The sequence below is a fragment of the Pararge aegeria genome, chromosome 11 (assembly GCF_905163445.1).
Source record: "Pararge aegeria chromosome 11, ilParAegt1.1, whole genome shotgun sequence".
Lineage (NCBI taxonomy): Eukaryota > Metazoa > Arthropoda > Insecta > Lepidoptera > Nymphalidae > Pararge > Pararge aegeria.
Window position 1 is genome coordinate 18,171,023 of NC_053190.1, and position 52,493 is coordinate 18,223,515.

The 52,493-nt window shown below is 36.0% G+C and overlaps 1 protein-coding gene across 1 annotated transcript; it reads left to right on the forward strand.

The window, feature by feature from the left end:
* Positions 1-10,932: 10,932 nt before the first annotated feature.
* On the forward strand, positions 10,933-31,671 carry LOC120627401 (mediator of RNA polymerase II transcription subunit 15). The gene is made up of 3 exons (XM_039895403.1): positions 10,933-11,015; positions 25,750-26,014; positions 30,843-31,671. The coding sequence occupies exons 1-3, from the start codon at positions 11,001-11,003 to the stop codon at positions 31,418-31,420; spliced, it is 858 nt and encodes a 285-aa protein (XP_039751337.1). The 5' UTR covers positions 10,933-11,000; the 3' UTR covers positions 31,421-31,671.
* The last annotated feature ends 20,822 nt before the right edge of the window (positions 31,672-52,493 follow it).

Consider the following 52,493-nt stretch of genomic DNA (forward strand, 5'->3'; position numbering starts at 1 on the left):
TAGAGCCTCTCTTATATTACTTGCACTACCTTGGTAGCACAGGCATGAGACAGAAATTAGGGATATAAGATGGGGATATCCACTCTTATATCCCCAGCACGACTAGAATGGGCACGAGACAATAATATCCCCGGGGAAAGAATATAAATTAATCTTCTTCCACAGCTTTATCAACTCTCAGAGCATTGCTACAAGTGGAAATAATATCCAAATAATATATGTGTATTAAGAAACGGGGGTAAACTTCTCCTATTCCATGTTCCAGTGATTTAGCAGGGGGGCACGTTAATTATTACGCCAGGGGATATAATCGGGGAATTAATTTTTATCTCCAAAAGGGCACAAAAGACCAATTCTTCGAACGGTGCGTGTTGCCGTATCAGTCAGAACGGCGGGTGTACAGGACAAATGTACGAGAAAGTTACGTACTTAGTTGTACTAAACTTGGGATAATTAGACATTGGTTTTGAAAAAATCACATTAAATCGAGTCGCCGCTATCCTGCCGCTAAAATGGCTGGTTGTTTCTACACCCGATGACTTGTTTTGATAATTATATATCAAATAATTGTACATAATCCTTTGTTATCGTCAATTTAAAAGTATAAAAAAAAAAACTTTAATCGGAATCCCGGCTACGGAGAAATTAACTTTTGTCATTAATTAGGTGGTCCCACCAGCTCCAGCTACTAAAAAATGCCAGTCTTTTGTTCTTTAAACTCCAATATAAAACATTAGAGGATTAAAACTAATAACAATATTTTTTTACTATAAAAATTTTTGGAGTATTTTTCAATTGGGTATTGTTCAATATTAGACAACAGGTACACCATTCAGCATCTCATAAATATGTATTCGCTATTTCATTAATCTTCTCTATTTGTATTTTAAACATCTATTGAAGTTCCGGGGGACTTATAGTTTGTATGTCACGTAAACTTGAGGAAAGATAAAATTTAGAAAATTTCAACTTTACTTGCTACGGTTCATTAGATAAAGCCTGCTGAAAGACGGACAGTAGTGTCTAAGTACCCGAGAAGAGACCCGTTAGCGTTCTTTGTGTACGAAATCCAAAAAAAGATCTAACTATTTACATTGCTGTCTAGCTGAGATACAAATAACTTTTTATTTTATTTTACATAAATTACAATAATAAAAAATAAAATAAATATACTACGACAATACACACATCGCCATCTAGCCCCAAAGTGAGAGTAGCTTGTGTTATGGGTACTAAGATGACTGATGAATATTTTTATGAATAATATACATAAATACTTATAATATACATATAAACACCCAGACACTGAAAAACACTTATGTTCATCACACAAACATTTTCCAGTTGTGGGAATCGAACCCACGGCCTTGGACTCAGAAAGCAGGGTCGCTGCCCACTGCGCCAATCGGCCGTCGAAACATTGATAACTCTAACACTCCAGTGGAGCGTAGGTAATTATTTTAACAAACTGGTCCAGTTTACATACTACATGAGCTTATTTACTTTATCATCGGTATTTATTTAAGTCGTAGCTTGAAATAGAATAGAAAGAAAAACAGGGGCAATTATGAGGTACCCATACTTACTCAATAGCACCTAAGTTTCTAACAGTATTGTGTGTTATATAAGCAGGTAACTGACGCGTATTTCCCAATGACCTGGATCTGGATACGCGTGTCAGGTGCAGAATGGGTAACGAGGCGACAGAAAACGCCTACTAATTATATTTTATTTGGCTATCGACATAACTTAACTACCTCCATGGCGAAGTTGTGAGCGCTGTGGTCTAGATCCCTGGTTCGGTTCCTGTTGGGGTTTTTTTACATGTGGCAGGGTCAAAAACAAAGATGTGCCACCCAGATCTAAAGCGTTCCAGATAAAACCGATTAGGTTTAAAGACATCCATTCTCAAAAGAAAAATGAGATCTCTCAAAATGAGAAATTAAAAATTAACATAAAGAAGTGGTAATATATTATCTAGTTTAGTGTGATACAAAAACAAAACAAACAGAAAAATACAAAAGGTGGCGCGGTTATAAAAAATTTAAACAATGCTTTTTTAACTTCTTTTAAATGATTTAAATGATTTCTCGCAAAAAATCTCTGTGGGTAGACTATTGTATAGTAGTGCTCCCTCAACCTATATAGTTTTACTGCCATACTTAGTTCTAATCTTGGGTAATCTTAATTTATTTAGATTAGGGGTATGGATCGATAGTCTCTAGATTTTGATAAAATAGTGTATAGAATTTAAATAAAGTATAGAATTCGAAACTTATAACTGAAGAGTAGAATTCGAAACGAATAGTACCAAAGTCACTGACACGTAGTGTTCGACGCACTCCAGCACAATGGACCGACGACATAAAGAGAGTGACGGGGACTGGGTGGAGCAAGGCTGGGTGTGCTGGCGCTTCTTGGGAAAGGCGTATATTCACTGCACTGTTGAAAGTATTAACTTTTAGACTACGTAAACTATCTATAGAAAGAAATCATCATCGTCATTTCAGCCTGTGGACGACAACTGCTGAATATAGGCCTTTCCCAAGAAGCGCCACCATAACCGGTCCTCAGCCTTCCTCATTCACCCATTATCCATCACTCTCTTTATATCGTCGGTCCATCGTGCTGGAGACACCTCACACTACACTTGCTTGTTTGTGGTCTCCACTCTAGATCTTTACCGATCCAACGGATTCAACTTGCTGATAGTTTGGGCTATAGCAATGACTCATTTTATCCTTCAGGGAAACTCCCAACAAAAAATAAATGAACAGAAAGAAATACATAAGTCAAATTCGACACATGGTTACATTATAGTACTTCTTTATGTAACAGCAGCACACCAGCAGTGAAATAATATGCAATTTATCACGCCTGCGCTTGCGTTTCGAATTCTAATGACGACCGCCATGGCCGCAGGTTCGCGCGCTTGAATTTGGCTTCTCACTTCTCTGTGGCGTCACAGTTTAACTATCAATCTGTAACGATTTCTCGGCTCAAATGTATCAACTACTTAATAAGGTAATCATCATCACCAACAGACTCTGAAAGCTCTTAATTGTGCCCGTTTTTCGGAGTGTAATGTGCGTAAAGTGTATTTTGAAAGATCTGAAAGGTGTCTAAATTCAAAAACGAGGATTTTCGCGGAGTACAGCAAACTAACTGTTGCAGGCGTTCAGGATCTTATTATATTTCCGCGATTATTATGTATCCCGCGGCAACCGTTTGTTTTCCTGGAATAAAAATGGTTCTTTCAACTAACTCTATGCCAAAATTCAAGTTGATTAGTTGCTAGGTTAGGGTTTGAAGGACACAAAAACAAACGAACACCGTCGCATTTCCGGTGTACGGGTAAACCCGATTGGGATTTTGTTACACTGTAGTTTAAAAATACTTATATAATATTCTTTAAATAAATACTAAATAATTTTATAATATTATTAAGCTAATCATTCATTGACTCAAAACTTTTTTCATTTGTGTATGAATTTACTTGATTGACCCTTTTTCCTTAAGATTCATTTGGAGTAACAGTTTGAAAACATAAAAAGGCAATCGTCATGCTATGCGACATAACATATTCACTGTTAAAAACTTTGGTTTTCGAAACGTGCAATATCTAATCATGAACTTACTAGCCGATCTTCCTTAACCGTAATAAACTCGTGTTTGTTACGGTTTTTTACAATCTCCCGTGGGAAACTTTTAATTTCTTGGGATAAAAGTAGCCTATTTTACTCTCCGTCCTATAACTACGAGTATAAGCCAAACATCAAGTGTATTGGTTGTTTAGTTAGGGCGTAATGGAAGGACAAACAAACACAATTTCACGTTAATAATATTAGCAAGGATAGTAAGGATACTTTGGGAGTCTTGTCGCTGCGGCGGCTTGTCCTGTGGTATTTTCCAGTAGAAGTAGACATTAGTGTTTCAACTGTATAATAGCTAAGCTGTGATTATGTACATCTCAAGCACGAAGGTTTTCTACGTTAAGGTCGCATTTTCCGCAGATCCGGGAAAGCATGATTGTCACGTATAGCGTAGGTACCGAGGTACGTATTTGTTAGATTAGAGCTCGTGAGTACATACCTTCTTGTAAGAAAAGACCTTGCGTATGTTTTTGTAATTTTTGGGTCAAGTTTTAAAGTTGGTGATCCCAGAAGTAATAACTAGCTTGAATACATTGTTTAAACTTAGGTAAACTTATACGGCGATGGGCTAGTCACATGGCAAGAGGACACGAAAAATGGAGCAAAAAGGTGACATGGTGGTACCCAAGGGAAGGCAAGAGAAAGAGTGGTCGACCACAGAAAAGGTGGGACGATGATGTCAGACAAGTGGCAGGAGTCACATGGAACAGAGTGGCTCAAGAAAGAAAGGAATGGAAAAGGTTGGAGGAGGCCTATGCCGACTGGCAAGCAGATCTAGGAAAGATAACGAAGCAACAAATATTAGTTTAAATTGTTTTTTCAATGTAAGATTTCAATGTTAATTCGTTACTTAAGAATCAAATGTACCAAGTGATCTGAATAAAAGGTTATATTATTATTATTAAACTTATACGACGAATGTGTTTAGTTTTTCCAAAACCAATTTATATTGTCGTGGGTGTCACACTATGAAATTAAAGCTCAATTAGCTATACTCTGCGAAAAGCAGAAGAATCAGTATGGTGTAATTTATAATTTCTTCAATCCTTACACTCCACACCAAACAGACATTCGGCAATGTAAACTCTACTCGCGTTTCGCTCCAAAACCGGAGCATCCTCAGGATATGTTAATTTTACAACATTCATAGTAAATGATATATGGAGTAGGTATAGCAAATTAAGATTTATTTTTATAATACATCATGGAATTTCGCAAGTTAAAGCCTACTTCTATCCAATATGTCGTGGGTGTCGTTGTTAAATTTGTTTCTAAAACTGTTTGCATTAAGATATCTATTTAGAATTTGCTAGATGTCAAATTCACAGTTCGTGACTATTGACTGTATTATAGGACATTAATTTTTATTATGTGCTACTTCACTCGGCCAAAGTAATATTAACTCAGATTTTTATAGTTCAGAAGCATTAAAAAATAAATTATATCTAGCCGGATGAGTTATTTGATTATGAAAATAATAAGGCCGTTTATTCGTGTCCAACGTCTATGTGTCAGTCGACATTTAAAATGTTGATCTATTTTTGAAAATAAAGCAATTTGAAGCTGTTAAATTAGGTTTAAATGTACTTTAATTTCACAGCACCACAAATTAAATTTATATTTCCGGGATCTTAAATGATAAAGGTTAAAAATCGACGATATTTTGTCAACATGTGCTTATGTAATACATACTTATGGCTGCTGCTTCACCTGCGTGAACTTACTAATTCGCGTGTACTGGTACCAACTGTAATCCTTCAGTCCTACTAATCTGTCTATGTATGTAAATAGATTTATGTTCGTTTGTTTTGTTTCAAATATCTGAAATAGTTTGACAGATCTGAATTTAGTTGTTTTACTCCCAGGCGTGGGAAAAAAATCAAATTAGCAATACTCCAAACGGGACATCTGAAAAACCTCAATTTCAGATGACCCGTGACACGTTGCGGCGTGAAAGTCTTGATAGTAAAAACCTGATTTGCCATTTTTGCATGAAGGGCTAAGTAGATAATATCGCTATAAATCCTATAGGAAACATGCAATTGGATTCATAAACTACGGGCGAAAATACATTGAACAACAAGCCGTTGTTCTATAGCTGCGCGATAGACGGAAAAACTAGCAAACATATTCTCGCTTTTAGGTTATCTGTAGGTAAGTAATATAATGGTTAATAAAAAATACGTCTAGGTTAATTATACGGAAATCGTATTAATGTCAGTTAAATTAATGAGGTACATCATCATCCTGCCTCACGGCTGTGCACATGTCCCCGCCCTCATAGGAGAGATGGTTTTAGAGTATAGCTAACCTAACCCACCAAGCTGCTCCATGGCGGGTTCGCGGACTTACGATTATTATTATCAGAAGAGAAAATCATTTAACATGATGATTTATTTTGATTTTGGCCGTGATGACTCATCAGTCATCTTAGTACCCATAACACAAGCTACGCTTACTTTGGGGCTAGGTGGCGATGTGTGTATTATCGTAGTATATTTATTTATATAAAAAAAAATATATATATATATTTATTACGTAATCTCGTAAACAAAGTTGTCAAGTGGGCCAATGTCTTAATTCGAGATCCGTCACCCGCTATGCAAGATCCTTTAGACGAGACAGTTTCCGTCGATAGCTATTATGACGCAAGCTCCTGTACTATACTACCCGGGACCGGTTGCTCTTGGCCTTGTGCGGAGCATCCAGATCATTCAGCTGTGCATTTAAGATTTTAAGTCTGAAATCTTTAAAGCTAGCTAACCTAACCTTAAAGTTAAGTTTTTTTATTCTATTTATATGAAAGGACGTTTCCAGGTAAACTATATGCCGTTCCCCTGGCATCTAACAAAGCCATCAAGAGGGACATGCCGTGGGAATTTTCAGTTTGGGTATACCCCCTTTAGAGGGGGGAATCCAACATAACCTGCGTCCTGCGCAAGTGTCGGAGGTAGCCATAAAGCTTTTCAAGAGGCAAAATCAAAACGAAGGTAACTTGCATGCAGCCCCATTAACACACTATGTTAAACCCACATACAAATGAATCTAAACCTAGAACAATTGAAGAGAATTTCGATGACCTCCCTGGGGCAGTTGTGAGCGCTGTCGTTTTAAGTGGGAGGTCTCGATTCCTGGTAGGAGGAATTTGGGAATTAAAAATTTCTGAATTTTCTGTCTGATCTGGTAGGAGGATTCTCCAATGGCTAATAACCAATCTTCCGAGTAAGACGTGCCGCTAAACGATATATATGTATGCATTCAATACACCTGCCATAAAAGGTAAGCCCATTAACATCTTAGACGTCCAATGCTGGACATAGATCTTTTGTACAGAGTTCCACAATCCACGATCCTGGGCCGCTTGTTTTATTTCGTCTGTCCACGACGTAAAAAATGCGTACATATGTAATTGTGTAAAGATGGGGCTGATATCAGCCCCATCTTTACACAATTAAATTAAAACACACACACACAAATCTAGAACTACAACCATTTGAGATAAAAATATTAACGTAAGGTCTTAATAGTTAAAATATTGTAGTAGGTACCCGGTTGTAGACACTGCACAATGTAGAAGTTACATACAAAAAAAAAAAAAAACAACCTTAATGCTATCCACGTAGCATATTTGAGTACCGACCTAGAACAGTCTTCGATTCTAATGTCGAAGGAAAGAAGGAAGGAACACAAAAAAAAAAAACAACCATTTAAGATAATCAGTGCAGATGGTTTTGTGGTTTAGATATAATTAAGTTTCGCCCTGTGTCCATCAACCTGAGCTGCATGTGTGAAGCCTGATACACCTGCCATTACTCCGGCAACCACGTCCTTCAGACCGGAATACAGAAATGCTGCTTAGCGGCAGAAATAATGATGAAGTCCAATGAGGAAGTCTTGCGACGAGTTGGTTGTCAGCGCTTACTTTGGGAGACCGACAAAAAGAAAAAAGTTGTTTATCTAGGGCATGATAGATACAGGCTACTGCAACTCATCATCGTCTCTTCTCTAGAGACAGTCTGTAAACTTTACTATACTTTAGTCTAAGTCAAAGTCAAATATAAAGTATACCACTTACTAATTTTAATTATTTAACTGTATTATATAGCATATAGCAGCTGTAGTACGTTTTAAATTATGTAACCACCTTTTACACTGTGTATCTTATCGTTATTGATATATGTATGTACGTTTTATTTTCAAGTTTATATAAAAAAATGTTAGTTTAATTTATTGTTTTCTTGTTGTTTTTTTTCTTTTTCGATTGATTTTTGTTAAACTAAGTATTTCAATTAAAATATTAAAATGTGGTCAGTGGATGGCTACGTATTTCCGTGGTGTTACCTGGTAGAAGGTGCCAACTGAAAATCACCGCTGTATGCAGCCATTGGCGCATGCGGCACAATGCTGAGCTGGCACCGTTTTCTAGGTTGTGCCCACCACACATAACATATGTGGTGTTGTGAATATTGTAAATATTGTAAGGTGTGGCGCAATGTAAAAAATAAATTTTTCTTTCTTTCTTCTTTTTTTCTATCTTTCAACTGATAATGATGGGCAAAGTTGCTGGAAAGAGACGCATCGTTCGCAAGAGGAAGTCTTGGTTGCGCAACATAATATAAAAATAAATAAAAAATAATTGGTAAATAAATAAACATTAGGGAGTGGACTGGGATAGCGAGTGCCGCCCAGCTGTTTAGCCTCGCAAGAGAAAAGGAAAATTCTCGAAAACTGACGGCCAACCTTCACTAGTTGGAGAGGCTAAAGAAAAAGAAGGCAGAAATAAGCATCCCGTACTTCCCCGGACCAGCTATGTCACAAAAAGCTATACTACTACTTCTTAATTCTTCTTAATTCTTGACGGCCGATTGGCGTAGTTTGCAGCGACCGGGCTGCTTTCTGAGCCCAAGGCCGTGGGTTGGATTCCCACTACTTGAAAATGTTTGTGTGATGAGCATGAATGTTTTTCAGTGTCTAGGTGTTTATATGCTGATGTTGGAAAAGAGCAACTACTGAGTTTCTTGCCGGCTCTTCTCGGTGGAATCTGCTTTCCGAACCGGTGGTAGAGTCACTACAAACATACATACTTGACGCTTCTAAAGTGCTTATAAAGTAGGCCTACTTGAAATAAATGAATTTGCATTTGAATTATATTTATATAATAATAATATACATAAATACTTAGAGTATTTATGTATATAATTCATAAAAATATACATCGGTCATCTTAGTACCCATAACACAAGCTTCGCTTACTTTGGGGCTAGATGGCGATGTGTGTATTGTCGTAGTATATTTAATATATTTATTTATTTATTATTTATCATCAACTTAAACGTAAAGCTACGAGGGTTCCAAATGCGCCCTGGTCTAAGAAGAGCCCGCAACAAACTTAGCCGGGTATTTTTTTGTTAGCACCATCTCACAGTAAATTAATATTGGGTACTAACTCCATCAAATGTGAATCGGAGATAGGAGACAAACAGCCAAACGCTGATAGCAAATGAGATTAATTTACAATTATTTACTAGATATCTTTGTCGGTCAGTCTTTATTAGATCTTGTTAAAGCCTTAACCCTTATAGGCTATAATAAGAATCAATGCCAACGCGCATCGATAGCGTCATGTACTGCGGGCGACGAGGGTTCTGTTACAAAACCGCAAGGGCTCCGACCACCGCACGACAGTATCAAACTATTAAACAGGCACTATTGCAGCGGTGCAGGAGCGCGTGGAGTATTTTGTACAGGGACTTATACAAATCCATTGGCCAGTAGGATGATGTAAAGAATGCTTTGGGAGGAGGCACCTCACGCCATAGAAATAAATTCCACCCTCATCATCTGAATGCCTGGTATTCTTCTACTGTTCGAAATACCGCGCACTTGCAAATTATGGAACAATCTCCAATCAGATGTGTTTCCTCAAAAATACAATCTAGCGTTATTCAAGGGGCGGATAAACAAACTCCTTGAAGGCCGGCAACGGTGGCTCCTCTGGTGCTGCAGATGTTTATGGGCAGCGGTGATCACTTTACATCAGGTGACCCACTTGCTCGTTTGCCCGCTATTTATGTTTTAAAAAAAAACTGCATTATTTAGAGCGATGGTAATGATTTGAGGTTAAGTGACATTGTCTTCACTTACACAGGAAGCTTAAGCAACATTTTTTATTTCACTACAAATAAGCCCTGGAATGCAATCTCACCTGCTAATAAGTGATGCAGTCCAAGATGGTAACATAGGGATAAAGAAGTTTTATTTAACCTATACCACTAATCGTTTTATACGCGTAATCATACCGAAACGCTCAGTCGCTTAGCGGTACGTCTTCGGTAGAGTGGTAACTAGCCACAGCTGAAACCAGACCAAACCAGAGAAAATTGGACCGAACCTGGGACCTCCAACTTTAAACCACAGTGCTTACCGCTGCACCATCAGGTCGTCAAAGCTACATATTGCAGATACGAAACAAAAACTTTATGTAGTGTTTTGAGAACATGTGCATTTATATATGTTGGCTTCATTTATAGCCTTCTAATAAATGAATGGCTGTATGTAGAATGTGGATACTCTACCATCTATGTTGATTCTATTCCCTCCCATAAAATAGCGATCTTCATATATATTTGAACGCTACAAAGGTATCTGTAACAGGTTTATATGAATACATATTTTTTTAATATGAACTTTGAAGAAAGTCTACTACAAATTATCTATTTGTAGTTTTTAAATCGCTTTCTGTAAATTCTGCTAGAGAGTTTTAGTCAACCTACGTAGAGATGAAAGAAGAAGACTCAAAAGCCGATTAGTTGTGTATACGGTGCGACTCTGTGCATATTTTGTATCAAAATGATAGGTCGCCTCCGATAACAATAGTTAGAAGAGTTACTGAACAGCCTACATAATTCAGGTACAGTTTACTACCCATTTTAGTCAAGCGAATGCCTGCTCAAAATATCGATAAAATTACCCGTAACTATAATATAAATTATATTGACTCTACAACCATACAAAATAAAACTATATTCCTTCAGGGCTTATTTTTAATCCAAGTTAAAACATATGTCTTGACTGCAAAGCATAAACTGTCAATCTCTCGAGCTAAACTTGCTTTCTAGCGCGAATTCCTCTTGCCTTGAATGCATCGATGTTGTCTATAAGTATTATTTAATCGATGGCTCAAAATTTTCCACTAGCTCTCGGACGTTTTGAACAGCCACTGTTGAAACGAACGACTCTATAAATACAGGTGGCAGCTGCGAGGCGCAAGAGTGTGTGAGTGGCCGCCATAGAAACAAAGCGCGGGAAAGTTTGACATTCAATTGCGTTCGGGAATATTGACGTGCCATGTTTGTTATCAAGGTTGGTATTATTTGTTTTGTTTATTGTTTTTACGTCAAAAAAAAATTTGATGTCTTCGAAAACATATGGAAACTGTAAAAAAAAAATAAAGTTAACTTAATAAGCACTCAAGAAATATTGTTTAGTTAAATGCATCTAAGAAAATATCTTAGTCTTTTGAAATGTTTATAAAAAAGCTTGTATTTAAGCCAAGGTTTAAATAGATTCGACTATTTGAACAATTTTGAACAGAAAAGTTGAATTTAAATAATTATTCGTTTTCCTTTATTTATGTTTTGCTATCATAAAACAAAAGTGCGTGAGTGAGTTGAGTTTGCAATATTTTTATATATTGCAATACTGTTACTTATTATTATTATTATTTTGTTATTTAATTTATCTTTTTATATTCTAATAACTGGGTTTATACCTTTCAATAAAGATAATTATTATTATTATTATTATTAAAACAATCTTTCCTTTATCGTTAGTCTATTTCGAATTGGAACTGCCTCCTAAAACATTTAGAGCAATGAGGAACTACTGAGGTATTGCATAACATAGCAAGTTAAACACATTATATCTATCTTACATAACACGCCTTAAAGTTAAACAACAGAACAAAGGCTCTCAATGGGTGTAATAATCTTGTCTATATTGCTCTACAACACCTCTACAATTTGTAGAGATAACCATCATTTAATGGAACACGGTTTGGATATGATTACATTATTATAAAACTGAATAAGCTTCTCATGCTTTATTTATAACACTAAATGTCCCGATGGTTCAACTTTTTTATTTTTTAAAATACTAAGTAGACTAATTTTCAATGATGCCTTCTATCTAAATAAGCGTAAAAATCATGCTAGTTCTTTAATTAAAAAAAAATGCTTTTACTAAAGCTCGTAACATCCACCTGCGTATTATTAGATTATATTTGAATTGGTTTTAGAACGTTATTATGTATAATAGTTTTTTGAACGCATCCTAAGTTGTATTTGGAATGCATCCTAAGTAATTATTTTCACGTGCTAGGGGAATTCTCATCGCGACTAGAGAAACTATTCTGTAATGTTACCCGGCTTGGCAAAAATGTAGACTGGCTAGTAGACTTGAGGCTGAGAAGTAGGTAGGTAACTTCGATAGCAGTCTAATGGGGAAATTAAGACCTACCTGGTTTACATCTTACTGGCCTTTAATTTTTTGATGAGAAACATTTAATGCGGTGGATCTGCGGTGGAACAGTCGATAACAAATCAGCAACTGCGTGGACAGGAATTAGGCATTTTTTATTGTACTACAATTTAGCTTTAGACTGCAATTACATATTAAGGATGATACAGTTTAAGATGGTAACGGGGTAAGAATTATCTATGTCCGTCTACAGGGTGCGAGCTAACTCTATGCCAAATTTCATTATGATCAACAGATTGTTTGAGTTGAACACATGTAGCAGACAAACAGACGCACATAAGCTTTTATAATATTAAATTAAAGTGGTGATAGCGCAGTGGTTACGACTTCGACTTCACTTTCGGGGGGCGGAGTTCGAATCCGAGCACGCACTTCTAGTTTTTCTAAGTTATGTGCGTTGGAAAAAAATCGCGAGGAAATCTGCATACCTGAGAGTTCTCCATAATATTCCACTAATCCACACTGAGCTACGTGTTCAACTAGAGCATAAAACCTTCTTATTATGGTAGGAGAGCTTGCCCTGTAGTGGGCCGGCAATTAGTTAATATGATGATGATGTAATATTGCACTATACTCTCAATTATTAATAGTGCGATTACATAACAGGCGGAAGCAGTTTCACTTCTTAAAATTCTATGTAAGAATATAGTATTTTTTATAATTAAAACATTTCTTAGATTTATATAGCCTTTTCATAACAAATAATTAATATGAAATTAATCCAGTGAGATTTAAAAATAGCATTTGTTACGTTTGTATGGCCGCTTAACTTATCACAGTGATGTCCAACGTTACCACAAAGTTTTAAGGAAATTCTTTACTTCCCAACTTAATACCTGACTAAGCCAAAGCGTTTAGTAAATAATATGCAAAAAAAAATTAAACACTTATCTCTGTAATAAGTATTTTATGGTTTCCTCATAGAATGCAGGAATCATGTATAATTTGCACATTACAGCCAAAGTTTATCTGATTACATGTAGTAATTTAGAACATTATTGACATAAAATAGTAAAATTTTTAGCTCGTTCTATTTAAAAGTATAAGTTTGTTAAGATACTTGAATAAGTATACCTGCTTAGCCACTATGTATTAGAACATACCTTGGACGTACCTAGTTCCAAAAATCCAAGGCCTTAATTTCGCCATGTACCCAAACTTAATTAATCTTTTTTACTCTGAAATCAATAATTATGCCAATATCTTGGTGGGAACATTAATAAAATTATCATTAAACTTTAATAATTCCAACATGTAAGGAACAAATATTACGGTCTAAAATGTTTCGAATAATTTCATAATAACAAAAAGTTCGTTAAAGTTATACAGCAATCCGTGTCGCGTACTATGTCCATATAATATCACTTTGTACATAGCTTATAGATTAAAAAACATATATCTGAGTCTCTCTGACTAACCTACTCATTTTTTAGACGTAAAGAAACTTGTTACAATCTCGATTATAATTTAAGTACGTTCTGTTATAACTTGAGAGATTTTTTGTTACATTCAGAAATTAAAAATAGCACCCATTACATATTAAAAAGTAATTATAAATATCTATATTATATTTGAAGCTGTGATAGCCTAATTTAGGGGCTGGGGGGCGAGTTCTGACTCCGGCGCGCACCTCTAACTATTTCAACCTACATAGGATATAAGCAAAATAACTTTAATAGTGCAGAAAACCTTAAAAAAACATCTAAGTTACATAGTTTTAGCATAGTAAGAGACAGACACGTGTCGTAGTGCCACTTTAAGGACACTCACTTTATGGCTAACTGCCAGTGTCAGAAGCTGTGGTAGCCCAGTGGGTAGGACTTCAACTTTACTTTCGGGGGAACGAGTTTGAATCCCAGAGCACCTTTAACTTTTAGCAATTGAACTATAATAAAAGTAATGTGCATTTTTAGCTATTGAAATATCACTGCTTCAACGGTGAAGGTGTTGATTATAGAAACACTGTTTACAACCTGGTCTAAGAAGAAGCCCAAAACAAACTTAGCCGGGTGTTTTTTTTTGTTATCACCATCTCACAATGTCATTTAAATTATTAGAAGAGCAACCTGGTTAGAGCAATAATTAACACCCAAGCTTTTTTATCGATTATGTAGTCCTTTATACTATAATAGGACTTTTCTATAAGCTTCCTATTGGGAACCCACGTAACTCTCGTAACATCATCATTCTGGTAGTGGGACAGGACATATTGCGTGGTCCAAGAACAGCGCACTGGGTCTCAAAAATAGAGATCTAAATAAAAGTAATTTGATACACCTTCAGGGTGATTTCTAATAGACATAATTTTTTTAATTATGAATGTTTTACGTTTATTTATTATTTAATCTACAAACGTGTGTCTCTGCCTCGACACATTAGTATGTCTCTACCTTTATTCTACAGTAGTTCTCGTAAATCATAGTATCTTGCATATTGAGCTGATTCTACTAATATAATAATATCATTCTCTGCTTATCATAGGAATGCTAAGCCATTGACGACGTAGGCGTGGCGTTGCGCAACGTAGCCTAAATAATTTCTAGTCGCCTTCAGTCAGTGGTACTAGGAAGAAAATTGTTGAGGCCGGTCTATAATTTAACTAGGTATTACTATTGCTCACTGTTTCATCATTGCTATTAAATTAATACGTAAGTGTTTTGCAGTAGTTCCAAATGACTAGAACGTGCCTAGTCTAACTTTCTTTATAACTCGTAGTGTTGGAGAAGAATCATCCTGCCTGCTTTACGGTCATGGTGCCCTGGTAGAATGTAGTGAACACGCCACCAGTGCTTTGGTTACCTACCTACCCAATGCTTACTGCCTCTTAGTGAGTCTGTCTAGTGGTACGGAGACTAAACAATGGCAATTTACTGATTTTGTGCTATTCTTTACCTAGAATATTTTGTCAGAAAAACCCAGTTCCTAAGAATTAACGTCGTATCCGTCGTAACCGACTGCTAGCCCTCGTTATTCCTTAAACAAAACAAAGTTAAACGAAAAAAAAGTTTGGTTCAAAAGTCGCTACTGAATAAAAAAAACTATCTACTAAATAAAATGTGTTCAAAAGATGGTGAATCTTCATTTCGTAGCATATATTGTATCGTACTTCGTAGCAAGGTCGTTACGAAGATGCGTAGACTCATCTTTAGTTCTACGGCATAGATCTCGTAGCTTAATAGTATAGCTTGACCTATTTTCATGAATCCCAAATAAGATTGATCTTCTTAATTTAAGAATCTCTGAGTTATTTAAATATAAATAGGTATATGACATCTCGAAGTTATCAATCGGCCGTATAGGGCACAGATCGCCTCTCAGATAAAGAAGGGTTTAGGCCTTAACCCATCACGCTGGCTACCAGACTTCACTTATTTGAGACAATAATGGAGAACTCCCAGACATGAAGTTTAATCAAGGGATATTACTTGAAAATTTTAACCACAAATTTTAAATTTAATTGCGAAATCTACTGTGTAAGCCTCGGAGGTAATGGCACTTGTCTGACTCGCATCAGTGAACAACGATTTGATGTTTATATTTTTTATTCATAATTTACGAGCTTTTGCCCGCGTTCTTCGTCCGCGTTTTTTAATCCCATGGGAACCGCGTCCTTTCCTGGGTAAGTCTGTGATACTCTCCATCCTTTCAACTAACTCTATGCTAATAATAAAGTCGATTAGTGGCTGAGGTAGGTCGTAAAGTAAGGGTAAACAAACAAACACACTTTTGCATATTAGGTATATTATTAGTTGTTTAAAGGTTTTTTTTGAGAAAAGCACTGCTTAATTTCTTTAAAGCGGTGATAGCGCATTGGATATGAGCTGGACTTCACGTTCGGGGCCGAGTTCGATTCCCAGCACGCACCTCTAACTTTTCTGTTACGTGCGTTTTAAGTAATTGAAATATCACTTGCACCGTTGAGGAAAAGATTGTGAGGAAACCTGCTACCTGAGAGTTCTACATAATGTTCTCTAAAGTGTGTCCACCAATTTGCACTGGGCCAGCGTGGCTGACTACGGCCTTAAACCCTTCTCATTGTAGAAGGAGACCCTCCCACAACGAGATGTACTCTGTAGTGGGTCGGTAATGACAGTCCCCTGAATTGATGAAGTCCTCGCCAGTTCCCTCGTCCAGCATTGCGTACTATTCCGGCCTCGACTACACTACATAGTAGGTACTATTTTAACTTAGAACTCTATTTACCAGCAAACAATTCGACACACAAGCAACGACCTTGAGACAGCACGCAACATGCCTCAGCACTGTACGTGTAACAATTAAATGCAACTAGGCCGGCCGCCCGGCGTTGCTCAAACCTATACAGCGAGCATACTAAGTTGAACGTTTCTATTGACAATTGATAACATTGACATGATTCGTCTGGCAAATTGCGTAAGTTCAACATAATAGCCATCATTTTGTTTAAAATAAATAAATAAATATACCACGACAATTCACACATCGCTATCTAGCCCCAAAGAAAGCGTAGCTTGTGCTATGAGAACTGAAGATGAGTGATGAATATTTTCAAGAATAATATGCATAAATACTTTTAATATAGGTACATATAAACACTAAAAAATATTAATGTTCATAACTCAAGCATTTTCCAGTCGTGGCAATCGAACCCACGGCTTTGGACTCAGAAAGCAGGTTCGCTGCCCAATGCGCCAATCGGCCGTTTCGCTTCGAGTAGCTTTACCTGGTAGGACCAGTGATTGAGCGTTATTTTACCCTGTACCTTACCTTAGCTAAAGTTTTAAGTTAATGAATGTAGTTATTGCCATAATCTTACCAAGTACGCATTTTAAATGAATGAATGAATGAAATTAATGAATACACTTTTATTGTACCACATAAAGATATAGTAAAATTATAAATAAAAATTTAACAAAAAGTACAATTACGGCGGCCTCATCGCTACATAGCACTCTCTTCCAGCATTATTTAGGTAACTGTAATTTTTTTTGTAAATATCGGCTTGGGTATAATCTTTGGGCTATGACGTTGACGTTACTAGGTAGTATAAATTTATCCAGGTTACTGAACAGGCATCGTATTTAGTGTACCAATCCTAAGTAATAGTAGGTAGAGTTTCTTGAAACTTTGAACTCTTGACGACCTACCTGGCGGAACGGCGAGCGCTGTGAATTTAAGTAGGAGTTTCCGGGTTCGATTTCCGGCAGGGGAATTTTTAATTTCTGATTTTTTTCTTGTTTAGTCTGATGAGAGGCTTCGGCCGTGGCTAGTTACCACCCTACCGACAAAGACGTCGTGTAGAAACTGATTAGGAGTATGGGTATAACTATAGTATTATTGTATGTACCGCCATATTCTCTAACAGGTTAGCCCGCTACCATCTTAGAGTGCATCATAAGTTACCACCAGGTGAGATTGCAGTCAAGGACTTACCTACTTGTAGTGGGATAAAAGAAAAACTCTAGAGTTTTTATGTAAATAAATTATATCCTTCGTATTAGTCTGGAACTAAGCAATCGTGGATGGGTTAAGCTTATAAAAAAAAAAAAGGTTGTCTGTAAAGTCGGCTTACTGACAATAGTTGAATGTGACAACGTCGTAAGAAAATACTGATGGAATGTTTGCATTTTTCAAAATAAAATTTTAATTTTATTTGTTTGATTGATATTATCGTTGCTATAAACAATTGACACCACATTCGCTTTTCACTGCACTACATCCGTGCCGAAAACATGTAAATGTATTATTGTATAGAAGCTGTCCACGTGGACGCATCGCTCACTCAAGTAGGAGAGAGACAGATGTCGAACGCGGAGGCCGACTGTGCCTCTTTGTCGCTCGTTCCGCGCTCTCGCTTGCACTTCAAGCCTTGAGTGGAACGCCTCAGAGCGAGGTAACGCCGCATACGTCATGTTTTTTCGTGCGTGCAGCCGGCTCCATCGAATTATAAGACGTTGTCACGTAAAAAATCAAATTCATTTGATAATAGATAGATAAGTACTTCTGAAACGTCAAGTCAGTCTGTTTGTAGTGATTCTACCACTAAGTTCGTACTTATTATTAAAAATACAAAAGTTTGTGTGGCTTGATATCTGGATATTGACTTATTTTGATATTGTATAAACATCAGAAAAACTAAAAGGCCTTGATTTATAAAGATATTATGTAAAGTTAAAATTACTTAAACTTCTTATTCTGAGAAGAGACCGGTGCCATGTAGTGGGTACGTATAGTGTAGATGACAATTTGTGTCAAGTAAAGTAAAGTAGGAAATAAATAACGCACAGCGGGCATGAGCCCGCTGCCGCTGATGGCAAGGCAAAAAACGCTTCTTAGTCATATAGGAAATCAGATATTCTATGCAGACAAAGTCGCAGACATCAGCTAGTCTGTATATATAAAAAGAAAAGGCAAAGGTGACTGACTGACTGACTGAAATTTTGGACACAGATAGTTATTAAAGTTTGTTGTTTATTCTATATTTTATGTATTATCTGATGTTTGTGTGCAATAAAGTATTTCTTCTTCTTCTCCTTCTAAAGCATCCGCTAAGAAAGGATTTTGAAAATTCCAAACCTCAGGGTTAAATGGGGACGAAAATGTTGCATAAAATCCTTCATTTATCAATTTATGTTTCAAGTTTGAATCCATGAAACTTCGATTTTAGGTTGTCGATTAAAAATAAAGAAATACGTTTCTCACAAATTTTTAAAATTCCAACTCCAAAGGCATCAAATAGGGGATGAAAATGTATATGAAAGTTTCTGATTTTTCAAGTAATTTCCGTTCACATTTTTCTTTTAGCAGCAGGATATTTTTATAAACTTTTTAGTTAAATTTACCAGCGGCGGGCAAAAGCTAGTAGTAAATAAACCCGTACGTATCGAAGATCGTTACAGTAAACATCCTTGTTAAGCTATGTAACTCTGTGAGATCGAGATGAAATACTAATTGAGTTATAAGTGACAGTGGTTTTATTTGATGCAATGATATACGATCGGAATTTAAATTATAGCTATTGACAGTATGTAGGACTCGATTATTGTGTGGTTGAAAACTTATGTTGAAATAGTTACGGAAGCCAAATGACGTAAACTTTTAATTGGCTTAATATGTGCTAATGTATGTACCTAATTCTTAAAGGTAAATTAGCTCTTTATAACTTACGAGTCTCGCTTTATAGCGATAAAATCACTTTTTTGTATCTGGGCCTGTTTAAGTTATCTGTTCTTTTAACTTATTTATGTGATCTACAGTCATTTCCAGTCAGAAAAAAATATACATGTCAGAAAATCCACAATATGAGTTATGAAAACTTGAGGGTAGGCTACTTATACTTATTTATTTAATGGACAATCAACAGGTTAAAATAACTTTTATAAAACTAAACAAAAAATTGCTGAGATTAGAGACTGCCACAACTTGCGAATAAATAACTAGAATGTCAGTTAGAATGAGAAAAAACGATTAAAAAGAGAGACATGAGAGTATAAGCTGTGAGATCCATCAAGCTGTGACATAAACTAGCCGGATCTAGTGCCGTGAACAAAAACATACATTTTAGAATTAATTACAAAAAATAATATTAAATGCTAAGCATAATATACTAAAGAACAAAACTAGCTAAACTAATACAAAAAAGAGAAACTAAAAAAATATAAGTTTAAACAATACCACAATATTGCAACAGTAAGTGGTCCTTTAGTTTAAATAATTTATATCTTATACAATAAACACTTTTAAGTTTTTTTTTATAAACTGTGCTTCAGATTTCCTCCATTTTATAGCATGTGCATACCCTGTGCATTCCCTGTATGCAAGCCTCTCTCTACAGTAAAGTATTTCAGTGCACACACAGAACGATCTTTTAATATCAAAGTCTATTACTAGATTAAAAGAGTCTCCTTTCTTATAAAACTTATGCCCGATTTCACTAACGATGAACAAGGCAATGCCTAAGTTAGTAACGCCTAATTAAATAGCATTGCTAGGAATACATTTATCTTTCACCAATCGATTTTTACAAGACAACTCCTGTCCATGATTCTTGCCACAAGGTTTGGTATTTTGTGTTTGTATTATCATATATTTAATTTTTCGTATGGGTTTAAGTTTATTAAAAGAAAAAAGTGTCCGTTAAAAAGTTCCCTAAGCGTTACGCACCGCCAAATCGGTATCGTAACGTAAGATGCTGCAAAACGTCGTTAGTTATCATCTAGGGTTTTATCTCGACGCATCAGCCAAATCATTAGGCATCCAAATTAAACGTTTCCTAGGTTTAGTGAAAACGGGCATTGAAATTCCAAAATAGGTTTTATAGTAGGTTTACATTTTGGAAACGGAAATTGTTAATAAAGGTCGTACTGGTAGGTTTCGTGGCAATGGGCAATCAAATACACACCTAACACATTGGTTTTGCAACCAATGTTGGTATTTGGAGCAACAGTCGAATGACATAATGACTCATGATATTCAAATTCAAAATTCAAAATTCAAAATTCATTTATTTCAAGTAGGCCTAATATAAGCACTTTTGAAACGTCAAGTCTGTCTGTTTGTAGTGATTCTACCACCGGTTCGGAAGGCAGATTCTACCGAGAAGAAGCCGGCAAGAAACTCAGCAGTTGCTCTTTTCCAACATCAACAATTTACATTTTGTATTTTAACATTCATTTTTCTATCTTGTGAGAGCTGAAAGCGGAGCCGGATGCTTCCAAGCAACCTTGTCATTAAAAAATTCATCAATTGTATAGTAACCTCGCTCTAATAAATGTGTTTTAACAAATTCTTTAAACTTGTGCATTGGCAGGTCCAAAATCACCTTAGGAATCATATTATAAAAGCGTATACTCAATCCCACAAATGATCCCTGTACCTTACGCAGACGATATGCAGATGACACTAATTTATGACCATTTCTTGTAAGTCGACTGTTTATGTCCACTTTTTGTTTATAAATGATAAGAATTTGAATTATAAAATGGTTGTCTTGGAACTATAGTGAAGTAGGTAGGTTGTACCCATGTAGGAATGTGAGTGGTTCTATATATATATTAGCTCTTTTCCTCTGTCTTATGACGTCACGTTTGACCTTTAACTTACTTTGAGTTAAAAAAAAATTGACGTAGGCAAGCAAGCGATTTGCACAATGCTCAAGTTTAAAGAATTTGTTAAAACACATTTATTACAGCGAGGTTACCATACAATTGATGAATTTTTAAATGACAAGGTTGCTTGGAAGCATCCGGCTCCGCTTTCAGCTCTCACAAGATAGAAAAATGAATGTTAAAATGCAAAACGTAAATTGTTGATGTTGGAAAGAATTCTTCTTCTCGGTAGAATCTGCCTTCCGAACCGGTGGTAGAATCACTACAAACAGACAGACTTGACGTTTCAAAAGTGCTTGTATTAGGCCTACTTGAAATAAATGAATTTTGAATTTTGCACACATTTTCTTCTATAATCTATAATCTATAAATGAAGTCATCATCATCATTAATGGCCTACCAGAACACGCGTCGTCTCCTACAATGGTATTTAGGCTGTAGTCTGGCCCAGTGCAGATTGGCGGACTCCACGCCCCTTTGAGATCATTATGGAGAAGTCTCAGGCAATCAGGTTTCCTCACGATCTTTTCCTTCACCGTTCCAGTTTCCTCTCTGAATTTTCGATTAATGCATATATATAACATAAGTGCTTGCAAACTTTATCACATCCTGAATAATTTTCGCACTTGACCGTATATCGATCGCTATAATATATACGTAAGTATCTCAATAAACATTGACATCGCATTCCTAAGTCGGATAGCGCGTAATAACGAATAAGCTTTCAATACTCAGTTACCACATTGCGATGAATAATTGAAGTAGACTTGCAACAAGGCCGTCGTCTTACGAAGGTTTCTCATTTAATGACACGATTTATTTACGTGCCTTCATAATCAGTAATCAGCACATTAATTAAAAGAGATTTTAGTATTTAAACATGCATAGGAAAATTACTTTCGGCATTTCTCTTTAACATACATTATTTTGACAGTGATTTGCCAAAGCAAGACCTCTTTAAAAAACTGGTTAGGAACTCCTTCTCTAACCTACAAAGCCCTCCCATAGAAAAGCATCAATAATTCTCAATTTAAGGTTTTTTTTTAGTGTCGATATAAATGACACCTGGCTGTTGGCTGTCACTGCGTAGTATAATCACGGTCCAGCGACTCCTTGCGACTGGCTATATGTTTTCAGACCACCTAATGGTGGTAAGCCTAGCCTAGTTTTGTAGTCACCACCCCAGCACCTTGGAATCCCAAGGACCAAGAACCACTCTTGAAATAACTGACGCAACTTTTAACTACATAAATATTAGGTCTACTGGAAAGTTCTGTCCGTTTTAGAATGAAAACGGAATACATTTTTTACAATACAACTTTGTTGAATAATATAAGTGTCATTATTTATGACTTCTTGCCAACGTTATGGCAATTTGAATATCCCATTTTAAAAAAATGTCTTATCTCTAGAGGCCAAAAATTGAACCAGTACTTGTCTGATATCTTCTTCGATCTTGAATTGTTTGCCCCGCAAGAAATTTTGTAAGGACAGAAACAAGTGATAATCAGATAGTGCTAGGTCCGAGAAGTATGGAGGATGCGACTGAATTTCCTCTAACATGATCTTGACAGTATCGTCGTCGATCAAAGATGGTTGCCCAGAGCGTGGCTTATCAAAAAGGTCGAAATCACCTACATGAAATTTTTCGTGTCCGAAACCATCTTTTGGATGTTCTATCAGAAACTGTACATTCACCAAAACCTTTCAATAAATTTCTATACGCTTCTGTAGCATTTCTTCCTTGTTGGAAGTCGTACAAAATACAGTGGCGTAAATGAACTTTGTCGGTAGCCATGGGTACACGATCGCGTCTCACTACATACTAAAAATATCTTAGTTTTAGTTCATCTGCGACGAAAATGTGTATACATTGTTTGCGATCAAAAGAGAGAGCCAAATATGTGTCCCAGGAATATGCGCAAACTTGTTGAAACTAGTTGTAACCAGAGCGGACAGAACTTTCCGGTAGACCTATTATATTTCAAATGAAAAGTTGGCTGTAAACAGTTCCATTACTGCTTATCTGAATAACATAATTCACACTTTCTATTTTAATTTTAACCTAAATTTTACATCAGATTTGTCTATAACACTTAAGATAAACAAGTTTCCGTCTAGGCATTTAAAAGTGACCCATTTTCATTCATTTCCGCGACAGGTAACATTCTCTTTTAATTAATTTAATTACTAATAATAAACTTTGATAGTTACCGAGTAGGTTTAAAGATAGGTAGGTACATAATGGTATGGAGTCATGAAACATAAGGCCACTGCTAAATAAACCTGTTGTTGTATTGGCGACATGTGGCCGAATCAAAGTCAAGTTCAAAAACTCTTGTACCTATATAACCAGGCTGATTTATCGACGAGAATTTCTGCCTTGTTTTCAATAATAAGAAACAACTAGCCGTTGCCTGCAGTCTTCGTCCGTGTAAATTACGGGTTTTTTTTTAAAATCCCGTGGGGACCGTTGTTTTCCTGGGATGATAAATATTAATAAATTTACGAGCCTAATTTAAAAATTTTAAATGACAACGTGAGATGGTGATTAAAAAAGCTAAGTTTTTTGTGGGCTTTTTCTTACCCAGGGCGCGTGTGGAACCCTAGTAGCTTAAGTTTTAGGTTTACGAATATGGTTATCGCCATCATCTCACTTCCATGTACACATTTCTCATATAATGTACACATCATAAGTGCCATCTATGGGCCTAATTTAATAAAGATATTTTTGACTTTGACTTAGACTTTAATACAATATATTATATATTTCAATGGTTCTCAGTAATACAATATTACTGAGAACCATTGAAATATATTTTGGTTGATACCTTAAATATCTACCGCATTTGATTTTTCCCATGTTCGGATTTGAATATCGAATAGTAGGGCTTTATACAATCACACAATTTTGAAGTGTCCCTAAACTAAAGATTAAAATTCTGAGCGACAACAAAGCCACTTGCAGTCTTCCGTGTTTGCCTCCATCAATGAAACACATTTTATAATAAGTTGTTGCAGAAACGAGCAATCTGCTGAGTTTCTTGAACGGTAAAATAATTTTAAATTTATAATTTTGTCATATGACAATTAACTTTTGTTTCACACACACTATCTCAGTAGCGTACCTATCGAAATACTTGTACTGTACATCAGAGTAAAATGTATTTTATTTATTTTGTTTTGAAGCTCACACTACAATTCTTCAGATAAGTTTTTAAGCAGAAGTTTGTAAGATATAAATTGGAAGTACCGGATTAGCGACTCTAAACCAGTGAAATTAGACCCATTTTACTTTGACGGTATAGAGTGCGATATGCGAAAACAACTCCCCGATTGCCAGCGAACAAAACTTGTACTAAGGGAGATAAGCCGAAGAATATGTACCTACATTACATACTATACAATTTATGTATAGCACAGAATAAAAATAGTTCCGCAATTCAGCAAGGCCAAAGGACATTCACTGGGTATCTCGGCTGCTTTGTGTATCGCCAGTTTAATAACCAACGCCTTCTAGGGTCGGCTCGCTCATAATTCAATATACCTACATTTTCCGCGTGAACTGTTTAGGAAAGGTTGAACTCCGAAAAGTTGTAGTCAGAATTTCAAGAAATAAGGCTTAGGTCGCTTTGTTCTCACGGTGACTGGGACACATTTTTTGTGTCGACAAACTACAAAGTTTCTTGTTGGATCAACACACCAACCCATTACCGGCCCATAACAATGAGAAGGGGTTAAGGCTGTCCACCAGGCTGGCCCAGTGCGGATTGGTGGACTCCACACACCTTTGAGAACTTTATGTAGAACTCTCAGGCATGCAGGTTTCCTCACGATGTTTTCCTTCACCGTTGAAGCAAGTGATATTTTAATTACTTTAAACGCACATAACTTTGTAAAGCCAAACATGCGTGCTGGGATTCGAACTCGCCCCTTCGGAAATGAAGTCGAAGTCCTACCCACTGCGCTAAAGGAGTGTTAAAATGACCAATTTAAACCTTTAATCCATGATGATAAACACTTCTTTATAAAGCGGAAATAATTCGAAAATAATGAGATGGTTTTAACTTGTCCTCACTTCGCTCGATCTTTCAGTGCAGAGATAGGGTACATCAGTCATATTAAGGTACACGAGCGAAGCCCTTTTAACAATGCAACAAGTGTGCAGTGACCGTAGCCAGATTATTATTATACTTGACGGCCGATTGGCGCAGTTTGCAGCGCCCCTGCTTTCTGAGCCCAAGGCCGTGGGTTTGATTCCTAATACTGGAAAATGTTTGTGTGATGAGCATGAATGTTTCAGTGTCTGGGTGTTTACATGTAAATTCTATGTATATAATTCATAAAAATATTCATCAGGAATTTAGTACCCATAACACAAGCTACGCTTACTTTGGGGCTTGATGGCGATGTGTGTATTGTCGTAGTATATTTATATTTATAATTACTTATACATACTTTACGCTTTCCAGACGCTGTTGCTTTGCGCGGTGTGCGCTCTCGCGTCCGCGCAGAACCGCCCCAACACCACCCCGGTGCCGATCCTGAAGCAGATCAACAAGCAGAACGACGACGGCTCCTACAGCTACGGGTACGAAGCTGCGGATGGCTCCTTCAAGATCGAGACCAAGTACCCCAACGGGGACGTGGCCGGCAAGTACGGCTACGTTGATGTGGACGGGAAGGTTAGAGAGGTTTCTTACGGCGCGAGCAGCCAGCGAGGATTCGAACCTGAAGGTATTTACGCTTAAACTCATCCCTATCTACTAATCCATAAATAGTTTCCCTGACCGATTTCGGCCACGATGGTTTCTACGTGAAATCTTATTAAGACAGGTGGAGCACTTTGTGCGTAACAAAAATCTTGGAACTCGTGTCCGAACATCGTCACCGAACGCTTTCCAAGATTTAGCCGATGGTATGTGCTTATAATTACACCGGCAACCACTCCCTTCGGACCGGAACACAGAATTCCCCTTAAAGAGATCAGGCGCACGACCGTCAGCTTAATGTGTTCTGAAAGGCACGGGATCGAATCACTGCCTAATTTCTAAACTTTGGGCTATTAATTGATAGAAAAACAAAATATTTGAACATTAGAAGTATATATACATACATATTCTAGGTTACATAAAATTTATAATGCTTTTAAAGGAAATTGCATACAATTCCACAATAAACAACTATCCATTGACATCTTGGGGATGTCTCTCAAAACGTTCAAAGTTTGTATTAAACGTAAGTATAGAAAAGTCCTATTAAAGTATTAAGGACTACGTAGTCGATAAAAAAGCTTGGGTGTGAATTATTGCTCTAACCAGGTTGCTCCTCTAATAATTTTAAATGACAACAATGATGGTGATAACAAAAAAAAAACACCCAGCTAAGTTTATTGTGGGCTTCTTCTTAGACCAGGACGCGTTTGGAACCCTCGTAGCTTTCGTTTTAAATTTACGAATATGGTTACCGCTATCATCTCACACTTCTCATGTAATGTACGCATCAAAAGTGCCACCTGGGCCTACTTGAATAAAGATATTTTTTGACTTTGACTTTGACTTTACTTATTCATTGTTTCTACCCGGGGATCGAACCCAGGGCTTCATGTGCAGTCGAACATGCTCACCTCTAGACCAGAGACACAGTTATTTATTTGATATTTGCTGCAAGTGTAGGTAAAAACACTTTAATAAAACTATTGAAAATGATTTTTTTCCATTTAAAGTACACATTTAACGAAATTTAATACGACCTACCACATCGCGTCGCTCCCAATTAATTACTGTTACTTAACCATAGTTGTTGTTTTTTTTTTGTTCAGAACAGGCAAAGATCATTGACCATACAGCCTAATCAGTGGTATTATTAATGCTTGAATATTTTAACCGTAGTTGGGTATTAAAAAAAGGATAAATTGCTTACATCTATAGCCTTCATCGTAAGGAAATCCACACTTAAGCAATGTGATGGACAATATAAATGGCCCTTATTTAGACAAGAATCTCTTGAGACTATAAGGACAATGTGAACGGGTTTAGCATGCCACCAAAATGAGAAATACTGCGTAACTAGATGACACTGAGGATCTGAGTACTTTTAGAAATAAAAACAAACTCGATACTTAAAACCCGTTAACGAAAGGTAATAAAAAAAAAATAACAAACGCACATAATGAATTAGCCATTTTATCCCAAATTACATTTTTAATATGTATAATTAATTCAGAAAGAAATAAAATTGAAATGATTTGAATTGATTAAAATGTATTAATTTGTGGATAAAAAAAAAACTTAGGTCGTAGGTAACTTTTTAATAAATCTCGCCTGGAGGCATCGGCCGTGGCTAGTTAACACCCTAGCGATGTGGTACGATGTCACATAAAACATATAACTTAAATATAAGTTAATCTCTTAAAAGGGTTATGCCCGTTCCCATCTTAGCATCATCAATTATCAGCAAACGAGATAGTAGCCGAGGGCTAGTATGTAGTGAAAATGTATGGTGAACTGATGCAATATTTAACAGTTTCAAATGAATGAATCAGTAGTTCACTTGAAACTGTTATGAAGTTCACTAATTGTCTTGGGAAAGATGCACGATAAATTAAACTAAGAAGATGATGCGAAAAGATGACGAAACTCCACTATGATGCTAAAACTCAGAAATACCATAATATATTGTAAATAGGTAACATATTTTAAGACACCATCTGTATACAGTGCAATGAAACATTCTTTATGTAGTACGCTTCTAAGTGCCTCTTATAGGCCCGGTTGGATCCATAGTTTTTTTTTCCACTACAAGTTAGCCCTTGACTACAATATCACCTGGTTGTAAGAGATGATGCTGTATAAGATCACATACACTGCGACGCAAACTCACATACGCACAATCATACACTCAATCATCGAAACAACAATTTAAGGAGAGCACTGTCGCCTGTAATACAGGTTTTTACCTAAATCAGGGACAGTAGATTTTAAATGGCACCATTACATACATTTATTACATACACACCAATATAAGTTGTGAGGCACGCATTTGTTTGTATAAATATTATAATAACTACTTTACATTTTAAAAACTGTATGTACCTACATTCTTGTGAATAAATTATTATTATTATTATTATTATTATTAAGATGGTAGCGGGCTAACCTGTTAGGAAGCATGGTAGTCACCGTAAATGGTTTCTACGCGACATCGCACCAGAACACTAAATCTAAGAGATTGCTTGCAGCAATAAGGCCGCCTTTGCATGCCTACAATTCTTGTTGTGTTGTTTATTCTATATTTTATGTATATTTCGATGTTTGTGTGCAATAAAGTATTTCTTCTTCTTCTTCGCTAAACTAGCCACAGCAAAAGCCTCCTATCAGACCGGACCAGAGAAAATTCAGAAAGCTATATTCCCAATTTGCCCCTGTCGGGTATAGAACCCGGGACCTTATACTTAAAGTCGCAGCGCTCACCGCTGCGCCTGGGAGGTCAACAACCTCAATTCTCTATATAAGAAACAAATCATCTTGATTAGATAGAGTTAGTTTGAAAGGACGTCGGTAACATAAGCTTCTCTTATCATCCTTTTATTTTTTATTCGTGGGGAAATTCTCATGGATACCTCCCCGCCAGGGGGAGACGCAAAAGTTTTGTCAGAATCTTACTGACGGTATTCCTACTACGCCTGACGACTAAGACACGGGGACGCTTACGCGGATGTGTCCGCGACTCCGCCAGCGGATATCCGACGAAGCGAACCCACCGCAAGGCACACGAGAAGGTTACCCGACCTGTCCTTCTATCATTATCCTAGAAAAACAACATATTTTCAAAGGTGGTTTAAGGAACATTCGTGTTTTACACAAATAATAATAATATTTCGTTTACATCATCTTCCTTCACGTCATTAAAAAGCAACCAAGGGGGTTCAGTCTTTCCTGTAGCTAAAATATCCTGTAATTTTAGTGACATAGTCGAGTTTACAAGGAGTTTTCTAAACAAATATCTCGATAAATCACTTGCAGGTAACGTTAAAACCAATATCATGTACTAATCAACTTTTTAAAATTGATACTTTACTATATAAAGCATTTTTTTTTAAATGACTAATAAAATGTATTTTAATGTAATTTTTTTGTATGATTAGTATTATTTGCAATTTTAATTTGGTTAAAGTTATATTATAGTAGTCTGCATTTGCTTATCTTTACAATATTTTTAACTTTTGTCATATGAGTATTTGGCCTGATGTAAAAGCATTTATATATTATTATTATTATAAATATTTTTCGTGATTTTCACTTTCTCGACTTCCTGTGACGGCTGTTATAAATACCACCTCCCGCAACTTAAACGAGAAATCTATAGATATCTATAACCACATTTTGTGTACATCCATATTATGGTTGTCTGTACTTCTTCGTCTTCTCCTCCCTCTGCCTCTCCCTCGTCGTCTAATATGATGAGTCTGTGTACGATTTGGGTAAGATCTATTTATTCCGCTTGGTGACTGCCGCGTGTTTTGTGTCTAAGTAATGTTGGAGGGGCCTTATTATAACTATTAAAATAATATGATTTTAAGTCATATTTTGTGTCAGAGTTAAATGAAACTTCGCCCCCATTAACGTCCGTGTCCCCATAATCTAGTTTCGGTTGGTAGGCATGTGGGTTTTCATGCAATTCTATTTCTATTTCTGGTCACCCTCCGGCGACGACCTTCACGGCCTGCTTCCCAATTGAGTGATAATTAGAAATTTGGGCGCAAATTTAATTACATAATCGCCGTTATTCACACTCAATTATGAGTGAATTACTAAGCGGTGATAGCGCATTGGATAGGAGCTCGACTTCACTCTCGGGGCCCGAGTTCGAATCCCAGCACGCACTTCTAACTTTTCTAAGTTATGTGCGTTTTAAATAATCAAAATATCACTTGCTTTGACAGTGAAGGGAAACATCGTGAGGAAACCTGCATGCCTGAGAGTTCTACATAATGTTCTCAAAGGTGTGTGGAGTTCACCAATCCGCACTCGGCCAGCGTGGTGGACTACCGAGAAGACCCGTGCCCTGTAAAGGGTCGATATGACACTTAATTATATGGAAATACTAACGATTGCCCGCGTTCTTCGTTTATTATGGTTATTTACAAATCGGGAACCGATTTTTTAATGGGATGAAAAATAGCCTATGTTCCTCCCCTTCCAACTATTTGTATACTAAAATTCAAGTAGATTGGTCGCTTAGTTATGCCGCAACGTAAAGAAAAACAAACAAACAACTACAACTTTCGCATTTATGATATTATAAAGATTAAGCAATCTATTAAACAGTGAAAATGAACTTTACTCACTATAGTTTATCATATTGGATAGAAGCAAGAGTTACTTTGCGGAATTCCATGATATGTTATGAAAGTTACGCTTCATTTGCTATACTCCGCGGAAAGCAGGAGAATCTGTATGGTGTAATTTAAAATTTCTACAATTACTGACTGCAACGTCACCAGGGCTAACTTGTAGTGGAATAAAAAAAAACCTTGTAATGATAAATCCCTATTATTTTCCAGGCACTGGAATAATGGTGCCACCACCGACGCTCCACGACCCCGCTTCAAACAACGCACTCACCGACGGCCAAGAAGACGACGGACAGTACCGAGAAGACCCGAGAATATACGAAGACCCGAAATACAACGGACGTAAAGCCAAACCCAGCTCGTTCAGATATGAACAACCGCAACAGCAGCAGTTCAGCTTTTCGTCGCAACCGAAGAAATACCAAGAACCGCAAGCTTACCAACCACAACCGCAGTACCAAGCGCGGCAGCAATACCAACCGCAACCACAGTACGAACCGCAGCCGCAATACCAACCCCAGCAACCTGCATACCAGCAACAGACAAGCCTCTTCAGCCAATCTCCTCAGCAGTTCACTCCAGAGTTCAAACCGCAAAGCCAAGTGTACCACCAGCAACCGCAGTTCTCTTACCAATCCTACACTCCGCAACCTTACCAAAATAACCAGTATCAAAACAACCAGAGGCAAAACTACCAGCACCAGAACCACAACCCATTCGCTGGTCACCCAGCCCAGAACTTTGACCCCAGCACGGGATCTTATTCTATTGATTTTACTGGTAAATAAATTTACTGGGAAATTTCAGTATTTACTGAAAAATTTACTGTAGTAAAATAGTAAGTAATCCAAAGCAATACAAACTAAAGCGTGTTTGCATTGTTTTCATCAGTTTCAAAATTCCACAATACTTTTCGTATTTCCGTTATAATATGACCGAAACCTGCTGTTCGCATGACATTCATAGCTTGTTTATTTACTACTCTTTCATTTACTATGACTTCAATTTATATTTTCTTAAACCTTGTATTATAACTAAACACACATTATCTATACAAAAGTTGCTATTTCTGACGTCAAAATAAACAATTCTCTCATGAAGAGTATCATATATGACGGCACATGTCACGAGTGGTAACTCATAGAGAAATTTTAGTGTTCCACCCTTACTGTTCGCCTCCGTTTTGTTTTTTTTTATGAAACTATTACGATTCGACACAACCCTTCTTTTACTTGCATAATACATAACAGTCAAAATATTTATCTTTTATCATATCTACCAAGATACGTCTTTTGCTATATACCTACATTAAATACGTACTTTTAATAAAATTCATATATGAATATTGCTTAAAGCAGGTTTGGTCACCGTAACAAATTAGTTCATAAAATAACAATTTTGCTTAAAATACTCAGTTGTACAATTTGTGGCATTTCGAATATTTTTTTACCAAGTTTTAATTACTTACATAATACCTGTAAATATATGACGTTTTATACTTTTGTAACATATACGTAATATTATTAGTACTAGTCATACATTTCAAAGTAAACTAAAAGTATTGTCTCGGTACGCTAAGCTTTATTTAAATTATTTTTATGGATCAGCGTACGTCGTGCTGCACTGAATATAATATTATATAAGTATAATGAATCTTTATTAAAGAACTATATATATGTATACAGCATAAATTATATCAAAATATATACAAACAAACAATGCTTACGAAAAATAATATATGTATTATAATATAGTGTATGTACATTATTTTATAATTACAAATAAATATATATTATTACTTTGAGAATTAAATGTTTTACTCAAACTAATATGTCTATATTTAAAATATTGTGTGTAATAATATTTATTGGTTTGTTATAATAACTATTTTACTTAGTTATTCAGTTTATCAGTTATTGTGTATTAAATATTGTGTATTTTTTATATAATTTCTAATTCTATTTTAAAGTCACTTTCTAATATCAATGTCCATTCAATTATATTTTTTGTTTTTGAATGAATACATTATGCAGTTTTTTTTTTTTAATACTTATCGTTTATGTTATCTTATAATTACGATTTTTTTTAATATTTATATATATAGAATTATTATTTATACAATTCCTAGTATGCTAAATGTATTTATTTTATGTAACTAACTATTGATATATAATTTGTAATTGGTATATTAATAGGATATATGGGTTAAGATATATAATTACTATGTAAGTTGTACTTATATATTACTATATTATATTTCCTATTTTAATAGCAAATCATTTATAATATATCATAATATATGTATAGTATGTTATTACTTATTATTTATAGCAAATACAATCGATCCATATTATTCAGCGTGCGCGGTGGTTGCGCAGGCGCAGGTTTCATATAGCGGCCGCGACACTTAGACGTAGTCTACGTGTTCAGGGTACAAAATGTGTTGAATAAAGACTTACGTGAATATCCTTATTGTTTTCTTTCCTAATAAGTGAAAGTTAGTTATTCTTTAAATAATTCATGTTATGTTCTACACATTAACAATTACCGGCCCACTACAGAGTACGGGTCTCCTACCATAATGAGAAAGGGTTAGTCCACCACGATTGGCCAGTGCGGTTGGTGAACTCCAGGTTCCCAGGGACATCAGGTTTCTTCACGATGTTTGCCTTCACCGTTGAAGCAAGTGATATTTTGATTACTTAAAACGTACATAACTTAGAAAAGTTAGAAGTGCGTGCTGGGATTCGAACTCGGCCCCCGAGAGTGAAGTCGAGCTCCTACCCAGTGACCTATAACCGCTTCTCAAAGATTTGATCATATATTGACAGCTTGTGATTATCGGCATATCAACTGATAGTTATTTTGTAGGAAGTTTTTATAGTAATTGACGGACAAAGGAAATGACCATTTTGATGGTACGTGGAAAACTAACCCCAAACCATCGTCGTCATCGAGACGTCCGGTCACGAGATAGCTGAACTCAGATACTTGTTTCACGGGGGCTCCACACAGTTGTACAGTAGGTAAGGATGTGGCTATTTTGTTCTAACCACTGAAAATAGGAAATTTGCTCTTTTTTGAGTTTTAACTGAGTCCATGTTCCTCAGCATATTCCTCGCAGACGCCGAGCAACTTACTAAGAGTAAAGTCAAGGTGGGTAAGGTCCACCAATCCGCACTGGGCCAGCGTGGTGGACTATGGCCTAACCCTTACTAATTGTGGGAGGAGACCCGTGGCCTGTAGTGGGCTGGTAATGGGTTGATAAGATGATGAAGGCCCACCAACCAGCATTTTGACAGCGCTGATTGTTTCAACCCTAAATTCCTTTCTGCTATAAGAGTCGACACGTGTACCCAGCAGCGGGTTATTAAAGTATCTCCACTAAGCAAAAAACAACTAAACAAAATATTTTCTATCATCATCATCATCATTTCATTTTCGTCCTGCGGACGACAACTGCTTAACATAGGCCCAAGAAGCGCCACCAAAGTTTGATGCATAAAATGTTGAAGACGAAAAATAACTGCTTGACTGTCGCAAAGTATTTTCAGACTTTTATACAGGAAAAGGAGAAAGAGAAAAGAGAAGAAAGACAAGACCGAAGAAATTTTCAAAATCGTGTTTTAAAACACGACAACAATTTTGAAAATTTTTAGATTTCATCCAGTAAAAATGCAATTCGGACCTACAACGGCAGAGCAAATGGTGTGTTTACTTAAAGAAAGTAATTTTCAAGCTAGACCGTCTGCCTCTGGATGTCTATATATGGAAATCTTATTCCAACAAGGGTTATAAAAGATCGTTTCGGTAGGCAGTGCTTTTATGCGTGTCCGAAGGGCACGAACCTCGAGACTGCCGATTCAGGAAGAAATTCCGTTGCGGTTAATATCCATTAAAAACAGGACAAGTTGAGTCAAACTCGCGCACCGAGGGTTCCGTATGTTCCGATGGACACGCTCAATTTATTGGCTGGACTTTTAAATATAAAATAAATAGAATATTTAACTTCTGTAATTTTTCATTAACAGCTTATTTCTAGAAAAGTTTTTTTATGTTAGATAAATCTTTTTATTTTTACTGTATCCAATAGGTATTTACAGATGTCTTTTATTTCAAATTCGTCTTTTGCAATCTTCTAAAGAATATATCTTTAAATTATTCATTATCATAAATTTAAGCCTATTTATATCCCATGGCATAATGTGCTTAAAAACCGGGATCGGGAACGCCTATTTTTAACACCAAGCTTGTACTAAGAAAATCATCAGTATCATTATAATCTTTATCAATTTATTACTAGCCCACTACAAGGCACGGGTCAGAATGAGAACAATTTAGGCCGTAGTCTACCACGCTGACATTAGGAGGATTCTCAGAGATGCAGATTTTTTCTTTACCATAAAAGGAAGCGATATTTAAATCCTTGAATTAAAAGATCGCACTTTATTCCGAAAAAAAAAGTTGCAAGATGCGGATTGAACACTGTAAGATCAATAGGATTTCTTTGCATATGTATTATTATAAAACAAAGTAACCCGCCGCGTCTGTATGTCTGTCAGGGCGCGAAAAACTGAAAAACTACCAAACGGATTTTCATAGGATTTTCACTAATGAACAGACCGACTCATGCGGAAGGTTTTATTAGGTGTTTTGTGCGTGCTTAAATATAACGATGTTTGTTAAAGATTTCATACCAACTTGGAGCACTTTTACTTGCGCACGCTGCATAAATGATGATACATAAAAATAATGTACTACATGTTTATCATTATTATCTAAAAAAAAGGTCGCGAGGCTATATGTCCGCTTTTTGTTATAATTAGTCAATTAAAACACGGGTATAAACGAAAGATGGTAATATTCCTGTCATGATATTAATCCTTATCCAAATAAATAGTTTTATAATTAAGATTGTTTAGGTATGTACCTGAAAATTGCTTTTTAAATTACTTAAATTAAACCTGTCGTTTATAAGTTACGACTGGTATAGAAATTCTAAAAGCAAGAAAAAATTCCGTGGGCCGCCCGGCTGCGTAAAGTTTGGAAACAAAACTGGATCCAGTACGAGGCGCTGCATATAGGTTCTAAGTTCTTTTAATACACTAAAACCGGTCATAACCGATTTGGTGCAGACGAAGTTGCTTGGGTCAGCTCGCAATATATAAGTCGATATAATAGTAACTATAATAATGCAACGTTTTAACAAACAGACAGATTGCTGAACAAAGTAGCACCATGAGAATTCCTATTTACAATTTTACTACGGAATCCCAAAAACATAAACACCCAAGTTTAAGCAGTTGAATAATTAACTATTTATGTAGTTAATAACTGATCGACATTTGGAATCGTTAAGCCTTAAACATCCGACCATGGGATACTTCCTTCCGAGCAATGGCGACCGTAAAAATAACCTTTAATTTGAATTTAATTATAGCTGTTCAATGTACGGAAGATATGCGGGTGCAAGAAATGAGAATGGCTGGCCTTACGGAGATAGCTTGGAGATACTTGCACTTAATGCTTATAATTATAGATAAAAACCGTACCAATAGTATCAACGTGAACGTTTATATGTTTCTTACCTATATTTGTCTTGACCTTGCGCCTTTCTTAATGTGTTTTGGCATTGGAATAGCATATGTATTTTGCACTAAATTTTACTTGGAGACGGGCAAAGGGGAAGACGTTTTGAAACAAAAAAAAATGGCTGCTATGCCTTTTTGTCTTGGCGAAACGTACCATGACTATACTTTGCGTTAAATTAGATCATCATCGTCATCATAACAACCCATTACCGGCCCACTTTAGGGTCTCGTCCAACAATGAGAAGGAATTAAGGCCGTAGTCCACCACGCTGACCCAGCGCTTATTGGTTGACTCCACATACTTTTGAGAACATTATGTAGAACTCTCAGGCATGCAGGTTTCGTCACGATGTTTTCCTTCACCGTTGAAGCAAGTGATATTTTTTACGTAAAACGCACATAACTTAGAAAAGTTAGAGGTGCGTGCTGGGATTCGAACTCGGCGCCACGAAACTGAAGTCGAACTCCCACCCACAGCGCTATCACCTCTCACCGTCTATTTAATTAGATGGTTGACTGAAATAAGATACTTAATAAACTTCGTAAAACAACGCAAACGCAGAACTTCCAAAAAACCGAAACAAACGAAGTCTCGGGCAGCACCAAGATAATAGAATATAATAATAGAAATTAATAATAATAGAGATAATAATAGAAATGCAAAAATGTGTCTGTTTGTTTGCTTGTTGACGCCACTGCACCGATTTTGATAAAATTTGGTATACCATGCAGATGAACATAGGTATTTTTTTATCCTGGTAAAGCATACGGGATTTATACTAATGGGATTCAAATCTGGTATTTGCTAGGTAGGTACCCTCCCATAATGAGAAGAGGTTAAGGCTGTAGTCCACCACTACGGCCCAGTGCGGATTGGTGTTATGTATGTTTCACTAACGAAGGACAAGGCAATGCCTAAGTAAGCAACGCCTAATCAAAGAAGATTCCTAGGCATACATTTGACAGTTTTTCGGCCTACCGTGTCGATCCTGGAGGAATTAAAAGTCAAAGAGAGGTTATCGTCGACTGTGCAGATACGAATCCTCAAGTTCTTTGGACACATAACTAGGACTCTATGGAACGACTTGTTGTCCAGGGGAAAGTGGAAGGCAAACGGTCACGTGGTCGATCACGACCGCGTTGGACCGACATAATTAAAGCTACAACACAAACCTCCATAGTCCAATGTTCCAGAAACGCTGAAGATCGTGACAAGTGGAGGCGCATCGCGGGGGCTGCTGTAGGCAAAGAAAAAGAACCATCGTCAACCACGACCACTCTGTCAAGAGTGAACGACTAAGGAGGTGGCATACATTTGCCTTTCACCAATCGATTTTCACGAGTCAACTGATATAACCTAACTTGTCTATGGTTCTTGCCACAACGTGTGGTATTTTGTGTTTGTATTATCATATTTTTCATCATCGTATGCATTAAAGGTTATCAAAAAGAAAAATCGAATTTATATTTTTTTCATCAATTAGGTGTCGTTTTACCAGGGACCTGGTGAAATAGTACATTTTTTCGTGTTAGATACACCAACCTATGATGATCTATGAAATCCTGGTGAAATAGCATTGCAAGCTCTAACCGCTCGGTGGACGTGACGTATCTATTTCATATGTTAAGGCCAGAGTCGCAAGCTGTAGACCTCCAAAATACTCCATTACCTGAGCATTCGTCTCACCTCTAGACTGCGCCCGCATATTGAACTGCGCAGACAACTTTCCTACAGGTAAAACAAAACTAATAATGTTAAGTTTCAGTTTTGGAGTCATACTTCTTTAGCGGAAAAAATCACGGGAGTGAAATTATACGATGTAACGAAATGCGCACGCACATGGGTTACACAATTTTAATTCTACGTATGTGGTGCTTACACCACATACGTAGAATTAAATTTAAGAACGAAAGAAAATAGAATTAAAATTAAGAACGCCTATGTACTTGAATAAATTATAAACTGAATCGTGCGGATTTGTCTAGTTTTCGCGAAGAATTTCATAACTTCGTTGTTCATTTTATATTATGCCATTCGTAAAGTAATAAAAAGTCTGCCTCTATCCAATACATAGGACATATAAACCTCAGCGACCTAAAAGGGCAATTAAGTGGTTGGAAAATGTTCATAAATAATGAATTCCGATCACTGCTACGCTTCGGTTGCAATAAAGGTCTTTAATCCTACTTGGAAAGTTGGGATGAAGCGAAACTGTACAGACAAACAGACCGCACTTTTATTCCTGTTGGATTCCTCCTGTCCTATTTCCAGTGGCGTGCATACAGGGTATTCACTAAGCGGACTGGTAATAAAAAAAATCACAAATTTACACATACTTAAGGGAAGGCACTGTAAGATTTATGAGAAACCTACCTTTAGGTTTCTTTAACTCGAACTAGAGATTTTCTCAAGTTTATATCATCTGCCTGCTAAGTGCCCTTGCGCAATGGATTCTGGTAAACACCCCACTGCCAGAGGGGAAAGAGCAGGGAAAGATATAAATAATCCATTTTTACGTGATCTCTTTAAAAACCAATGTATAAGGCATAAGGCAGGTGTCTCTATGCGCTTACTACTCTGTAACCACAAAATTAAAAGCCGCAATGTTGGCACGGTACTAACAGAAATAACACTTCCTGTATAAACAATCTTGAACTATATTAAAGCCAATGTACCTACACGACGAACAGCTTATGATGAGGTATCTATATTAATATTACTTGTATTTTGGGTTCTTATAAAACCGACAGGAATACTTTATTATCCCTGGGTATATCCACGCCTGGATGAATTAATACAAGGATGTTAACTATTTCTTTGCAAAATTTAACCAAGATATAAGTAAAGCAGTCAAGCAATGCATTGGTAGAATTAATAGGTAACTTTTACTGACCGCTTTTTTCGGGATAAAAATTATCCTATGTTTACATATTAAATTTTGAAACGAGCGAGCGAGAGAAAAATGTTTCTTAAATAGGACTCATTCAACGTCCCACTACTAGCCTGGAGACTCCCATATCATAGGGTATTTAGAGGAATTTAGTTCTCAAATAATATAGCGTGTTAATTAGTAAAAAAATATATAAAATTTAAATTTGAATTGAATAATTCTTTTGTAAACTCATCACCGGCGTATATATTCATACATTTTTTTTCCAGTATAGTGGGGTGCTGGTGATGACAACATTCGTTTACTTATAACTAAAGGTAAATGTATTCCAAAGCCAGGGTGCCTATAAAATACCTATGTCTACGAAAAAGCCCATAAAAAACTTAGCTGGGGAAGGTATTATTACATATCATTACATTGTATAAAACAACATTTTCCACCCTTCTCTCTTTATCCGCTTACTCCTTCTAAACCACACAATGAATATCGGAACGGTTTTCACCATTCTTAACAATCGACTGACTAGAAACGGACATAAATTACTGATATTGCATATCGCCTGCGAAAGGTGCACAACTCCTTTGTGGGGTTGAGTATACAATTTTACAACGCAATTCCTAAGATAATTCTGGACCTACCAATGCATACATTTAAACAATGTGTTAAAACACATTTATTACAGTAAGGTTACTATCCAATATTATGAATTTCTTAATGACAAGGTAGCTTCTTGTCGGCTCTCTGTAAAATCTTCTTTCCGAACCGGTGGTAGAGTCACTACAAACAGACGTTTCGCTTATAAAGTGGGCCTAATTGAAATAAATCAATTATGAATTTATATTAATATAATTTTCTCAGATGGTTTGTTTATAACAAAGCCTATTTATTACTCTATTATTAATTAAATAAAATATTTTTTTTTATTAATACATAACTATAACCTAAAATAAACTATTTAAAAACTAAATAAAATCTAAAACGTCCTAGAAACCACCGCAGCGAGGCACAGTTCCCAAGATGCTGGCAGCATTGCCCCTTTGGATGAAAAGCCTATTTTATTTTTTGCGAGTAAGAAAAAAAAGAACATTATGCAACTGAAAAAAAAAAATTAAATTGCATATAAGGCTAAACTTTTAGTTGTACTTAAAAATAATGTAGAAATCCTAAAGAGAACCTAACTATTTTTCTCATTTATAGCCTATCTTAGTACCTACTACGACCAACGAAGATGGATAGTAGATTTGCATGAGAGATATTGCTTCCTCTTGTATGTATTAAACATAAAAAAATATACTTTTCCTATGACTCATAATATGACCTTTCAGATTGCCAGTCCACTCTTACTGAACTATTAATATAAATATACTAAGTGAAGCTTCGTAATATATAATAACATGTATCATATAAGGCCCAAGGTCTCATAGCAGACTTACAGAAATAGGTAGACAGTAGACGACGTGCAGGGCTTCAACGTTTGATATAACTGTAAGGGTAGGTATGCTAATCAAAAGCTGGTATAAAATATCTATTTACTAGATATGAAAATATATTAGTCTACGACTATAGTTTGCAAAAAGTGAAATAAATGTAAGGAAATAAACCAACCATGCCACGCAACTCTACACACATTAGGATGCAAAAAACTGTATGTATGTACGCAAAAGAACCTCGTTAAGAACTTAATAGATAATAACTTTTTTTTAGAACTTTTAAATAGGTAATATTCTACTTGCATCAATTTGGCGTAATTTTAACCGTTTACATATCCATCGCACCCACGCATCGGGAGCCGTCAAAAACAATATTTTAACCTTTTTTCAACATTTATCACTTATGCTCCGCTCCTATTGGTTGTAGTGTGAGTCTAGAGAGAGAGCCTAAAGTTTTCCTCAATAAATGGCCTAATTTTTCCAATTCGAACCAGTGGTGCCCGAGATTGGCGCGTTCAACTATACAAACTCTTAATTTTTATTATATTAGTAATTTTTTTTATACCTTTACAAAGTTAAACCTTGACTGCAATCTCACCTGGTGGTAAGTGATGATGCAGTCCTAGATGGTAGACTGGGATTCGAACTCGGCCCTGAAAGTGTAGCCGAAGTCCCAACCTGTAGGCTATCACCGCTTGTAAGGGAGTTTGCTAGTTATACTAAACCCCTAATCGGTTTTGTCAGGACAACGTACCGGAACCCCTTATTCACGTAGCGGCACGTCTTTGTCGCTGGGGTAGTAAAAAGACACGACGAAAGCCTCCCACCAGACTGGACCTGAGAAAATTCAAAAATTATCAATTTCCAAATTGAAATAGGACCTGGGACCTTAGAATTACAGCGCTTACCACTGCTCCTGAGATTTCCTCGTAGTATGAATTTGAATGAAGAAAGTGGTGACAGCTCCGTCTTTCATATTCTTTTAATCTTTGGATTTTCTGTGCTTCCGTCATGAAGTTTTATTTATTGGTTGTTAATCGTTAAACTTTATATGCACTCGTTACTTAATTGGAAATGGTTGAATTGTGTCCAAGGGCATATCTTGTATTCATTTTAAACGTAGACGCAATAATTGTGTCAACAGATCAGTAGGTACCCAGGAGGGGTTTCTTGGAGTACGTAACTAGACACGTTATACAGTGCGTTGCGCGTTCGAAATTGCCTTATTGGGGTTCCGTAAGAAATCATGTAAAATTAACAATTTCAATTTATTCAGAACAATACATAATGTTACATTTGTAAAAAAATTTTTAAAACAAATATAATTATATAATGTAACGTATGTACACCCAACATGGGCGCAGCCATTTTTTATTAATTAAATAATTGTATGAATTTTAAAAACATAAGTAAGACATCGTATAGTAGGGAAACCGATTTTATTGAGGATGCTAAAAATGAAAAAAAAAACATTTACGGAATAAAAGCATATGCTCTATGAGGTGTTTTTTTTATATTTTATTAAATTCATTGTTATTTTCAGTGTTCTTAATAAATAACCTTTATGATACGACTATGATAATAACGTAGATAAGCGATATTATTGTGTTATAGAAGCGGTTGAATAATCATTATTTTAGTTCATTCAAACATAAAATGTGATCTTAGTTTTTTTTATTAATTTGTATTAGTTACTTATAATTTTTGTATCCCTTTGAGTTAAACCTTTATCGTGTGTTATTTTCGTGTATTCGTTTACATATAATATGTACGATGGAAACCTGTTACAGTTTCGATAAAAAAATGTAGAGTGATTATTGAATTAATAAATTTAGAGGTTTCTTCCGAGGTACGGAACTCTTGATGCGTAAGTTCAACTCCCATTAGCTATTTTCCCCTGGTTTTAATACTTACCTATAACTCGAAACACGACCTCCGGGGCATTATTGCTTTCATACGACTACGTGTAGATTATAATATGACGTTACTAAAAATCCAATATGGCGGATATAACAGATAAAAGTAGGTACGCAACGTAATTGTATATTATATATACCTATTTATTTTATTAAAGTCTAGAATAAGCCCACCGTTGAAGAAGGTTTTATTTTAATTGTTTAACCCTACCTTACCTAGAACTAGAACAAATTATGATAAAAAATCCCTTACCTTTTGGGCGCCAAATTTTATAATAAAATATCTAATCCTATAAAAAATGGAAATATCATTCAAAGTATTCAAAACTAAATTAGCTTCTTATATATTAAGTAATACCAATAAAACCAAAAGAAACGGCGCGTATTGTGAGGAGGTTTCTCACTCTGGAGCCCTGACCACCGGTTGCTTGGGCATTCAAAAGCCCCGCAAGCGGAGGGTGGAAGTTTTTTTTTATAAATTTTTAATTGTGTTTTTTAATTTATTCTTAAGCATTGTTAATAATTAAAAAAAAAAAAAAGAAAAATAATAAATGATAGATATATAATAATAATAAATAACTTGATTAGTAATAAAATCCTTTGCCATGACACGCCATGCCATGCCGGCAGTGGGCGCCGGCCCTTAATAAGCACTAATAAGCACAAATAGTGTTATGAGGTGAGCTGCCACGGCTGGGCAATTTGGGAATTTAAAAAAAAAAACCTGGCTCAGTTTGTTGTGGGCTCTTAGACCAGGGCGCGTTTGGAACCCTCCAAGCCTTAGTTTGAAGTTAACGAATGCAGTTATCACCATAACTAACATTTGTGTTAACATTTTAAATGTATAAACGCTTCATTAGACGGCCTCATTTGACGGCCGATTGGCGCAGTTTGCAGCGACCCTGTTTTCTGAGCCCAAGGCCGTGGGTTCGATTCCCAATACTGGAAAATGTTTGTGTGATGAGCATGAATGTGTTTTCAATGTCTGGGTGTTTATATGTATTTTCTAAGTCTTTATGTATATAATTCACGAAAAAAAACATTCATCAGGCATCTTAGTACCCATAACACAAGCTACGCTTACTTTGGGGCTAGCTGACGATTCGTGTATCTAAAGATAAAAAATAAAATAAAAAATGTATTAGTGCCTATGATAAGGTCTTCATGAATGAAAAACTTTTGAATTTGAATTTATAATTTCTTATTTTTTCCCGGTCTAGTATGGTCCAATAACGACGTACCGTCGAGCAATTTAGCATCTCATTACGATTTCGCGTATCAGAAAACGATCAGACGTACGGGTGTTATATAGCTGACCTTGACCTACCCCCTAACAGTTTAGCAAGACTGCATCATCAATTACCACTAAGCTATAAAAGACCACTAAGCTATAACTTTAGTAATACAGTTGAGCTTTATGTGACAGAACTCGTCCGGGGAATTACTACCCCATGCTTATTTCTGCTGATAACCAGAATTCCGGTGTCTCGCAGCATTGCTGTGCTCTTTCTTAAGGACGTGGTTGCTGGTGTAATTACAGGTCCATGAGGTTCAACTCCCACGCCTCAGGTTTATGGACACTGGGCGACACTTGTAGGACGTGTTTCTTGCATGCTCTGCGAAGTGTCGCACTGTTTACATGCGACAGCTTTACACTACCCATCATATGAGCCATATTCTTGGTCCGCCAAGATAAAATGAAATAAAAAAAAACTTGTTGGTAATGGAATTAACAAAAATGGTAATCTCACAAAATTTCACAAAAAACAATAATCTGAGATGGCGCCTGCACAAATCTAGTGCCAATGATTGTTTACAGTGACCTCTGGAATATTTAGTTCAACCGCGATATCAATACGTCTGACATTTGAGAGTTATAATTGCGGCTTTAAGAAATTGGTCAAAACCGATATCGTAAAGAAACATTTCTAATTATCGTAGAAAAAAAGAAAATTCTATGCCTTAGAGATGTGGTGCTGGAGACGACTTTTAAAGATACCCTGGACTTAATTCCGCACTAGCAATTCTATTTTAAAAAATAGATATAAGGAAATATAAAGAAAAGACTTTCGTCGACGGTGCAGTTACGAATATTTAATGAGGGTTCGATTGAACGATTATTGTTGCAAGGAAAGGTTGAAGGAAAAAGTGCAAGAGGGCGGTTGCGCTTATAAAAATGCGAGCAATCAAGCAAGAAGGAAAGCAAGCGGGAGCGTAAGCGAAAGCGTAACTTCCCGAAGGACCTTTGCTTTTTTCCGGAATACCGAGTAGCCTATGTCACTCTCGGACCGATAAACTATCTCTATGCATAATTTCACATCAATCCGTTGCAGCAACAGAGCAATATTGCTGGACATTCAAACACATTTTGCATTTATAATATTAGTATGGAAAACACGAGAAGAAAATGTAAAAAAAAATTAAAAGAGAAACTAAATATACTTATTCTGACTAACCCTTTCTACTATAAGAGACGAAGACTGATTATAATGATGATGAGCAAAGGTTCCGAGTTTTTACATAATAATTCTAGCGAAGTTTTAACGTGCTCTCCGAAATCACTTTAATTCCGATCTCATACTTCCTGGGAATTTCTTGACGGAAAAGTAAGTTAGCACCTAACAATTTTTGGCCAACCTACGACCTCGTTAACCTTAGTCGAATATGCTGAGGCAAGAAATTCTTATTTAAAAAACATTAACAAAGATAAAATAATATTAAAAAAAGGGAAGGGATAAACTACTTTTGTAGTAATGGCAACTACTTTTTTGTACGATTATGGTGCCAATTAGTAAAGTTGTCAGTTTATGTAAAAGATTTCAGTTAATTTAACTACAGACAAGATCATTTATAACAAAATTTAAAGCTAGAAACAATTATTTCTTCTTTAAAAATAATAGTGATATCCAATAAAGTGTTCTAAATAAATTTAATAAAACGCAGATGGTAAATGCATACTCAGGACCAAATGAGTCCTTACAGTTTTATGTCCAGGTACTTTCGCACAAAAATAAAGAACAAAGAGTTTGTGAGCGTGCAATTAATGACAATGTCAACTGCATTCGACAGCGTGTTATGTCACTCGGGTCAAGCAACGAGTAGGGGCACCACCCGTTCGAGATCTCTAGGAATTATCCTTTACGTTCTTCTTCCGTCCGTTTCCGCACGTAAGCGTTTCGCTTATCGGCAAACTTCCCGCTGTTTTTGCTCGCGAATCGGCTTGGGGATTAAAGGTAGACCTCTCGTTATGCTGCCACGCCCGTGCATCCTAGCATCACGTGCGTTTGTGTTTAAGGAACAAGGCTACCCGCACGCGTTTAATTTGGGCTTTTAAACATCTTATTTCCTGGGATGAATTGTATACTATGGTCGTCTCAAGGATCAAACTATTTATATGCGAAAAAGAGAGACCGTGTTTTCATCCGTGTCTTTTTTTTAACTTATCCGTTTATTTACTTTCAAAAAATAGATTAAGAAAGTCGCACATAAAAAGACCAAAATGTAAGAAAACTAAACGACTATATTATTAACTTTTGTAATGTAACCTTAGCGCGTTATAACTGTCAGTAGTTTGATGATGATGATTATAAATGTATCTACAGATTAACTTAAATAATATACTTCTACTTCTATACGTGTTTGTTACTGATCTCCTCCTAAAAGGCTGGACCGGACCGATTTTGATAAAATTTTGTGTGTATGTGTGTTAATGTGTTTTTGCCGGGATGATATAAAAATACAATTAGGTTAGAAGCTGATAATCAAGCATGATGTTGAACCATTCAAGTGAGCTTTTTTGTCCGAATAAAAATAGATTTATAGTGACTCTACCTAAGAGTAAAGCACTGGCCTCGACAATGTCTCGAGATATCAGACAAATTAAGCTACAGAAAGGTTTTGTTCTAGCTGTCGCAAAGTAATAAATAAAAAAGTTTAGTTGTCTATAGTTACCTACATTGGTTTCAGGATGTTGGGTCGCTATAAAGTTAACGTCTATTGATCCAGGATATGCTGAGGTAGCTGCCTCAAGTGTGAAGTATTTAGCGTACTGACCTATGTATCACGAGATCCTGGGTTCAAAGTCAAAGTCAAAGTCAAAAATTTATTGAGCTTATTCAAGTTGGCCCAACGCGCATAGGTGGCACTTTTGATGCGTACATTTTATAAGAAGTACACGGTACTGATGGCGACAACCATATTCGTAAACTTAAAACTAAAGCTGGGATTTCAAACGCGTCCTGGTTTAAGAAGAATCACACAACAAACTAAGCAGGGTCTTTTTTTTTTATTCCCGGGTCGGACTTATTAATTGTTAGGGTTCTTTTGCCAATATAATGATTTGAATATTATATAATTTGAAATTTGAGAAAATAGGCTAACTTAACTTTTAGTTGAATAATATAAATAAATAAGAAATAATCTACTATTTTTTACAGAATAATTATCAAGAGTAGCAAGGAACTTCATCGTGTATTAAACAATTTGAATAAAAAAAAATTTTCTTTAAAACGGCACACTTCCAAGATATTCTTTTTTGGTAGCGATAATATTTTTTTCAGTGTACAAATTTTACGCCAAACCAGATCTGAGCTAATTAAAAAATCGTAAATTCCCAAACTGATCCTCCTTGTCGGGAATCGAACTCAGAACCTCACTATGGGCGTCAGCTCGTCATTATGGGCCGGTAATGGGCTGATGTGTGGATTGGTGGACCTCACACGCTTTTGAGAACGTTATGGATTACTCTCAAGCATGTAGGTTTCCTCACGATTTTCTCCTTCACCGTTGAAGGAAGTGATATTTTAATAACTTAAAACGCACATAAATAAGATCATAGAAAAGTTAGCGAGGCTATAACCGTTTCACCGCTTCCTACTAGGCTCTCATGTAGGTAATTTATTATAAAAATTAAACTTAATTTGCTATACTCCGCGAACAGCAGGAGACATTCTTAACAATTATTCATTGCAAAGTCAACATCTGAGGATGCGCTGGTTTCGGAACGAAACGTGCGTTGAGGTAAAATTGCCGAGGATCTGTTTGGTGTGGAGTATACGGATTGTAGAAATTATGAATTACACCACACAGATTGTCCTGCTGTTCGCGGAGTATAGAAAATTAAGTTTAATTTTCATAATATATTATGGATTTCCGCAAAGTAACGCCTGCTTCTATCCAATACTCATGTAGTTTAAAAGTATTTAGGCATTTCAAAGGTTGTCTTGTTTTATTTAGTTCAGATTAGTATATTGGTCTAGCACAATGTCCTTGCTATCATTCTAAACGCACTTTTAGATCTATTATGTTGATAAATTACATTTCATGTATAATATCAAGGGTACTTTTAATAGAGTTCTTTTTTTATAATAATAATTGGGGAACCAAGCAGATGGCCCACCTGATGGTATGTAGAACACCTTCGTCTAACAAAAAGAACAACACATAGAGGCATGCAAGGAAAGTGTTCTACAAATTATAAGTGAATTTATTTAGGTACAGGGGAAAATTACGTCGAAATGATAACCTTTTTATTTCCTACTACAGCACTAAAGACGTAACAAAACAGTTTATACAGTTATAAGCTGTTAGAATTTTAAAGATTCCTCATATTTCAAGGTTTCAATTAGTAATTTTCAATAATTTTTAACTAATAAAACATCTTAAAATTATTCATCTTCAGTCATTTGCAGTACGTTAGAGCTATGGAAGCGATTTGGTTTAAACGCATTCTATTGCGACCGCTTCACCGGTGGTCTACCAATTACTACACTCACTGTACCTACTCATGTTTTGAATTCACTTGATGTTGATTGATTGGATATGCTGTTAGCTTTAAACGTATGTTAAGACAACAACACATTTTTTTATTCACAATTTTTTTTTTTTTATTTAGACGGCCGACTGGCGCAGTGGGCAGCGACCCTGCTTTCTGAGTCCAAGGCCGTGGGTTCGATTCCCACAACTGGAAAATGTTTGTGTGATGAGCATTAAGTGTTTTTCAGTGTCTGGGTGTTTATATGTATTTTCTAAGTATTTATGTATATATAATTCATAAAAATATTCATCAGTCATCTTAGTACCCATAACACAAGCTACGCTTACTTTGGGGCTAGGTGGCGATGTGTGTATTGTCGTAGTATATTTATTTATTTATTATCAAAATAATTTAATCTTCCAAGGTAAAATTTATCCAATTTTGTTTTCTGGTTTACCTAAAATTTTGCATGCATCTCCAGTTTAGTTTCCCTGACCGATTTTGTCAAGGTGGTCAATCTCCTAAGAAATTTTCCAACTACGCGGGAGTGTCGTCTGGCGGGAGGCTTTGGCTGTGGCTAGTTACCACCTTATCGGCAAAGACGTGCCGCTAAACGATTTAGCGTCCCGGTATGATGTCGCATAGAAACTAATTAGGTGATAGAACAGCCATACTCCCTAACAGGTTAGCCCGCTACCATTTTAGACTGCATCATCACTTACCATACTAGGAAATGATAACGCTACTTTTATTGCAACACAAAAGCAGTTTAAAAAGAAAATCAATTCAAAAAAAGTCAAAACTAATTTGTTTCAAGTAGGCCTACTTTATAAGCACTTTTGAAACGTCAAGTATGTCTGTTTGTAGTGACTCTACCACCGGTTCGGAAAGCAGATTCTACCGGGAAGAGTCGGCAAGAAACTCAGTTGCTCTTTTCATTTTTCTATCTTGCGAGAGATGAGAGCGATGCTGGCTGCTTCCAATCTAACTTGTCTTTAAGAAATTCATAAAATGTACAGTAACCTTGCTGTATTGGATGTGTTTTTGCAAATTATTTAAATGTATGCAATGATTGCTACGTCCGGAAAGGAATCATGTTGTAAAAGTGTATATTAAACCCCACAAAACCGACGAAGATGTAACTAATTTATTTCCGATTCTGGTATGTCGATTGTTAATAACAGCTTTTTGTCTATAAAGCGTGCTAATATTTTGACTTACAAAGAGTATGTTATTATAAATATATTGCGAAGCTACTGTAACCTATTAAACTTTTCACGAAGCGATTCGCTACTATAATATATCAATCGTACATTATCTTGGATCAAGCGAAGCTCTGTAGCTTTTCCCCACAATAAGATCTCATACGACATTATACTGTGAAAGTATGCGAAATAAACAAGCCTTGTTTATTTCGCATGGCTTATAATGCATATATTATGGCTTTAACATAGTAAGCTGTCTAATTTTCCTGATTGCATTGAGCTCAGGACAGCGCATACAATTTGGCAGCTTTATCGTCGCCTGTGTTACTTTTAACTAAGTCTGCCAAAAATTAAGTGAATTGTTTGTTTAGTTAGTTCGTGAAAAAAGAACAAACAAACAAACAAGCACACTTTCACATATATAATATTAGTAAGGATTCACACATCCAGCTTATGTTTTATTCTTCGGTTCTTTTATTAGCAATTCATAAAAAATCGTTTAACCTAATTTGTTGCTTAGTTACAAATAAACAAACAAACCAATAAACAAAAACACATTCGCAATAATAGAGTAGATATTTGTAATTTTGATATCAGTCTTAAATATGATTCTAATTTTAATATTATAATGTCGATTGATTTAAGATAGGTAAACATTTATTATTATTTTTTTTTTTTTTTTAATTTTTAACAATGCTTAAAAAGAAATTAAAAAACACTATTAAAAATTTATAAAAAAAAACTTCCACCCTCCGCTTGCGGGGCTTTTGAATACCAAAGCAACCGGTGGTCCAGGCTCCAGAGTGAGGAACCTCCTCACAATACGCGCCGTTTGAAGGACTACTGCCTTCTGTATCCAACCCTTGATCCAACAACCAAGCGAAAGCTTCTTGAGATATTGGTCGAAGCTTTTCGCGAGAAGACCATTGACTGAAATGACGATCGGAACAACAACGGTCGACTCAACATTCCACATGGCGGTAATCTCGTTAATTATTATAGTAAGATAGTATTATTATAGTAAGTAGGAATTAGTGTAAGAACATATATATTTTTTGCATGCCATCTATGGCGGTGTTTGTCCCTATACTTCATCTACCAACACTGTAAAACCAATCTGCAAATGAATGATTTGAATTTGAATTTTGAATTGAATTTATAATATTAGCAAGGATTCACATACAGCTCATGTTTTATTCTTCTTTTCTCTTATAAGACTAATAAAGGTTTATTTAACCAATGCAAACTGCGGATGCACTGAACGAAGCAAAATGGAAATCTTTGAAAGTGTAAACCACACCCACCTTATTATCATGCAGCCTCAAGATCGAGAACTCGTTCAAAAGATTATGCATTCAACAAAGCACTTCAACACTAACAACAGCTGAGAGCAAAGCAGACATTCAATTATTTATGACAGAAGTAAGGTAGTTTTAAAGTACAGAGCTCGTCTGGGGAATGAATGAGTGAATGACTACACTTTTATTGTACACCACAGAGAAAATTCACAGAGATACATTTACAATAGCGCAATAAGGTAAACGTACGTTTTGGCGTCCTTATCGCTATATAGCGATCTCTTCTAGGCAACCAAAGGCATACGAGAAAATGCTATAGGAAATTGGTATTGGACAACATACATGAGTAAAATATTATAATTTAAACATAAAATAAACGTATTATATGTAATAAGTTTATTTTTGTAAATATATATTCCATAAATATAAACAAACATATAAACTTACAAATACTCTAATATAAATGAATAATATAAAAAAATAATCAAATAAATAAAATTAAAGGGGAACTACTACAGCCATGCTTATTTATATCTGTGGCTAAGCAGTAGTGCTGTGTTCCGGTGTAAAGTGTGTGGTTGCCGGTGTAATCACAGGTACATGAGGCTTAACACCCATGGCTCAGGTCAATAGACACATGGCGACACTGTGTAGGACCTGTCCCTTGCATGTCCTGCAAAGTGTTGCTCAAATTTGCTGCAAAGGAGTGGTGATAGCTTCGTACGCCAACTTATACCTAAAGCTACGAGGGTTCCAAACGCGCCCTGGTCTAAGAAGAGCCCACAACAAACTTAGCCGGATATTTTTTTGGTTATCACCATCTCACAGTTTGTTTATATTAAGCTATGAAGCTAGAGCAATTCACACCCAAGCTTTTTTATCGTTCAAGTAATCCTTGATATTATAATAGGATTTTACTGTAAGCTTACGTTTTATATAAACTTTGAACTTATTGAGAGACATCTCAAAGTCAAAATATATACAGATAAACATAATTTAATAATAAAAATATATTTAATATGACAAATTTATTAATAAAACATCTTTAAAAGGCTTAAAACATAGCTGACATAAAAAATATTTACTTAATTACTTGACATGTATTTATAATTATTGGTTTTAATTAGATGAAACTGTTATAAATTGTATTAATATAAATTTCATTTCAAAAATATAATAAGTTGAATGTATGTGTAAAGGGACACAAATAATTGTGAGAGCAAAATGTAAACCACATTCCAGCAAATAAAGATACTCTCTTCTATTGACGATGTGAGATTGTGATACCTTCTTAAACCAGGACGCGTTTGGAACCCTCGTAGCTTTAGTTTCAAGTTTATGATTATTATGGTTATCGCCATCATCTCACTACCGTGTAGTTCTCATGTAATGTACGCATCAAAAGTGCCATCTACGGGCCTACTTAATAAAGATATTTTTGACTTTGACTTTGACTTATTCTATTCTATTTGAAGGCGACTAACGAAAAATCTGGTCAGATAATTTTTTAGAGAATTTGCAGTACCATCTGAAAATTGCCCTTGTTGGTGGGCCTTCAAATAACGGTGAAATAAATATACACAGTGATTTTATATCTTCGAACATCGTTTGCCTTTTTGTCCGAACTACAGTAACTCTATGTTCATAATAATTATTAAAGTTTATTTCTCGTTCCATACAGCAGAAAAAAAGATTCCAATACTTTTTTCCGCTGCAGGAAACGACCGCAATTGATTGAATTGATACCGTCGCCGCGCCGCGCCACTTACACACGA

Coding starts and splice junctions, on each gene's coding strand:
- LOC120627401 (XM_039895403.1), top strand. Junction 26,015..30,842: donor GCGAGGATTCGAACCTGAAG/GTATTTACGCTT, acceptor ATTATTTTCCAG/GCACTGGAATAATGGTGCCA.